At 45.2% G+C, this 72089-nt stretch overlaps 2 protein-coding genes and 1 pseudogene across 2 annotated transcripts; 2 read left to right on the forward strand and 1 right to left on the reverse strand.

Moving 5' to 3' along the window:
- Positions 1-8002: 8002 nt before the first annotated feature.
- On the forward strand, positions 8003-38586 carry LOC139542704 (semaphorin-3ab-like). The gene is made up of 17 exons (XM_071348471.1): positions 8003-8473; positions 17363-17517; positions 18864-18926; positions 19113-19232; positions 20333-20426; positions 20609-20728; positions 21907-22052; positions 22196-22310; positions 30153-30225; positions 30510-30654; positions 32950-33169; positions 33262-33350; positions 33471-33512; positions 34274-34431; positions 34745-34806; positions 36466-36608; positions 36836-38586. The coding sequence occupies exons 1-17, from the start codon at positions 8374-8376 to the stop codon at positions 37295-37297; spliced, it is 2307 nt and encodes a 768-aa protein (XP_071204572.1). The 5' UTR covers positions 8003-8373; the 3' UTR covers positions 37298-38586.
- Positions 38587-43885: 5299 nt separating this feature from the next.
- Positions 43886-53629, forward strand: LOC139542708 (BLOC-1-related complex subunit 6-like). The gene is made up of 6 exons (XM_071348477.1): positions 43886-43996; positions 49662-50305; positions 50519-50885; positions 51341-51510; positions 52155-52238; positions 52374-53629. Exons 2-6 carry the CDS (start codon positions 49673-49675, stop codon positions 52497-52499), a joined length of 1380 nt encoding a protein of 459 aa, XP_071204578.1. The 5' UTR covers positions 43886-43996; positions 49662-49672; the 3' UTR covers positions 52500-53629.
- Positions 53630-54359: 730 nt separating this feature from the next.
- On the reverse strand, positions 54360-58574 carry LOC139542707 (hyaluronidase-2-like; annotated as a pseudogene).
- Positions 58575-72089: the final 13515 nt, after the last annotated feature.

Raw genomic sequence — 72089 nt, forward strand, 5'->3', positions numbered from 1 at the left:
CCGAAGAGCACGCACTCAAGCGTCTTTCTATGGTTTTATCGTCCCTCCTTTCTGCATGTTCCATCTCCCATTCCTAGATTGCATTAGGCCTTATAACATCTGCTGCCTACAAGTCTGATAAGAAGTGTCACCCATACCCCATTCCAAAGGGCTGTAAATTGGTGCCTAAAATAGCTCAGATATGACTTTGTGTAAAGAAGTTGTCACGCCCTGACCTTAGAGAGCCTTTTTATGTCTCTATTTGGTTTGGTCAGGGTGTGATTTGGGGTGGGCATTCTATGTTTTGTTTTCTATGATTTTGTGTTTCTATGTTTTGGCCGGGTATGGTTCTCAATCAGGGACAGCTGTCTATCGTGGTCTCTGGGAAACATACTTAGGTAGCCCTTTTCCCTCCTTTCATTGTGGGTAGTTGTCTTTGTTTGTGGCACTATAGCCCTTAAGCTTCACGGTCGTTTTTGTATGGTTTATTGTTTTGTTGCCGTCATTTTAAATAAAGGGAAAATGTACGCTCACCACGCTGCGCTTTGGTCCAGTTCTATCATCGGCCGTGACAGAAGTGGCTTTGGTGTGCGACTTTCTTCGCCAACCCCGACCTGTCCTTCGTCCACCGGCGCAGGTGACAAGAGACCCACATGTTGATAATTAATCCTATATGCGAAAATGCTTAAAAATTAAGTTGAACACAGTACATAATTATCGTGGCGATCAGTAGGCCCATTAATGGTTTATTATCAATTAGCAGGTTATTATGGTCGGACTCTCTCGATATTGCCCCCACTGGTGAGTGATAGACAGACAGTTGATAGTGTGATCCCTTATTGTCACATAACTATTGTAGGCCTATTGGACACTGTGCTAACTAACCTCCAAACGAGCTTCAATGCTATACAACACTCCTTCCGTGGCCTCCAACTGCTCTTAAACGCTAGTAAAACCAAATGCATGCTTTTCAACCGTTCGCTGCCCGCACCCGCCTGCCCGACTATCATCACCACCCTGGACAATTCTGACCTAGAATATGTGGACAACTATAAATACCTAGGTGTCTGGCTAGACTGTAAACTTTCCTTCCAGACTCATATTAAACATCTCCAATCCAAAATCAAATCTAGAATCGGCTTTCTATTTCGCAACAAAGCCTCCTTCACTCACGCCGCCAAACCTACCCTAGTAAAACTGACTATCCTACCGATCCTCGACTTCAGCGATGTCATCTACAAAATAGCTTCCAATACTCTACTCAGCAAACTGGATGCAGTCTATCACAGTGCCATCCACTTTGTTACCAAATCACCTTATACCACACACCACTGCGACCTGTATGCTCTAGTCGGCTGGCCCTCGCTACATATCCGTCACCAGACCCACTGGCTCCAGGTCATCTATAAGTCTATGCTAGGTAAAGCTCCACCTTATCTCAGCTCACTGGTCACGATAACAACACCCACCCGTAGCACACGTTCCAGCAGGTATATCTCACTGATCATCCCCAAAGCCAACACCTCATTTGGCCGCCTTTCCTTCCAGTTCTCTGCTGCCAGTGACTGGAACTAATTGCAAAAATCGCTGAAGCTGGAGACTTATATTTCCCTCACCAACTTTAAACATCAGCTATCTGAGCAGCTAACCGATCGCTGCAGCTATACATAGTCCATCTGTAAATAGCCCACCCAATCTACCTACCTCATCCCCATACTGTTTTTTATTTACTTTTCTGCTCTTTTGCACACCAGTATCACTACTTACACACCATCATCTGCTCATTTATCACTCCAGTGTTAATCTGCTAAATTGTAATTCTTCGCTACTATGGCCTATTTATTGCCTACCTCCTCATGCCTTTTGCACACACTGTATATAGACTTTCTTTTTTTCTAATGTGTCATTGACTTGTTAATTGTGATATTGGCTTGTTTATTGTTTATTCCATGTTATTCCATGTGTAACTCTGTGTTGTTGTCTGTGTCACACTGCTTTGCTTTATCTTGGCCATGTCGCAGTTGTAAATGAGAACTTTTTCTCAACTAGTCTACCTGGTTAAATAAAGGTGAAATCAAATAAAAAATCAAATATTCAATCTCATGCAACGAAACCAAGATAATGCAATTCCTGTGCCCAGTCCCAAGACAATGTAGTTTAACCAGTTCTTTATATAGCAGTGCTTTGGATAGGGGTCGTTTTTGGGACATGACGAGCTGCAACGTTTTTATTATTTTCCAGTCTTGCAGCGACGCACTTCGGTAAATTAATGTAGATGCACTTTGGCTCAAATGCTGTTGGCCACTGAGTGGTCTGAGCCACATGGGGGAGCCAAGGCCCTATGATTATCAAAAGGACATTGAGTAGTCGAGACCCATAATTTGAGCACGGAAGTGGTCTGGAGTTGAATTCCTACAAGCGTCTCCTGGCACACTAAAAGCTGAAATATACAAGGACAACAGGAGGTCAGGAAAGGGTAAAGGAGAATTAGCCTAGTTAAAGCAAAATATAACTTGTGATCTTTGGGTCACACTTAACATTACAAGTGATGTACATCCCACAGAAAACTTTGACCATGATTTTAAAAATGAAAACCGTCTTTCCCCGTTTTACTCTTTCCCATGTCCTTTCAGTTCAGCTCAATATTTACCCATGGCCATGTTCAATGTTGTGATGTTGCCTCTAGAATTGGAATCTTCCTTCTCTCTCTTTTTGAACTTCTTGGCCTCTTTCTTCTGTTCCCTCTCCTCCCACTCCAGCGGTCCTCCAGCTTCTGCCTCTTCTGTTCAGCCTTCAGCAGCTTTGCCCGGTTCCTTTGATTCTGCTCCACAAGTGTGATGTCATACGTCCCCTTGTACATCATTCTGTCATCTATGTGCTCCTCGTTGTAATAGGTTATCTTAATCCTCTTCTGGTAGCGATCTTTAACCTTTTCGTTCACCCAGCGAATCACCTTCCTTCGCTTGATGTTCTCCTTGGGCTCTTCACTTCCTTCCTCCTCTCTGAGGTCCTTCCCCTCCTCCTCGTTGGCACTTGCCTCCATCTCCTCAGTCTCAGCAATGAGGCTGGAGTACTTACTGCCACTAGACTCAGCTTCTTTCTCCTCCTCCTCTCTCACTAGGAAGGGCTTTGGGTTCCTCTTCATCTGGTCAATGTAGTTCCTGCGTTAGGTTTTGTAGGCCTCAGCCTTGGCCTGGTGTTCAGCGTCCTTAGCCTCCTGGAGGAGCCGCTGCTTGGCCTCTTGGATCTCTTCAAGGGGAATGATCCGTCCCCTGTAGACCACATCTACATCTACACATTTTCACTCATCAAACTCAATGTCCAGTACCTCACATTGGGTCTCGGCAGCAGCCTCTGGAGCTTGATTGGGCTCTGAATCTTGGCTGGATTCGAGAGTTGGGTCATTCTGGGTCTGGAGCCAACAGTCAGGTGTGAGCTGGACCTGGGGCCTCGGCTTGTAGACAATGAGCCTAGGCACGTGCACAGGCACAGCAGGCTCCTTCTTCTTCTTCTCATTCTGCGCCTTCTCCAAATACATCTCTTCCAAGGTTTTCTCCCACCTCTGTCATCTTTCCTCTCCAACTATTCTCTCCTCCTCTTTCATCTTCTACTCCCTAAAATCAGATTAGATAAGTCAATTACTTTATTATCCCTATGGGACATTTTTGTGTGCAGATCTGTGCATACATTAAAACACATCATAAATCATAGACAGGGACATATCTAAACAATTATAGCCAATAAATACAAGTCTGGTCTTGTCCAGGTTGGTAAGAGTCTCCAGCTGTCTGAGTCTGTCCAACTCCCTCAATCTATCATCCTGCTGTTTCATGTCCAGGTATGTCTCTCCCTCGGTCATCACAACTGTCTCCCTCCTTCTCAGTCTCTCCTGGTTCAGGGCTTTGGTCCTGATCTCACTCTGTTTCTGTAATTATGAGTTTTACATGCTTTATCAACAATCACCATGCTACAACTACTACTACGGTACAGCTGTACTAATACAACTACTGTACTACTGTACTACTACTACTACTACTACTACTACTACTACTACTACTACTACTACTACTACTACTACTACTACTACTACTACTACGGTACAGCTGTACTAATACAACTACTGTACTACTGTACTACTACTACTACTACTACATTTACATTTACATTTAAGTCATTTAGCAGACGCTCTTATCCAGAGCGACTTACAAATTGGTGCATTCACCTTATGACATCCAGTGGAACAACCACTTTACAATAGTGCATCTAAATCTTTTAAGGGGGGGGGGGTCAGAAGGATTACTTTATCCTATCCTAGGTATTCCTTGAAGAGGTGGGGTTTCAGGTGTCTCCGGAAGGTGGTGATTGACTCCGCTGTCCTGGCGTCGTGAGGGAGTTTGTTCCACCATTGGGGTGCCAGAGCAGCGAACAGTTTTGACTGGGCTGAGCGGGAACTGTACTTCCTCAGTGGTAGGGAGGCGAGCAGGCCAGAGGTGGATGAACGCAGTGCCCTTGTTTGGGTGTAGGGCCTGATCAGAGCCTGAAGGTACTGAGGTGCCGTTCCCCTCACAGCTCCGTAGGCAAGCACCATGGTCTTGTAGCGGATGCAAGCTTCAACTGGAAGCCAGTGGAGAGAGCGGAGGAGCGGGGTGACGTGAGAGAACTTGGGAAGGTTGAACACCAGACGGGCTGCGGCGTTCTGGATGAGTTGTAGGGGTTTAATGGCACAGGCAGGGAGCCCAGCCAACAGCGAGTTGCAGTAATCCAGACGGGAGATGACAAGTGCCTGGATTAGGACCTGCGCCGCTTCCTGTGTGAGGCAGGGTCGTACTCTGCGGATGTTGTAGAGCATGAACCTACAGGAACGGGCCACCGCCTTGATGTTAGTTGAGAACGACAGGGTGTTGTCCAGGATCACGCCAAGGTTCTTAGCGCTCTGGGAGGAGGACACAATGGAGTTGTCAACCGTGATGGCGAGATCATGGAACGGGCAGTCCTTCCCCGGGAGGAAGAGCAGCTCCGTCTTGCCGAGGTTCAGCTTGAGGTGGTGATCCGTCATCCACACTGATATGTCTGCCAGACATGCAGAGATGCGATTCGCCACCTGGTCATCAGAAGGGGGAAAGGAGAAGATTAATTGTGTGTCGTCTGCATAGCAATGATAGGAGAGACCATGTGAGGTTATGACAGAGCCAAGTGACTTGGTGTATAGCGAGAATAGGAGAGGGCCTAGAACAGAGCCCTGGGGTTCACCAGTGGTGAGAGCACGTGGTGAGGAGACAGATTCTCGCCACGCCACCTGGTAGGAGCGACCTGTCAGGTAGGACGCAATCCAAGCGTGGGCCGCGCCGGAGATGCCCAACTCGGAGAGGGTGGAGAGGAGGATCTGATGGTTCACAGTATCGAAGGCAGCCGATAGGTCTAGGAGGATGAGAGCAGAGGAGAGAGAGTTAGCTTTAGCAGTGCGGAGCGCCTCCGTGATACAGAGAAGAGCAGTCTCAGTTGAATGACTAGTCTTGAAACCTGACTGATTTGGATCAAGAAGGTCATTCTGAGAGAGATAGCGGGAGAGCTGGCCAAGGACGGCACGTTCGAGAGTTTTGGAGAGAAAAGAAAGAAGGGATACTGGTCTGTAGTTGTTGACATCGGAGGGATCGAGTGTAGGTTTTTTCAGCAGGGGTGCAACTCTCGCTCTCTTGAAGACGGAAGGGACGTAGCCAGCGGTCAAGGATGAGTTGATGAGCGAGGTGAGGTAAGGGAGAAGGTCTCCGGAAATGGTCTGGAGAAGAGAGGAGGGGATAGGGTCAAGCGGGCAGGTTGTTGGGCGGCCGGCCGTCACAAGACGCGAGATTTCATCTGGAGAGAGAGGGGAGAAAGAGGTCAGAGCACAGGGTAGGGCAGTGTGAGCAGAACCAGCGGTGTCGTTTGACTTAGCAAACGAGGATCGGATGTCGTCGACCTTCTTTTCAAAATGGTTGACGAAGTCATCTGCAGAGAGGGAGGAGGGGGGAGGAGGGGGAGGAGGATTCAGGAGGGAGGAGAAGGTGGCAAAGAGCTTCCTAGGGTTAGAGGCAGATGCTTGGAATTTAGAGTGGTAGAAAGTGGCTTTAGCAGCAGAGACAGAAGAGGAAAATGTAGAGAGGAGGGAGTGAAAGGATGCCAGGTCCGCAGGGAGGCGAGTTTTCCTCCATTTCCGCTCGGCTGCCCGGAGCCCTGTTCTGTGAGCTCGCAATGAGTCGTCGAGCCACGGAGCAGGAGGGGAGGACCGAGCCGGCCTGGAGGATAGGGGACATAGAGAGTCAAAGGATGCAGAAAGGGAGGAGAGGAGGGTTGAGGAGGCAGAATCAGGAGATAGGTTGGAGAAGGTTTGAGCAGAGGGAAGAGATGATAGGATGGAAGAGGAGAGAGTAGCGGGGGAGAGAGAGCGAAGGTTGGGACGGCGCGATACCATCCGAGTAGGGGCAGTGTGGGAAGTGATGGATGAGAGCGAGAGGGAAAAGGATACAAGGTAGTGGTCGGAGACTTGGAGGGGAGTTGCAATGAGGTTAGTGGAAGAACAGCATCTAGTAAAGATGAGGTCAAGCGTATTGCCTGCCTTGTGAGTAGGGGGGGAAGGTGAGAGGGTGAGGTCAAAAGAGGAGAGGAGTGGAAAGAAGGAGGCAGAGAGGAATGAGTCAAAGGTAGACGTGGGGAGGTTAAAGTCACCCAGAACTGTGAGAGGTGAGCCGTCCTCAGGAAAGGAGCTTATCAGGGCATCAAGCTCATTGATGAACTCTCCAAGGGAACCTGGAGGGCGATAAATGATAAGGATGTTAAGCTTGAAAGGGCTGGTAACTGTGACAGCATGGAATTCAAAGGAGGCGATAGACAGATGGGTAAGGGGAGAAAGGGAGAAAGACCACTTGGGAGAGATGAGGATCCCGGTGCCGCCACCCCGCTGACCAGAAGCTCTCGGGGTGTGCGAGAACACGTGGGCAGACGAGGAGAGAGCAGTAGGAGTAGCAGTGTTATCTGTGGTGATCCATGTTTCCGTCAGTGCCAAGAAGTCGAGGGACTGGAGGGAAGCATAGGCTGAGATGAACTCTGCCTTGTTGGCCGCAGATCGGCAGTTCCAGAGGCTGCCGGAGACCTGGGACTCCACGTGGGTGGTGCGCGCTGGGACCACCAGGTTAGGGTGGCCGCGGCCACGCGGTGTGAAGCGTTTGTATGGTCTGTGCAGAGAGGAGAGAACAGGGATAGACAGACACATAGTTGACAGGCTACAGAAGAGGCTACGCTAATGCAAAGGAGATTGGAATGACAAGTGAACTACACGTCTCGAATGTTCAGAAAGTTAAGCTTGCGTTGCAGAAATCTTATTGACCAAAATTATTAAAATGATACAGTACTGCGGAAGTGGGCTAGCTAGCAGTGGCTGCGTTGTTGACTTTGTACTACTACTACTACTTCTCCATCTGCTTCTACACCTGCATTGCTTGCTGTTTGGGGTTTTAGGCTGGGTTTCTGTATAGCACTTTGTGACATCGGCTGATGCAAAAAGGGCTTTATAAATACATTTGATTGATTGATTGATTAATTGATACTACTACTACTACTACTACTACTCAGTGGTGGGAAAAGTACTCAGTTGTCATACTTCAGTAAAAGTAAAGATAGCTTAATATAATATTAAAGTCACCCAGCAAAATACTACTTGAGTAAAAGTCTAAAAGTATCTGGTTTTAAATGTACTTAAGTAAAGTGGTGGAAAAAGTAGTTTTATCATACTTAAAAGTAAAAAGTAAATGCTATACATCAAATTTTAAATTTCACAATGCCAACAAAAGGACTCTTTGATGCAGAGGAGTGAAAGTGACAAGAAAGAGGGGGTAGAGTGAGAGCGAGAGGGAGAGAAATAAGAGGAAAGGCACAACACATAGCAGTTGTCTTATTCCCATTTAAAGTAGGTTTTCCTGCAGCAGTGAAAAAGAGAGAAGGAGTGTGTGTGTTTGTGTATGTAATTTGGGAACTCTTCCCCCGCCTCCTCTTTGCCTATACGGAGGAGAGGAGGAGTCACTGAACGAGAGAGAGAGAGGGAGATCAGAGGAGATGAGAAGAGTACAGTGGGAGAGGAATCAAAACTCAACAAGGGGAGAAACCCAGACATAACAGAAAAGATACAACAGAGTGAGAGACGCATGAGACAAGTCACACGAAGAGAAGAGATGAGAGGAGACACATCTGATCTGTAGCTGTTTAGCTGAAGCCAAGTGGGAGTAGTGTGTTTTGTTGGACTAGATTTATCTAGGTATCTTTCCGAGCCCACACACATATACTTGTGATTGTGTTTCCTGCAGTTGCCTTCCTCGTGAAGTGTGTGTTGTGCTCAGGACTTTGAGTGTGTGTGAGTGAGAGACCATGTGGCAGTTCGTGACCCTGGTCCTCCTAGGCCACCTGGGGAGCAGTCTGACGGGGGCATGGAGAGCCTCCCAGCCTCGCCTGCAGTTCACCCACTCAGGTAAGACAGAACCCCTCTCTCTCCCATTCACATCCTGCTGTCTCTGTTTTAGTGTGCCTCACGTGCTGTATTTTTGTATAGCTCTCCACTCACTGTGTTGTCTATTTGAATTGTATCATCTAGTTCCTTCTATGTCCCTATAACTGCTTCCCTCATACCATTACATAATAAAGGATCAGCTATGTTTGGAAGAGTATGGCAGTTTTGTGTGAAGATGTGTGTGTATGATTGACAAAGTGCGATTTTGTGTAAAGATGTGTGTCGTTGAGAGTGCTAATTTTTGCTTTAAAGAATGTGTATGATTGTATATTCATCTGTCTTCTAAGAGATTTTTGGTCTGTGCTCAGTGAGTGATATTTGAGCTGCTCCATCTACTCATATCTGATAATGTAACAATAATAAACCCCAGTTGGGAGTGATAGTCTAATCGTAATGGGCTGTACTCACACCATTTAAACACACCCAGACATCACACAGACTATGTGAAGTACAAATAAGAATCAGATTCAAGGCTGAAAAGGACACGGCCAAGAAAGTACAAAAAGAAATTGTGCAGGGAGGAAAGCTAGTATTTCAAAATACTCTCAGGTGGAAATTTTCTCATTAATTTAGTTTAGTCAGACCTAAAGTGGCTCAACACAGAGAGAGATTTTATTTTCTACATTTTTGTTCTGCTGTATTTCAGTGCTCCATCTGGCTGCTTTTGATGATGTGTACTGCCAGATGTGAATTGTGCTTAATACAAGGTGTTTCAAGTTGGTACTGTGGTCCTGTGCGTTACAGGGAGAAAGAGTGTGTGTGATAAAGGAATTGCTGGGTGTCAGAAATGTGTGGGTGTGTGAATGTGTGCATGTGTGCGTCTTTGTCTGGGCGTACATGCGTGCATGTTTCAATCCGATGCAGACACCGACACACAGACAGTGACTCTCAGAGGGAGCACCATGTGCTGGTCATTTCCCTCCCTACCTCCGATGTACATCTGATAGCCTGACTGCCTTTTCCTCTGCTCTTCACGGGTCAGGGGCGCCTGATTCCAGATCAGATCCTGGAAGACCACATGTGATGGAGCTGGTTTTTAACCCCACCATGGCTGATTACCCCATCAGCCTGGCTGCCTGGTCCCTCTCTCTCCAACCCTCCTAGCCTTAATGACTAAATTATCCCAGTTATTCAGTCAAACTTCACGTCAGCCAGCCAACACTGGAGTTAAACTGCCTGCCACCCCACTTATAATGACTCAATTATCCCAGTCGCTTGTAGACTCTGGGCCTGATTTCCCAAATGATAAATGACAGCTGGAGATTGGGTTTGTGCCCCCCACACACAAAAGGGACATTTTACTGCTGCAGATTATGTGAAATGTATAGCGGCACATACAAAAGACTAATGAAGCAATCTCAGCGGTTAAGCCATGTGAAAACCGCACACAAGCGGGTTATAATAGAGTTGGGGTTTGATGATGCTTGCCTTGTCTGGTTTCCTTTACAGTTCACCTGCTCCTCTTGTGACCTGTGATGATGTATTATTTCCCAGTACAGTGATTGGAGAGGCGGCCATGTTTGAAAGTTCTTATAATTTAGATTGATTCACACACAACATACTGACATAGACTGGGAGTCATTTCATCATCTAGATGATGACACATTCTCCTTTCACCTGAGGGGAGAATTTGTACCCCTCTTCCTTGGTAGCACCCTTGACAACGGCAGACAGTGGTTTTGCAGCCTTGAACTAAAGGTGTGCGGTAATACTCAGGCAAGGACTCAGGCAATCTGATTATGATTTATATCTATGTATTCAGAAAGGTGAAAGGGCAAGGTGTCCACTTGTGCCTGGTTGAGTTGTGAAAGAATCCAGATGTCAGGGAGTGTGTGTTTGTCCGTTTCCCAGACATCTCCAGTCCTGCCTTTCTAATTGCACAGTAATTGGTGAAGTGATAACCCCATTTCCACAGGAAATGTGCCCCGGTTTCCTCATCTCTCTAGTGGCGCACCGAACTAAGTCTTCCTCCTGGGAACTGTGAGCCAGACAACTCAGCTAAGGGGCTCCCCATGTAGAGACACAGACAGCCTAACTCAGACACACAAACACACACACAGACAGACAGACAGACACTCACACCCACACACACACTTTCTCACTTACGCACAGGGCTGGTGTATGGGGGTGTGTGTCATAAAAATAAATACCATAAATACCAATCATTGTAGTAACCCTGTGTTTATAAACGTAGATATTGACTTTAACACTTCAGCATGGTTTTGTGGCACAGTGCAGAAGGTTGAGGGTTCACAGACCACAACGGATGAGCTCACTCTCCCTACCTGTGTCATTACACTACGATCAGAACCGGCTGCAGACAATGATCAGCTAGGGGAAATCTGATTTTCAACATTTTGATGCTATATAATTATATAAAATATATGCCAGTAATTTTCCAGGTCTCTGTGCCAATGCACCACACACAACCAATAAGCAATGCATAACTGTATACCGATTACTTTGAGCGCTTGTAATCATGGTTTGCGTTTTCAACACCACAATCAAGTAAAGCATGTCACCTATGTGGACGACTTGGGAGAATGATGATCGGCAACAGAACGCGCTTGAGTATCAGAAGTCAAAATACAGCCAGACTGGCCTGCTACTGTGCCCTTCTATAATCTGTTGAGAGTAGATCCACCACTGATCTCCTCATGATGGGTATAGGGAACATTTGAGTATCATGTAGTAGCCTAAACCTATCGATGTTACATTGATCTGGGTGAATGGAATATGAATGACAGTCATCCAATATGCTGTAATAGAAATAAAGCCATGCTCATTAAAAAAAGAATAGTCCTCCTTCATCTTAAATGGCACCGACCGCCACTGGATCAGCTATATCATATTGCAGATAGAGTGTAGCTTCCATCAATGTAATTTTGTAAATATATACAGTACCAGTCCAAAGTTTGGACACACCTACTCATTCAAGGGTTTTTCTTTATTTTTACTATTTTCTACATTGTAGAATAATAGTGAAGACATCAAAACTACGATATAGAATCCCCCCAAATACAGGTGTGCCAAACTTGTAGCGTCATACCCAAGAAGACTCAAGGCTGAAATCGCTGCCAAAGGTGCTTCAACAAAGTACTGAGTAAAGGGGCTGAATACTTACAGTACCAGTCAAAAGTTTGGACACACCTACTCATTCAAAGGTTTTTCTTCATTTTTACTATCTCCTATATTGTAGAATATAAATATGAAATAACACATATGAAATCATGTAGTAACCAAAAAAGTGTTAAACAAATCAAAATATATTTTAGATTTTAGATTCTTCAAACCAGCCACTGTTTGCCTTGATGACAGCTTTGCACACTCTTGGCATTCTCTCAACCAGCTTCATGAGGAATGCTTTCCCAACAGTCTTGAAGGAGTTCCCACATATGTTATTGATTGATTGACTATGACCTTTCAAATCACCCAGCACTCTTCAGCCATTCCTGAACCTGCAACCAAAAACAAGCTACATATGGACAGTACCAAAACAAATGATCTAATGATTCTATCTCTTCGCAGCAGAATCTGCAGAGCTGGGATGGTTGTATCCCCCATATATACAACATTCTATTGGTTGCAAGAATTTTATATAATCATTTAAATTGGAAAATTCTAAGTTTTGAATCCGGCCAATCAGCTATTCCTCTATCTTGTGGATTTATATTGAAAATTGGTGCAGATTCGTATGATTTTATGTGTGGTATGATTAATAGTTAGCCTATTGCAGATCTGGACAAACGATCCACCTATCACTATTGTCACTATGAATAGATGACAGGATAGACAGTTGACTGGTAAAGTGTAGTACATAAGGGAAGTACCAAAACACCTTGATAGAGGAGGCGCATGTAAGTAGATGAGGAAATTTGGCTATATGGAATACATTATATAGTAAAATCAGCAAAATGGAGACTATAAATCAAGGAAAAATCACACTACCCTCCCCAAAGCAAAAAAAAAGTTTGTCAACCCTCGCCTATATTGGACCAGCCCACCCCAGTAAATGTAGAACTGTCCCTCAGTACCAGTCTGAGGAAAAGAGCCAGCTGTCCTAAAAAGGACTCCCACCACAGTGTGTTTGTTTTCACGTTTGTCTCTGTGTGTGTCTGTAATTGCTCTTGTCTGTGTGTGTGTGTGTGTGTGTGCGCTCGTTGTGTGCGTGTCTGTGTCTCCTGATGCAGGAATGTTCTTAGCTGTGTCACACGCCATACATTTGCACTAATCACATATACGCCCATCAGTGGCCCCCATGACTGAGGTTCTCTAATGTCAGCTGGCTTGGGTTTGTTTGGTGGCTAAAAGCATACGGTCACTCCCGTCCTCCTGGTGCCATGCTAACTCACGGTCACTCCCGTCCTCCTGGTGCCATGCTAACTCACGGTCACTCCCGTCCTCCTGGTGCCAAGCTAACTCACGGTCACTCCCGTCCTCCTGGTGCCATGCTAACTCACGGTCACTCCCGTCCTCCTGGTGCCATGCTAACTCACGGTCACTCCCGTCCTCCTGGTGCCAAGCTAACTCACGGCATCCACATCCACACAGGACAAGAGGAAGAGAGGGTGAACGGTATACAGAGACTCGCCCCAGAAATGCCCCAGATACCAGGGGAAGTATGAGGATTGTAGCATGATGGTATGGGGGCGGAGAGGATGGGGCGAATGGGCGGTGAAAATTTGTAAAACGTTTTCTTTGATTTAGATTGACAGGGTCAAGGATCAACTGACTGGTGGTCAAGGGTCAAGGTCTTAAGGACCTTGCTGTCTCCTTCAGCTTGTCTGAGGACGTCTGCACTCTGAAGTAGAGGTCTTCACGGATCGAACCCGAATACCCGAGACCCATCCTGGGACCAGAACGGATGATAGACCCGAATGGACCCGACCTCGGCTCTACATAGCTTATAGCATATTTATTTGATGCTAATAAGGTGAATTTATTGACTTATAGAAGGCATAGCCAACATATAAAGACATATTTCTTCATCAGAAGAGCAACTTGTGTAATGGTCCTGTAATCAACGTACTTTACTCAAAATATACAAAATACAAAGCAATATAGCGAGCCCACAATAACGGACCAATGTACAACGAACAATCACTCACAAGCAAACATGGGGAACAGAGGGTTAAATAATAAACAAGTAATTGGGTGAGTGAAACCAGGTGTGTAAGACAGAGACAAAACAAATGGAAAATGAAAAGTGGATCGGCGGTGGCTAGAAAGTCTGTGACGTCGACTGCCGAACCCCGCCCGAACAAGGAGAGGGACCGACTTCGGCGGAAGTCGTGATAACTTGGCTGACTCTCTTGGGCGTCAGGTCCGGGTCTAGGCCTGGTTGTCGTCGGGTCCATTTGGGTTCCGGTGTGATTGTCCTCCAGTCCGTTCGGGTCCAGGTCCAAAATGTTGGACCTGAGAAGACCTCTACTCTGCTGTCTTTACAAACACGTTGAGTCTACCCGGACTGAAAATAATGTACATGGCTGTTCTGAGTTTAGACACATTCAGAAACAAAAACCCTTCTGTTTGTGATCTCGAATTTTGACTAGATTTTTGGGGATTTTAAACTAAGCCGACTGAATTTAACAATGTACCTTACTAGTTTGTTTATACACATTGGCCTACATTTACAGTTGAGCAGTTAGCACACTAGTGCATGAAGATAATGGACTTACTCCAGTAGATGTGCTGAGTTTTGGTGTTAGCTGGAGGCCAGTCAGTGAAACACTGCCAGTACTAATCCCTCTGAGGGGCTGCTGGTGAGGGCAGGTCTGGAACCCCCACTGGGTCGACACGGTCATTGCTGTCAAGGCAAATGCCCCAGAGGAAGGATCGGCCCAATGGGGTGGGTGGGTGCAGCTGGTGTGTTGGGAGTAAGTCTGTGTGTCTGTGTGTGTGGTGTGTGTATATGTGTGTGTGAGTGTATGTGTGATGTGTGTTGGTGTGGAGACTACATGTCAGTTTCTATAATGGGGATTTGTGCTTGGGAGAGGCAGGAATGTGTTTTCTGTCACCCTGAATAAGAAGCATTCATCATATACTCATAATGATGGGTGCTCTGGCCATTGGTTCTATAGTCCAGTGTGTGTGTATAAGTATGCAGCATATACATACACTGAGTGTACAAAACATTAAGGACACCTGCTCTTTCCATGACGGACTGACCAGGTGAATCCAGGTGAAAGCTATGATCCCTTATTGATGTCACTTGTTAAATCCATTTCAATCAGTGTAGATGAAGGGGAGCAGATGTTTAAGCCTTGAGACAGTTAAGACATGGATTGTCTATGTGTGCCATTCAGAGGGTGAATGGGCAAGACAAAAGATTGAAGTGCCTTTGAACGGGGTATGGTAGTTGGTGTCAGGCGCACCGGTTTGTGTCAAGAACTGCAACGCTGCTGGGTTTTTCATGCTCAACAGTTTCCAGTGTGTATCAAGAATGGTCCACCACCCAAAGGACATCCAGCCAACTTTTAAAAATGTTATTTCACCTTTATTTAACCAGGTAGGCTAGTTGAGAACAAGTTCTCATTTGCAACAGCGACCTGGCCAAGATAAACGCATAGCAATTCGACACAGACAACAACACAGAGTTACACATGGAATAAACAAAACATAGTCAATAATACAGTAGAACAAAAGAAAACAAAAAGTCTACATACAGTGAGTGCAAATGAGGTAAGATAAAGGAGTTAAGGCAATAAATAGGCCATGGTGGCGAAGTAATTACAATATAGCAATTAAACACTGGAATGGTAGATGTGCAGAAGATGAATGTGCAAGTAAAGATACTGGGGTGCAAAGGAGCAAGATAAATAAATAAATACTGTATGGGGATGAGGTAGGTAGATAGATGGGCTGTTTACAGATGGGCTATGTACAGGTGCAGTGATCTGTGAGCTGCTCTGACAGCTGGAGCTTAAAGCTAGTGAGGGAGATATGAGTCTCCAACTTGACACATCTGTGGGAAGCATTGGCAACAACATGGGCCAGCATCCCTGTGGAACGCTTTCGACACCTTGTAGAGTCCATGCCCTAACTAATTGAGTCTGGAAGGAGTTCTTAATGCTTTGTACACTCAGTGTACAGTATACACTCAATGACCAGTTTATTAGGTACACCACACCGTTCACGAAAATGGTTTGCTCCTACAGACAGTGAGTCACAGTCGTGGCTTGCTATATAAAGCAGGCAGACAGGCATGGAGGCATTCAGTTACTGTTAGAAAACCCAGCCAGTCAGCGGCAGTGCTGTGGTAGGCAACAGCTCGTTGATGGAGAATGACAAGAATCGTACAAGCTAACAGGTGGGCCACAAACAGGCAAATAAGATGGTTATACTCTTATCAAGGAATTTGATGGTGATATTTGGAACGTGTCACTCAACAAGTTTGCCAACAACCAAGAGTGTGTGTGTGCCAGTTTGTCAATCTTACTCTCAGTCCTCCCGATATCTTTAAAATAAATCGCTTGCTACCTCTTTCACCCAATAAATTCAACTGATTCAATGAACTCCAAATGGCACTTTATTTTATTTTTGTATTTTCCCTCAATAACAGACCGTCTGCTCCAAATTAACTCTCCATTTGATTATTTTTTCTCTTTCATGCCTTCTCCACATCGATTTATCCTCTTCTCATTGCTGTGTCGTTTCTTCCACGCTCGTCATCTCTCATTTCTCAGTCTGTCAGTTTCATCACAATGGCATCAGTCTAATCTCACTGTTCCAGTTTTACCACCAGACACTGTCTGTCATTAAGTCTCCATCTTCTCCAAACCCTCCTCCTTCTATCTTCTATCAAACACATATGCGAGCTAAGCTTGAGCTAAGCTTTCCTAAAGGGAAACAGATACTTCTATGTGTTAGGACAGTTAGACGAATGGAAACGAATCCATCCTCAAAATTCCTTCCTATGTGATCTCAAAGCTCATAGACATCTGCTGTATGTTAGTGTAGATCAGTTTGTGTGGGAGAAGTGTGGTTTCACAATAAGAGTAAACTGATAGAAGTGGCGATTGTCATTCTCTGCTAATCGCTACTCTTAGCTATCCAGCTATCGGATCTATCTTGTACAGCCTCTATCATAGCTGTCATTGTATCCCTGTTGTATCACCCACTATTGTCTTATCTGTCTGGAGATGTACTAGTTACTTTTCTCTGGCGGACTTGGACTTTAACTTTGCCCGATAAGAGTGCTTGAGAAATGAATAGATGCATGTGTGATAGATACTGATAGATACAGGGTTTGTGCTGTGTCATATTATGTCTGTTTGCGGAATGGAGTTAGACTTATGCAGAGTCCTAGACACAGAGTACTACAACTCCTATGATTGATGGATGCAGCCTAGTGCCACTCATTAGCTGGTGTACCATCTGAGATATTATAGCTGGTGTACCATCTGAGATATTATAGCTGGTGTACCATCTGAGATATTATAGCTGGTGTACCATCTGAGATATTATAGCTGGTGTACCATCTGAGATATTATAGCTGGTGTACCATCTGAGATATTATAGCTGGTGTACCATCTGAGATATTATAGCTGGTGTACCATCTGAGATATTATAGCTGGTGTACCATCTGAGATATTATAGCTGGTGTGTGACTATGTGTTTTTGATCTCTCTGCCTTTCTATCTGTATATTGTAAACTGTCAATAAATTGTTTGTCCATACTGTCAAGTTGTATTCGTCATTAGATTACAGATGCAGTATAACTGTAATATTTTATTTTGTACCATATTGTGACTGTACCCTCTGCTGTACAGTGTCCATATTAGGACATCCTCAGTACTGTGCTTCTGGTTGTCGTATTAATCTCTGGATTTTTCTCTCTCTCTCTTTCAGAGCTGGTCCAGAATGGCCGTCTCCTGTCCCTGCCCCTGGCGGCGGGGGACGTGCACTCTCTGCTGCCAGACGAAGATGGCCGCCGGCTGTACGTGGCCATGAAGGACAACCTGCTGTCCACAAGCCTGGACGACATCACACAGAACCCACACATGGTCAGACTGCCTGGCTCTCTATAGGCTTCTTTCACATAGGGGCTTTTCACACTACAGAGCCCAACCGAGCCTAACCTAACCAAGCTGCACTGAGCTGGTCTAGTGACACATCCACCATAGTTGTTGGAACTTATTTGAAAAAGATGATGTGAAAAGCGATTATTCAAACCACAGTTTGGCTCTGGTCTGCATGATAGTGTGAAAAGGGTAATAGATTCAATACAATCACATGAACACATTCATTCATACAGTACAGCTACACTCACCAGTAAGGAAAAGTGTAACTCAGAAAACCTTGTGAAAGAAAGAAGGGGGTGGATGACTGTCACAGTCAGGGTGTGTTGTCCAGTGTGTATGGCTAATGCAATTTAAGGGATAATTAAGCCCAATTTGATGGTAATGACAATATGGATGGTGATGCCATCTCCAGCTGTCCAGCGTCCTTCCTCTTTCCATCAAGCCCCCTGTGTCTCTCAACCACTCTCTTTCAGACCAACACTCATTCTAATACCCACAGATCCACACACACACTCTGTCCACCTCTCTACTGTATGTAACCATGCCCACTACCAGTCATATCCTAATTTCTCTCCTTTTCCACTTCCTCTCTCTCAGACTCTCATTCTAATACACATAGACACACATTTATACAGGAAGGCTCTCATAGAGTAGCACGTAGTGTATAAGTGAAGGCTTCATTCACCCCTGTTCCCATTTCTGCCTGGCAGGAGCTTGACTGGAGCCATGAGCCCTCTAAAAAAGCTATCCTCTGATCAACCAACCCCTGAGGCATTCCTATTGCCCGAGTCCCTCACCACCAGCCCACATCACTCACACTGACAGAAGAACTGTGTGTGTGTGATCACTCTCTCCAACATTCTATTTATCCATGTCCACTACCAATCATATCCTCCTTTAATTAGATTTTTTCTCCCTACCACATTCAAACCCCCAGTCCCTTTTCAGTATATTACTAATTGAATTGCATGTTGCACAGGGATTAGTGTAGTTTCTATGCATTTCCATATCTTTGTCCATGTGACAGAGCATAGAAGCATATTTTCAGCTGCCAATGTATAAAACTCCCATCCAAGAAATGTTATTTGTCACAGATGGTTGATTTATATAAGGTTGTTTTTCACAGTGAGAAACATGGTGGTCTCTGATTCTACTCCTCCCTCTGGTATTCACTGATAATGAAAACATCTTTATCTAATCACATGATCTCTGCTACGGCCCCTAAATGACTAACTCAGTGAACATGCTATGGAGGTTAGTCATCTATGGTGGCATCATACCGGCTAATCATGGTGGCATGACAATTATACTGGCACTTCCTCTTTCAGCTCTACTGGCCAGCAAGTCCAGACCGGGTCCAAGAGTGTTTGATGGCTGGAAAGGACCGGGAGGTGAGTGGTTACGGTGTACACACACACACACACACACACACACACACACACACACACACACACACACACACACACACACACACACACACACACACACACACACACACACACACACACACACACACACACACACACACACACACACACACACACACACACTGTACTAACTTCTAGTCTCCCCTACAGTTGGAGTGTGCTAACTTCCTGCGGGTGCTGCAGCCCTACAACCAGACCCACCTATATGTGTGTGGAACGGGAGCCTTCAACCCTCGCTGTGCCTTCATCCCCACCAATGTCTTCCTCAAGGTAAAATCACACACGCGCGCGCTCACATAGACATGCACACACACACACACACACACACGCACGCACGCACGCACGCGCGCACGCACACACACACACACACACACACACACACACACACACACACACACACACACACACACACACACACACACACACACACATACACACACGCACGCACGCACGCACACACACACACACATGCGCACCTGGAGTGGTTTGAGAAACACACTCTACTGATGCCTATCTCAAGCTTTCCCTGTCTGTCCCTCTACATCTGTCCTATAGCAATAAATCCTATATTCGTGTGTTTTATCTGACTATAGGTCTAGCTGTCTACCCCTATAGCTGCGCTATCTGTAGGTAACCTATGTGTACTGTACTGTGTACCCATATACCCTGATACCAGCCTGTCCTATCTGTCTCTGTGTGTTTACCATGTATCTTAACAATTCTTAGCTAAACTCCCTCCCTCCCTCTTCCTCTTTCTCGCTTTCTTCTTTCACACACTATTTTCCCACCCTACTCTGGTCCCCAGTGTGCTGGTGTCTGTGTTTCTGAGAGAAGGTACTAAACCCATTAAAGGTGTCTGTGTTTCTGAGAGAAGGTACTAAACCCATTAAATGTGTCTGTGTTTCTGAGAGAAGGTACTAAACCCATTAAATGTGTCTGTGTTTCTGAGAGAAGGTACTAAACCCATTAAAGGGGCTCAGACTCCTGAGCAGGAACACGAGGGGAGGCTGTGCTGTGAGCGGCCGGCGGCGCTGCCTCCCTCGCATTGCATTTTACAAAATGTTCACCCAAATATTTACAGCCATTACTACCTCATTATTGTATACAAGTCTGGGACAGTTTCACAGGTGTACTGTACATTAGTCATGTGGCAGTGTGATTGTGTGTGTGTGTGTGTGTGTGTGTGTGTGTGTGTGTGTGTGTGTGTGTGTGTGTGTGTGTGTGTGTGTGTGTGTGTGTGTGTGTGTGTGTGTGTGTGTGTGTGTGTGTGTGTGTGTGTGTGTGTGTGTGTGTGTGTGTGTGTGTGTGTGTGCTTGCGTGCATGTACACATTGTGTATAATGTGTTTATTCAATTCTGTTTATTTGGCAGTCGGAGCGACAAACTCTGTCATTTGGAGAGACTGAATGTGGGAAGGGAAAGTGTCCATACGATCCACACCAGAAAACAGCCACAGCCATTATTGGTAAGACCACGACAGTATGTGTGAGAAAATGTCTTGTGTGTGCGTAAGTGCACACTAATAAAAGGACCTGTTTACTGTCCTTGTAGGTGGATGTTGATGATAATGCATGTTTATATGTGCTGTTCCATAGGGTAGGTCTAAATAGTGTGGCGGATAATGTGTTTGTCTGTATTCGTGTACAGATGGCGAGCTGTACGCTGGGATCTCTTCCGACTTCATGAGTCGAGACTCTGCCTTCTTCCGCAACCTGGGCAGTCGTCATGTGATCCGCACTGAGCAGTACGACTCCACCTGGCTTCAGGGTAAGGAACTTGGTCTCAGCGTTCTAGGATTCTGTAGGAACCTCTCTATAGGCTTGATCAAACAATAACAACTAAATCATTTCTCTTCATTCTCTCTTTCACTCTTACTCATCACAACATTTTCCTTTCATTCTCTGTCATTTGTTTTCTTTCTCTTTCATCTCCCTTTCGATCTTTCTCTCTCATTTGTAAACTCTCCCTTCTCTCTATCTCTTTCTCTCAATTCAATTCAATTTAAGGTCTTTATTGGTATGGGAAACATATGTTAACATTGACAAAGCAAGTGAAGTAGATAACAAACAAAAGTGAAATAAACAATAAAAATTAACAGTAAACGTTACACTCACAGAAGTTCCAAAAGAATATAGACATTTCAAATGTCATATTATGTTTATATACAGTGTTGTAACGATGTGCAAATAGTTAAAGTACAAAAGGGAAAGTAAATCAACATAAATATGTGTTCTTCACTGGTTGACCTTGTCTTGTGGCAACAGGTCACACATCTTGCTGCTGTGATGGCACACTGTGGTATTTCATCCAGTAGACATGGGAGTTTATCAAACTGGGTTTGTTTTTTCGAATTCTTTGTGGATCTGTGTAATCTGAGGAAAATATGTTTATCTAATATGGTCATACATTTGGCAGGAGGTTAGAAAGTGCAGCTCAGTTTCCACCTCATTTTGTGGGCATAGCCTGTCTTCTCTTGAGAGCGAGGCGGCCTTTCTCAATACCAAGGCTATGCTCACTAAGTCTGTACATAGTCAAAGCTTTCCTTAAGTTTAGGTCAGTCACAATGGTCAGGTATTCTGCCACTGTGCACTCTCTGTTTAGGGCCAAATAATATTCTAGTTTGCTCTGTTTTTTGTCTCTCTCTCTCCCGCTTTCCTTCTGTCTAAATTGCAAACTTTCTCTCCCCCCTCTCTCTCGCGCTCCCTCTCTCTCTCTCTCTCTCTCTCTCTCTCTCTCTCTCTCTCTCTCTCTCTCTCTCTCTCTCTCTCTCTCTCTCTCTCTCTCTCTCTCTCTCTCTCTCTCTCTCTCTCTCTCTCTCTCTCTCTCTCTCTCTCTCTCTCTCTCCTCTCTCTCTCTCTCTCTCTCTCTCTCTCTCTCTCTCTCTCTCTCTCTCTCTCTCTCTCTCTCTCTCTCTCTCTCTCTCTCTTCCTCTCTCTCTCTGTCAGATGCCCAGTTTGTGAAGGTGGCCTCGATGGCGGAGACTGATAACCCAGAGGACGACAAGGTGTACGTGTTCTTCACTGAGCGGGCTCAGGAGGCAGAGGGGGCTGCTGGGAAGGTGCTGTACTCCCGAGTGGCACGTGTCTGCAAGGTAAGATCTCTACGTGCCTGTGTGTGTCTGCTGGTATTGACGTGTGTGTGTGTGTGTGTGTTGCCTGTATGTGTGTTTGTTTATATTTTTCCTATCATAGCTGCTGTCTATGTTGATCGTGACATCTGTTCTAATCTGTACAGAATGACATCGGGGGTCAGAGGAGTCTGGTGAACAAGTGGAGCACCTTCCAGAAGGCACGTATAGTCTGCTCCATCCCTGGATCCGACGGGATACAGACTCACTTTGACCAACTACGTGAGTATCAACTATCAACTTTACCTCACTCTTACTTACCAGTGATCACACACATGACCATAAGATTACCGACCATAACCATGAATACAACAAGTCAAACATACAGACAATCATCCTAATGTACAACAGACATACCATATGTCTTCAATAGTATTCAATCTCAATAAGACTGCAGTGGGGGAGGGAGTGAATATTGTACAGACTGTACTGGAGCTGAAACAGCTATGGAAGTGAAAATTCTATGCTTGGCCAACAGAAGGCCCAGTGTTTGATCATGCAGCCAGCATAACTCCACTCCACCCCACCCTGGCTTGTGGTATTCCACTCTGTTACCACGGTGACCAGCAGCCTTGTCCATTTACCCTGCTCTGCCTCTGTAGTACTTCAGCCCTGGTCGCCCAGGCAACTGCTCTGAAGTCTCTTAGTCTCTGTTAGAGAGGATTTAAGAGTCTGGTACTGTCCTTCTGCTGTTTCATCTTCTGTTTTCCATGTGCGTTATGGGGTGATTAGTGTGTGTGTGCATGTGTGTGTCTATGTTTATGTGTGCACTCTGTCATGGGTGGTTATGTAGGCCATGGTGTATCAGTAAGTGATGTGATCAGTAGCTGGCCTCGCTGAGAGCGAGACAGAGAGACAGGACCAGTCCCTTATCACATCTATCTTTGTAAAGACAACCAGACAGTAGAATAAACAACCTGAGCCCTACTTCACCCTCTCCTTCCTTCTCTCTGGGGTTAAACTAAGTCAACTACACACATTATGACACAAACACACACACACTGAGCCCTACTTCACCCTCTCCTTCCTTCTCTCTGGGGTTAAACTAAGTCAACTACACACATTATGACACACACACACACACACTGAGCCCTACTTCACCCTCTCCTTCCTTCTCTCTGGGGTTAAACTAAGTCAACTACATACATTATGACACAAACACACACACACTGAGCCCTACTTCACCCCCTCCTTCCTTCTCTCTGGGGTTAAACTAAGTCAACTACACACATTATGACACACACACACACACACTGAGCCCTACTTCACCCCCTCCTTCCTTCTCTCTGGGGTTAAACTAAGTCAACTACACACATTATGACACAAACACACACACACTGAGCCCTACTTCACCCCCTCCTTCCTTCTCTCTGGGGTTAAACTAAGTCAACTACACACATTATGACACACACACACTGAGCCCTACTTCACCCTCTCCTTCCTTCTCTCTGGGGTTAAACTAAGTCAACTACACACATTATGACACACACACACTGAGCCCTACTTCACCCTCTCCTTCCTTCTCTCTGGGGTTAAACTAAGTCAACTACACACATTATGACACACACACACTGAGCCCTACTTCACCCCCTCCTTCCTTCTCTCTGGGGTTAAACTAAGTCAACTACACACATTATGACACAAACACACACACACTGAGCCCTACTTCACCCCCTCCTTCCTTCTCTCTGGGGTTAAACTAAGTCAACTACACACATTATGACACACACACACACACACTGAGCCCTACTTCACCCCCTCCTTCCTTCTCTCTGGGGTTAAACTAAGTCAACTACACACATTATGACACACACACACACACACACTGAGCCCTACTTCACCCCCTCCTTCCTTCTCTCTGGGGTTAAACTAAGTCAACTACACACATTATGATACACACACTCACACGCACACACATGCACTCACGTACGTACGCACGCACGCACGCACGCACGCACGCACGCACGCACGCACGCACGCACGCACGCCCTCCGCAGAACCCACAAACAGCCACTGCTGTAGTCACACACACACACACACACACACACACACACACACACACACACACACACACACACACACACACACACACACACACACACACACACACACACACACACACACACACACACACACACACACACACTATGACACACACCCCTTTCTGTCCAACCCAACACGTCTCAGCCAGGACAGTGAGTAGGAGGATGAACATAAACATCCCCACACAACAACCTGCCCCGGGACATATTGCAGCTGAAAAGATCATCAAAGATCATCAGCCCAAGAATGCCGCCGGTGTTTAGTTTACGCCATGCTCCGTCGGCCAGAAACACTACGAATCCCATGAGCGCCTGGTGTGTGTCCGGGTCCCTCATGGTGGAGGAGTGGACACAGTCTGAGTCAGGTTGTTATCTATGCCGGAACTTCAACAGGAATATTTGAGCGAAACTTGTGTCAGCTTTGACAAAAGCCACTATCCTGGCAGGTCATCTCTGTTTGTACAGGTGAAAGGGATCGTTGACAGTGTTGAGTACTCAACCATCAACATTTACTGAATACATTAGTTTCTAATCCTACAGTCAGAATAAAGTGGTTCCAACAGTAGTCTTAGATTGAAAGCTTATGAGAGACATGGTTAGCGAAAGTCTTAGAGTATCAGAGTTTAGTGGAATTTTTATGGATTTAAATATAGCCCACTGGGCACAGACATCAATTCAACATCTATTCCACGTTGGTTCAACATAATTTCATTGAAACGACGCGGAAACAATGTTGATTCAACCAATGTGTGCCCAGTGGGAGAAACATGTAAACATTTAAAAGGTGTAATTGGTCAGAATCCCATCAACAGAATTCACTGCTATGTTGTTATTTTGTTATTATGTTGTTCTTCAGGACTGTCATACCATGAGTTTGGACCAGGACACAGTAACTATTGGACCACATAGTTGAGGTTTGAACACTTCGGTCCCGAAGCAGAGGACTAAAAGGTCTTGAGTAGTTTGTTTTGGGTTTATAGATTTCAGGGATTTAGAGGAAGTTCCTATATGTGTGAGTGTGGCCAGGGGGTATGCAAGACAGAACCCACATCCTAGTCCTTAGATAGCCCAACTCTGATGAGGGAAGGGGAGTGAAGAGGAGGGGTGAGAAGTTGAGGAGAGGCGGTCGTTTTTTGGGATAAGGCTGGGAAGGATAGGGGCTGGAGCCTGAGGGGTGCGGGCCAGACAAGGGTATCTACCCTCCAGGAGAACAGATCCCTTTGTTTAGAGGAACTGACACAGGTAGAGCCCTCTGGAAAGAAAAGTAGAGAGAGAGAGAGAGAGAGAGAGAGAGAGAGAGAGAGAGAGAGAGAGAGAGAGAGAGAGAGAGAGAGAGAGAGAGAGAGAGAGAGAGAGAGAGGAGAAAGACAAAGAAATGTAGAGGAAAGAGACTCACAAAATGGGGATTTGAGAGAGATGATTGTTCAGACAGAGAGAGAGAGAGAGACAGAGACAGATAGCCAGCAGTGCCTCCACAGCATGGTGTACCCAAACTCCTCTGCTGTGTGTTATGCCCTGGGCTATGCGGCGGCGTGTGTGTGCAGTGGTGTGTGTATGTGTGCAGTGGTGTGTGTATGTGTGCAGTGGTGTATGTGTGGGAGGTAAGATTAGATTCCCACCAAACTGATCTCATCGAGGCCACCTGAAGCAGCAGGAACGAGAGGAATGTGAGAATAGTTTTACGCTTCACTGTGTACCACACCACAACTACAAGCCCACCATACATACTGTCTGTATGCTAGCGTGTGTGTGTTTGTCTGTTTGTGTGTTTGTGCGTGCGTGCGTGCATTCCTGTGTACGTGTGTGCATGTGTTTGTGTGTCGCATCCAGTATGTCTGTGTGTACAACTGGTTCATGTAACTGTGTATACACAGACTGCGTGTGCGTAATTTTTTTCCCCCCCACCTTTATTTAACCAGGTAGGCTAGTTGAGAACAAGTTCTCATTTACAACTGCGACCTGGCCAAGATAAAGCACAGCAGTTCGACACATACAACAACACAGAGTTACACATGGAATAAAGAAACATACAGTCAATAATACTGTAGAAAAAATAAAATTCTATATACAGTTTGTTCAAATGAGGTAAGATAAGGGAGTTAAGGCAATAAATAGGCCATGGTGGCGAAGTAATTACAATATAGCAATTAGACACTGGAATGGTAGATGTGCAGAAGATGAATGTGCAAGTAGAGATACTGGGGTGTAAAGGAGCAAGATAAATAAATAGATACAGTATGGGGATGAGGTAGTTGGATGGGCTGTTTACAGATGGGCTACGTACAGGTGCAGTGATCTGTGAGCTGCTCTGACAGCGGGTGCTTAAAGCTAGTGAGGGAGATATGGGTCTCCAGCTTCAGTGATTTTTGCAGTTCGTTCCAGTCATTGGAAGCAGAGAACTGGAAGGAAAGGCGGCCAAAGGAGGAATTGGCTTTGGGGGTGACCAGTGAGATATACCTGCTGGAGCGGGTGCTATGGGTGGGTGCTACTATGGTGACCAGTGAGCTGAGATAAGGCGGGGCGCTACCTAGCAGAGACTTGTAGATGACCTGGAGCCAGTGGGTTTGGCGATGAGTATGAAGCGATGGCCAGCCAACGAGAGCGTACAGGTTGCAGTGGTGGTGATATATGGGGCTTTGGTGACAAAACGGATGGCACTGTGATAGACTGTATCCAATTTGTTGAGTAGAGTGTTGGAGGCTATTTTATAGATGACATCGCCGAAGTCGAGTATCGGTAGGATGGTCAGTTTTACGAGGGAATGTTTGGCAGCATGAGTGAAGGATGCTTTGTTTGCGAAATAGGAAGCCGATTCTAGATTTAATTCTGGATTGGAGATGCTTAATGTGAGTCTGGAAGGAGAGTTTACAGTCTAGCCAGACACCTAGGTATTTGTAGATGTCCACATATTCTAAGTCAGAACCGTCCAGAGTAGTGATGCTGGACGGGCGGGCGGGCAGGTGCGGGCAGTGATCGGTTGAAGAGCATGCATTTAGTTTTACTTGCATTTAAGAGCAGTTGGAGGCCACGGAAGGAGAGTTGTATGACATTGAATCTCGTCTGGATTTTAATTAACACAGTGTCCAAAGAAGGGCCAGAAGTATACAGAATGGTGTCGTCTGCGTAGAGGTGGATCAGAGAATCACCAGCAGCGAGAGCGACATAATGGATGTATACAGAGAAGAGAGTCAGCCCGAGAATTGAACCCTGTGGCACCCCCATAGAGACTGCAAGAGGTTCCGGACAACAGGCCCTCCGATTTGACACACTGAACTCTATCAGAGAAGTAGTTGGTGAACCAGGCGAGGCAATCATTTGAGAAACCAAGGCTGTTGTCTGCCAATAAGAATGTGGTGATTGACAGAGTCGAAAGCCTTGGCCAGGTTGATGAATACGGCTACACAGTAATGTCTCTTTTCGATGGCGGTTATGATATCGTTTAGGACCTTGAGTGTGGCTGAAGTGCACCCATGACCAGCTCTGAAACCAGATTGCATAGCGGAGAAGGTACGGTGGGATTCGAAATGGTCAGTAATCTATTTGTTGACTTGGCTTTCGAAGACCTTAGAAAGGCAGGGTAGGATAGATATAGGTCTGTTTGGGTCTAGAGTGTCTCCCCCTTGGAAGAGGGGGATGATCGCAGCAGCTTTCCAATCTTTGGGAATCTCAGACGATACGAAAGAGAGGTTGAACAGGCTATTAATAAGGGTTGCAACAATTTCGGCAGATCATTTTAAAAAGAGAGGGTCCAGCTGATTTGTAGGGGTCCAGGTTTTGCAGTTCTTTAAGAACATCAGCTATCTGGATTTGGGTGAAGGAGAAATGGTTGAGGTTTGGGCGAGTTGCTGTGGGGAGTGCAGAGCTGTTGACCGGGGTTGGGGTAGCCAGGTGGAAAGCATGGCCAGCTGTAGAAAAATGCTATTGAAATTCTCAATTATCGCAGATTTATCGGTGGTGACAGTGTTTCCTAGCCTCAGTGCAGTGGGCAGCTGGGAGGAGGTGCTTTTATTCTCCATGGACTTTACAGTGTCCCAGAACATTTTGGAGTTTGTGCTACAGGATGCACATTTCTGTTTGAAAAAGCTAGCCTTTGCTTTCCTAACTGCCTGTGTATATTTGTTCCTAACTTCCCTGAAAAGTTCATATCAATGTCTTGTTTGTGTACATGTTCGTGTGTCATATATTTGGTCAGTGGTTGATCTGTGTCATGGGGATGGGAGGGATGGAGGACAGTGTGGGGCCATAGGAGACAGAGAGGCAGAGAGGCCTAGCTGCACGGCAGGAGAGGCCTGCTGTAGGAGGATTGGTCATGGAGGATCAGCTCGTCTTCAGCTCTCACACTGAAATGGCATATTACTGCCTGGGATTCGTTAGGTTGGCCCACTCAACCGTACCACCATACCAAACAGCATTAGTCACACGCACACAAATAGGAACACACTTGTACACACACACACACACACACACACACACACACACACACACACACACACACACACACACACACACACACACACACACACACACACACACACACACACACACACACACACACACACACACACACACACACACACACACACACACACACACACACACACACACACACACACACACACACACACACACACACACACACACACACACACACACACACACTTGCTCACTCGCATGCTCACACATACATACGCACACATTTCGTATCCGATGATGACTTCCACTACTGCTTGTGGGTTTGCTAACAACTGTATAATCTGATGCGGGATGCACATTATCTGCCATTGAGGCCAGTCTCTTCGCCAGGCTACGTTCAGTCCTTTTTTCCGCGGCCAACTGCACTCCTTGATGGCAGAGGCCACGGCAGGTGGAACGGTCCACATCAACAGTCTGGAGGGAGGCAGAGTTTATCCCACACTTCTTTAGTGATGTCTTCAGTTGGTTCTTCAGCCGCCTTTTCTGCCCACCTGAAGAGCAACGGCCCAGTTGTAGCTGTCCGTGCAGCATCTTTTGTGGCAGGCAATCCTCTGGCATCCGGATAGCATGGCTGAGCCATCTAAGCTAGTGGTGTGTGATGGACTCGTCAGTGCTCCTGCAGTTGGTTCTCTGTAGGATCTCTGAGTGTGGAACACGACTCTGCCTGGTCACTTTCAAAATGCGCACCCCACCTCTGGATTATTTTAGTTTATGAGTGTAGACCCATCTGCACTTCTCAGGGTACGGAGAAAGCAACTTCTTGGGCCGTGGGTGGTCTTCAGGGCATCATAAAAGTGTCATATCTGTCCGCACAAGATTTTATTTCTTGTGCTTTGGAGATCCACCAGTCATTTTGTAGATGTCGTAGAGCACTCTGTGCCTCCCTCCACTGCACTTGCCATTGCTTTTGAGGGCTTCAGAAGTGGGGTTGTTGAGTGTGGCTTTATGTACCTTGTCTGTGCTGTGGAGGGTGGATATGTACCTTGTCTGTGCTGTGGAGGGTGGATATGTACCTTGTCTATGCTGTGGAGGGTGGATATGTACCTTGTCTATGCTGTGGAGGGTGGATATGTATGTGGAGTTTCGTCTAACCAGCTCTGATGTTTCTTGCTGCTGTAGCCAATGGAGTGGGCTACTGATAGAGTGATGTATTTAAGGAGGACCATTTGTCGTCGATCGAACCCTCCTCATTCAAGAGAGTCTCAATGTTCTCTAGGTTTTCTGCTAGAGAGCGACGTAGGTTGTTACCTGCCTCTGTTTCCTGGAGTCGAGCACAGTTTGATCATTTTTTGATGGACTTCTTGAGGTGGATGATCATCTGATCTGTCCAGCACTCCGCTCCTCTCATCGCTCGCGTAATGAGAACACACACAGAGAGAATACTCACAACCCTACCACAAACTCAACCCTGTCATGTCACATATTTAATAATGCAAATTATAATCAGTAATGCATTTATTAAATTATAATTTAATAATGCAGCCCTATAATCAGTTTGACCCAAGTCTCTTACCTAATTCAACATGTATCCCTTCTCTTCTCCTTCCAGAGGACATCTTTATCCTACATGATGGGAAGGACAAGAAGAACCCTCTGATCTACGGACTCTTTACCACATCCAGGTGATTCAGCCTGTTTGTGTGTGTGTGTGTGTGTGTGTGTGTGTGTGTGTGTGTGTGTGTGTGTGTGTGTGTGTGTGTGTGTGTGTGTGTGTGTGTGTGTGTCATAAAAAATCTGCCGTTTCCAGCTACAGTAGTCATTTACAACATTAACGATGTCTACACTGTATTTATGATCAATTTGATGTTATTTTAACGGACAAAAAAATTGCTTTTCTTTCAAAAACAGTTAACAGTTGATTGAAATGTAATAATGACTGACACACTATCTCCTCTCTTCCCCACAGTGACGTTCTGAATGGTTCGGCGGTGTGTGTGTACCACCTGCAGGACGTGGTAAGGGCCTTCAAAGGAAACTTCTACCACAAGGAGGGACCGCAGTACAAGTGGGCCGAGTTCACAGGAAAGGTCCCCTATCCAAGACCTGGCACAGTAAGTTCTCTACTAATGAGCTGTCATTCCCTGTCCATCATTACTCACCATATTCTGATTCGTCAAAATACAGTGGCAAGAAAAAGTACAGTTGAAGTCCTTAGCCAATTATATACACCTTAGCCAAATACATTTAAACTCCGTTTTTCACAATTCCTGACATTTAATCCGAGTAAAAATTCCCTGTCTTAGGTCAGTTAGGATCACCACTTTATTTTAAGAATGTGAAATGTCAGAATAATAGTAGAGAGAATGATTTATTTCAGCTATTATTTATTTCATCACATCCCCAGTGGGTCAGAAGTTTACATACACTCAATAAGTATTTGGTAGCATTGCCTTTAAATTGTTTAACTTGGGTCAAACCTTTCGGGTAGCCTTCCACAAGCTTCCCACAATAAGTTGGGTGAATTTTGGCCCATTCCTCCTGACAGAGCTGGTGTAACTGAGTCAGGTTTGTAGGCCTCCTTGCTCGCACACGCTTTTTCAGTTCTGCCCACACATTTGCTATGGGATTGAGGTCAGGGCTTTGTGATGGCCACTCCAATACCTTGACTTTGTTGTCCTTAAGCCATTTTGCCACAACTTTGAAATTATGCTTGGGGTCATTGTCCATTTGGAAGACCCATTTGCGACCAAGCTTTAACTCCCTGACTGATGTCTTGAGATGTTGCTTCAATATATCCACATCATTTTCTTTCCTCATGATGCCATCTATTTTCTGAAGTGCACCAGTCCCTCCTACAGCAAAGCACCCCCATAACATGATGCTGCCACCCCCGTGCTTCACGGCTGGGATGGTGTTCTTCGGCTTCCAAGCCTCCCCCTTTTTCCTCCAAACATAACAATGGTCGTTATGGCCAAACAATTATATTTTTGTTTCATCAGACCAGAGGACATTTCTCCAAAAAGTACAATCTTTGTCCCCATGTGCAGTTGCAAATCGTAGTCTGGCTTTTTATGGCGGTTTTGGAGCAATGGCTTCTTCCTTCTTGAGTGGCCTTTCAGGTTATGTCGATATAGGACTTGTTTTACAGTGGATATAGATACTTTTGTACCTGTTTCCTCCGGCATATTCACAAGGTCCTTTGCTGTTGTTCTGGGATTGATTTGCACTTTTCGCACCAAAGTACGTTCATCTCTAGGAGACAGAACGCGCCTCCTTCCTGAGCGGTATGACGGCTACATGGTCCCATGGTGTTTATACTTGCATACTATTGTTTGTACAGATGAACGTAGTACCTTCAGGTGTTTGGAAATTGCTCCCAAGGATGAACCAGACTTGTGGAGGTCTACAGTTTGTCTTGGCTGATTTCTTTTGATTTTCCCATGATGTCAAGCAAAGAGGCACTGAGTTTGAAGGTAGGCCTTGAAATACATCCACAGGTACATCTCCAATTGACAAAAATTATGTCAATTAGCCTATCAGAAGCTTCTAAAGCCATGACATAATCTTCTGGAAAAATGAATTCTCAAGTTTATCAAGACATTTTTCAGGAGAATATTAGGCTCTCTGTCCGCCAATTGAAGCTCAACAGAAATTGAGTGATGCAACAGGACAATGACCCAAAACACAGAGGTAAATCAACAACAGATTGGCTTCACAGAAGAAAATATGCCTTCTTGAGTGGCCCAGTCCTGACCTCAACCTGATTGAGATGCTGTGGCATGATCTTAAGAGAGCAGTTCACACCAGACATTCCAAGAGTATTGCTGAACTGAAACAGTTTTGTAAAGAGGAATGGTCCAGAATTCCTCCTGACCATTGTGCAGGTCTGATCTGCAACTACAGAAAATGTTTGGTTGAGGTTATTGCTGCTAAAGGAGGGTCAACCAGTTATTGAATCCAAGGTTTCACTTTTTCCACCCTGCACTGTAAATGTTTACATGGTGTGTTCAATAAAGACATGAAAACGTATAATTGTTTGTGTGTTATTAGTTTAAGCAGACTGTGCTTGTCTATTTGTTGTAACCTCGATGAAAATCAGATCAAATTTTATGACCAATTTATTCAGAAAGCCAGGTATTTCCAAAGGGTTCACATACCTTTTCTTGCCACTGTATACTGAATGTAGCTGAAGACGAGGCTCTCTACCAGTCAAATTAAGGAATACAAGCACTATCTTTGACCCAACTCAAGCTCAACAACAATTCTAGTCCAAAGGCACAACTTTTTACAACTCTTCTCAACCTTAACTTGATCCCAACTTTAACCATGTTTTGCCCAACTCTTTCCATTTCATTGAATGCTTGATGCCAATGCAGCTCTCTCTATCTCTCTCCCTCTCCCTTCAGTGTCCCAGCAGTACATACGGTAGCTACAGCTCCACCCGGGAGTACCCTGATGATGTCATCTTCTTCAGCCGTACCCACCCTCTGCTGCAGGAAGCAGTGCTGCCGCAGGGAGGGCGCCCTCTGTTGGTCAGGGTGGGAGTGCACTACAAATTCAGCCGACTGCTCGTGGACCGAGTAGAGGCAGTGGACGGACAGTATGATGTCCTGTTCATCGGCACAGGTGTGGGGATAGGTTTTGTGTATGTGTGCGTGCGCGTGCGCGTGAGTGTGTGTTTGAGTACAGTACAAGCAGGAGTGTCCTCTGTGTTGCAGACTCAGGCCAGGTGCTGAAGTCTATCCCTCTCCCTAAAGAACACGGTGTCACCCAGGAGGTCACCCTGGAGCAGCTGCAGGTCTTCCAGGTACAAGTTCGTTGTATCCTTACTTTGACAAATCTGTAGTTTTAGATCATTTTTTGACATATCTGTAGTTTCTTCTGTTGTGTGGTTTACCCTAACACCTTTTCCCCTCTCCCACCACAGCACAAGTCACCTGTGACTACCATGACACTGTCCAAGAAAAAGGTAAGAATGACGCATATATACCCTCCCCCCCAAACACACACAAAGCTCCCCATCTTATATCTCCAAGAAGAGCTTAATCACTGGTTGCTATGGTAACCACAGAGCGATGAGGAATCCTACTGGGCACAGACGTCAATCCACCATCTATTCCATGTTAGTTCAAAGTAATTTCATTGAAATGACATGGAAACAACTTTGATTTAACCAGTTTGTGCCCAGTGGGCTGGTGCACATTGAGATGGTGAATCTACATCGACACACGTAAACATGCTCTGTAGCAGTCAGTCTCAGTCGTGTGTGAATTTGGAAAGTATGAATCAGCGAAGGCATAAATCCTGAAATAACTGACGGTTGTGGCATCTGCTCTCTCAGCCATTTTATAATGATGTGTTTTTCTTCTCGGTTTTCTTTTTTCTTTTGTGTGTGTGTGTGTGTGTGTGTTTGTGTGTTTGTGTGTGTGTGTGTGTTTGTGTGTGTGTGTGTGTGTGTGTGTGTGTGTGTGTGTGTGTGTGTGTGTGTGTGTGTGTGTGTGTGTGTGTGTGTGTGTGTGTGTGTGTGTGTGTGTGTGTGTGTGTGTGTGTGTGTGTGTGTGTGTGTGTGTGTGTGTGTGTGTGTGTGTGTGTGTGTGTGTGTCTGTGTGTGTGTGTGTGTGTGTGTGTGTGTGTGTGTGTGTGTGTGTGTGTGTGTGTGTGTGTGTGTGTGTGTGTGTGTGTGTTTGTGTGTGTGTGTGTGTGTGTGTGTGTGTGTGTGTGTGACTACAGCAGTGGCTGTTTGTGGGTTCTGCGGAGGGTGTGGCACAGTTGGCTCTGTTCCAGTGTGAGCTGTACGGCCAGGCCTGCACTGAATGCTGTCTGGCCAGAGATCCCTACTGCACCTGGGACGGACACGCCTGCAGCCCCTTCATGCCCATTGCACGCAGGTGGACATGCTCAGCTCACACTCAACCCAGACTTATAATCCAACACTTACACTGAATATCTAGCTAGCACTTCACACAGTTACAGTATAGAACTACAGTAGAAACTCAACATGAATAAGCATGCTTTTAAAATAGAGAGGAAAATAAAGTTGTAAGTTTAAGTCTATGACATGCCAGCTCACTCTCATATACCCAGTACCCACTCATCCAATACATGTCTATGTAGCTATAGGCCTGCCCTACTCACAAATGCTCACATTTAGTGCATACTCTTATCTAACATTATGTATTTTTTGGTTTCCTCTCACCGAAGGAGGAACGCTCGTCAGGTTGGTGATGAGGAAGACCCTCTGACACAGTGTGTCAGACAGGGAGGTGAGCAGAGACTGTCAGAAGCCGCACCCCCACAGACATACAGTACCAGTCAAAATGTTTGGACACACCTACTCATTCAAGGGTTTTTCTTTATTTTGACTATTTCCTACATTGTAGAATAATAGTGAAGACATCAAAACGATGAAATAACACATATGGAATCATGTAGTAACCAAAAAAAGTGTTAAATAAATCAACATATATTTAATATTTGAGATTCTTCAAAGTAGCCACCCTTTGCCTTTATGACAGGCATTCTCTCAACCAGCTTCAAGAGGAATGCTTTATCAACAGTCTTGAAGGAGTTCCTACATATGCTGAGCACAGCGGTCCAACTCATCCCAAATCATCTCAATTGGTTTGAGGTTGGGTGATTGTGAAGGCCAGGTCATCTGATGCAGCACTCCATCACTCTCCTTCTTGGTCAAATAGCCCTTACACAGCCTGTAAAGTGTGTTTGTCCTGTTGAAAACCGAATGATAGTCCCACTAAGTGCAAACCAGATGGGATGGTGTATCATTGCAGAATGCTGTGGTAGCCATGCTGGTTAAGTGTGCCTTGAATTCTAAACAAATCACCGACAGTGTCACCAGCAACGCACCCCCACACCATTACACCTCCTCCTCCATGTTTCACGGTGGGAACCATACATACGGGGATCATCCGTTCACCTACACTCTACTCTGCATCTCACAAAGACACGGCGGTTGGAACCAAAAATCTCAAATTTGGACTCATCAGACTAAAGGACAGATTTCCACCGGTCTCATGTCCATTGCTCATGTTTCTTGGCTCAAGCAAGTCTCTTCTTATTATTGGTGTCGTTTAGTAGTGGTTTCTTTGCAGCTATTCTACCATGAAGGCCTAATTTACACAGTCTCCTCTGAACAGTTGATGTTGAGATGTGTCTGTTACTTGAACTCTGTGAAGCATTTATTTGGGCTGCAATTTCTGAGGCTGGTAACTGTAATGAACTTATCCTCAGATAACCCAGATAACTCTGGGTCTTCCTTTCCTGTGCCGGTCCTCATGAGAGCCAGTTTCATCATAGCACTTGATGGTTTTTGCGACTGCTCTTGAAGAAACTTTCAAAGTTCTTGAAATTTTCCGCATTGACTGACCTTCATGTCTTAAAGTAATGATGGACTATCATTTCTCTTTGCTTATTTGAGCTGTTCTTGCCATAGTATGGACTTGGTCTTTTACCAAATAGGGCTATCTTCTGTATACCACCCCTACCTTGTCACAACATTACTGATTGGCTCTAATGCATTAAGAAGGAAATAAATTCCACAAATTAACTTTTAACAAGGCACACCTGTTAATTGAAATGCATTCCAGGTGACTACCTCATGAAACTAGTTGAGAGAATGCCAAGAGTGTGCAAAGCTGTCATCAAGGCAAAGGGTGGCTACTTTTAAGAGTCTCAAATATAAAATATACTTTGATTTGTTTAACACTTTTTCGGTTACTTCGTGATTCCATATGTGTTATTTCATAGTTTTGATGTCTTCATTATTGTTCTACAATGTAGAAAATAGTACAAATAAAGAAAAACCCTTGAATGAGTAGGTGTTCAAACTTTTGACTGGTAATGTATACTAGCTTGGGTTTCTATATAGAGCAGACCTTGTGACATTTTTCTCTGTCTCTGTTCAGCTGGTCTGCAGGTGAAAGCAGAGCAGAGGATGATGATGGTTGCTGAGGGTAACAGCACCTATCTGGAGTGCATGCCCAAATCCCGACATGCAGCCGTCACCTGGTACATACAGGCAGGAGAGAACAGCCCTGAGCTGCATCAGGTACATACTGACACACACACACACACACACACACACACACACACACACACACACACACACACACACACACACACACACACACACACACACACACACACACACACACACACACACACACACACACACACACACACACACACACACACACACACACACACACACACACACACAAATAAAAACACACACACACGCTGGCCTACACACTCACACTCCTCTCTGTGTTGCAGTTGCAGTCAGGAGAGCAGCTGGTGGTGATTGAGAGAGGTGTTCTGATCCGTCAGGCCGAGACGGGTCACTCTGGCGTGTACCACTGTCAACTGGAGGAGCATGGCTTCCGTTGGACTGCCGTCACCATCCGTCTGAGTGTGTGGAGCCCCTCCCGTGCCCTCTCCTGGTCCTCTAACAACCCCAACCCAAGCCCAGATGCCTCCCAGCCCTGGTACCAGGACGTCATGGCCCTCATCCATCCCAGCAGCCTGGAGAAGCACTGTCAGAGGCTGGGTTTCCGACAACGCCGGAACCGCAACCGCGACCGCGACCAGGATCAGACCAAGGAAGACACCAACCGCAAGACAGGGGACGGCCCCAGGGGCGAGAGGCACAAACATGGAGGCCGAGGTGGAGGTGGAGGAGGAGGCGGGAGGAAGAGCAGGAGCAAACCCCAACAGAGGTCTCCACGAAGTGCTTAGATGCTCTAATGCCTACAACATGCTTTCTTCTGACTTACACCTTCAAACACTGTCTCACTCTCTCAAAGACACACACACACACATTTACAAAAACACATATTCATGTAGATTGGGGACATAGTAGGTTCAGTGTGGGCTGGACTCAGAAATGTGAATGTGGTTGCGTAGCGTGTTGTATGAAGGATGCACAACATGTCCAAGAGACTGGTGAGGAATATATTAAGGCATGAAGAGGACCTGGAAGAATGTGGTGTCTCATAAGACACAGTATCTGAACTTGTCTGAGGAACTGACTGGGTCTAATGTACAGAGAAAAAAAATGCCCTGAAGGTGAAGCTAGCTGGGATCTGTCCTAACGAAAGACAGAGAGGGAGTCAAAAGGACTCAAGCACGTGAGAGAGACTTATGTGTCTCTGAGGCACAACATTTGTGATTTGTCTTCGATGTTTAATGTAAAAAAAATCTTATTTAACTTTGTGTCGTATTTATTTATGTTTTGAATAAAAAGGTTTGTTTCAGTAGTTGTATAAGGTCAGTATTCAGTAAATGCTCTGTGGTGTTCATCAGGCTTTTAACTCAAGCTTGACTCCACATAACTGGCATCATTGATGCTGGGTGTGTTTGACATTAGTGCATCAGAGGAATTAAAAGGGGGAAATCTGAGTCAAACTAGCAAGACTGCCAAAATGACATGCAGCAGAGCTAAAGCACTTTTAATGCTGTAGAAAAATAAACTTTACTTTTATGTTCTGGAGCAGCTGCATAAAAGCAGAGAGAGACGGAGACATTTTTAATGTTGTCAGACTTCTTTACTGAGCAAGGTCCTCGCATGTGTGTGTGTGTGTGTGTGTGTGTGTGTGTGTGTGTGTGTGTGTGTGTGTGTGTGTGTGTGTGTGTGTGTGTGTGTGTGTGTGTGTGTGTGTGTGTGTGTGTGTGTGTGTGTGTGTGTGTGTGTGTGTGTGTGTGTGTGTGTGTGTGGGTGGGTGGGTGGGTGGGTGTGTGTGTGTGTGTGTGTGTACTTTATTCACTACCATAAAGTATGATGGAAAGTATTTTATAATTAAACATGTAATGTTGATGCTTTCCTCAAAGACCTTGTTCAGATCCTTCCCTGATTCATTATGCGCTCAAGTATTTAATTGTGTAGCGTATATTTATATCTCTGTGCCAATATTTATTTCATGTGATTTTCCAAATTGACTTTAAAATTAAATCAAATGTTTTCAATTGATCTCTCCCAAGTTAAGGAGACACCCAATGTAAATATTAAATTCTGCCAGTATGTTTTCCTACTTTTCCTTTTTGTGCTATAGGAAACCTGTCAATCAACAATAGGAGACATACACGCACACATACAGTGCATTCGGAAAGTATTCAGACACCTTGACTTTTCCCACATTTTGTTATGATACAGCCTTACTCAAAAATGGATAAACAACTTTTTACAGATCATCAATCTACACACAATACCACATAATGACAAAGCAAAAACAGGTTTTTAGATTTCTTTGCTAATTTATTACAAATAAAAAACAGAAATACCTTATTTACATAAGAAATCAGACCCTTTGCTATGAGACTCGAAATTAAGCTCAGGTGCATCCTGTTTCCATTGATCATCCTTGAGATGTTTCTACAACTTGATTGGAGTCCACCTGTGGTACATTCAATTGATTGGACATGATTTAGAAAGGCACACACCTGTCTAGATAAAGTCCCACAGGTGACAGTGCATCTTAGAGCAAAAACCAAGCCATGAGGTCAAAGGAATGTCCGTAGAGCTCCGAGACAGGATTGTGTCAAGGCACAGATCTGGGGAAGGGTACCAAAAAATGTCTGCAGCATTGAAGGTCCCCAAGAACACAGTGGCCTCCATCATTCTTAAATGGAAGAAGTTTGGAACCACCAAGACTCTTCCTAGAAGGAGGTGACCAAAACCCGATGGTCATTCTGACAGAGCTCCAGAGTTCCTCTGTGGAGATGGGAGAACCTTCCAGAAGGACAACCATCTCTGCAGCACTCCACCAATCAGGCCTTTATGGTAGAGTGGCCAGACGGAAGCCCACTTGGAGTTTGCCAAAAGGCACCTAAAGAACTCTCAAACCATGAGAAACAAGATTCTCTGGTCTGATGAAACCAAGATTTAACTCTTTGGCCTGAATGAGAAGTGTCACGTCTGGAGGTAACCTGGCGCCATCCCTATGGTGAAGCATGGTAGCGGCAGCATCATGCTCTGGAGATGTTTTTCAGCAGCATGGACTGGGAGACTAGTCAGGATCGAGGGAAAGATGAACGGAGGAAGGTACAGAGAGATCCTTGATGAAAACATGCTCCAGAGCGCTCAGGACCTCAAACTAGGGCAAAGGTTTACCTTCCAAAAGGACAATGACCCTAAGCACACAGCCAAGACAACGCAGGAGTGGCTTCGGGACAAGTCTCTGAATGTCCTTGAGTGGGACAGCCAGAGCCTGGACTTGAACCGAATCGAACATCTCTGGAGAGACCTGAAAATAGCTGTGCAGCAACGCTCCCCATCCAACCTGACAGAGGTTGAGAATCTGCAGAGAAGCATGGGAGAATCCCCCCAAATACAAGTGTGCCAAACTTGTAGCGTCATACCCAAGAAGACTCAAGGCTGAAATCGCTGCCAAAGGTGCTTCAACAAAGTACTGAGTAAAGGGGCTGAATACTTAAGTACTGAATACAAAAGTTTGGACACACTTACTCATTCAAGGATTTTTTTTTTTTTTTACTATTTCTGTCATTGTACAATAATACTATTAAATTACACATATGGAATCATGTAGTAACCAAAAAAGTGTTCAACAAATCAAAATATATTTTATATTTGAGATTTTTCAAAGTAGCCACTCTTTGCCTTGATGACAGCTTTGCACACACTTGGCATTCTCTTAACCAGTTTCACCTGGAATGCTTTCCCAACAGTCTTGAAAGAGTTCCCACATATGCTGATCACTTGTGCGCTGCTTTTCCTTCACTCTACGGTCCAACTCATCCCAAACCATCTCAATTGGGTTGAGGTTGGGTGATTGTACAGGCCAGGTCATCTGATGCAGCAGTCCATCACTCTCCTTCTTGGTCAAATAACCCTTACACAGTCTGGAGGTGTGTTGGGTTATTGTCCTGTTGAAAAACAAATGATAGTCCCGCTAAGCGCAAACCTGATGTGAGGGCGTATCGCTGCAGAATGATGTGGTAGTCATGCTGGTTAAGTGTGCCTTGAATTCTAAATAAATCACTGACAGTTTTACCAGCAAAGCAGCACCACACCATCACACCTCCTACTCCATGCTTCACGGTGGGAACCACACATGTGGAAATCATCCGTTCACCTACTCTGCGTCTCACAAAGACACCATGGGTGGAACCAAAACTCTAAAATTTGGACTCAGACTAAAGGACAGATTTCCACCCGTCTCATGTCCATTTCTCATGTTTCTTGGCCCAAGCAAGTCTCTTCTTCTTATTGGTGTCCTTTAGTAGAGGTTTCTTTGCAGAAATTTGACCATGAAGGCCCGATTCACGCCGTCTCCTCTGAACAGTTGATGTTGAGATGTGTCTGTTACTTGAGCTCCGTGAAGCATTTATTTGGGCTGCAATTTCTGAGGCTGGTAACTCTAATGAACTTATCCTCTGCAGCAGAGGTAGGTAACTGGGTCTTCCTTTACTGTGGCTGTCCTCAGGAGAGCCAGTTTTGTTTTAGCGCTTGATGGTTTTTGCAACTGCACTTGAAGAAACTTTCAAAGTTCTTGAAATGTTTCGCATTGACTGACCTCTATGTCTTAAAGTAACAATAGACTGTTGTTTCTCTTTACTCATTTCAGCTGTTCTTGCCATAATATGGACTTGGTCTTTTACCAAATAGGGCTATCTTCTGTATACCACCCTTACCTTGTCAGAACACAACTGGTTGGCTCAAACGCATTAAGAAGAAAATAAATTCCACAAATTAACTTTTAACAAGGCACACCTGTTAATTGAAATGCATTCCAGGTGACTACCTTGTGAAGCTGGTTGAGAGAATGCCAAGAGTGTGCAAAGCTGTCATCAAGGCAAAGGGTGGCTACTTTGAAGAATCTCAAATATACAATTTATTTTGAGTTGTTTAACACTTTTTTGGTTACTACATGACTCCGTGTGTGTTATTTCATAGTTTGATGTCTTCACAACTACAAACTACACAGTAGTTGTGTCCAAGCTTTAGACTGGTACTGTATGTAAAAAATATAAATAAAACGTTTTTTGCTTTGTCTTTATGGGGTATTGTGTGTAGATTAATTAGGGGGGGAAATTATTTAATCCATTTTAGAATAAGGCTGTAACGTAACAAAATGTGGAAAAAGTGAAGGGGTCTGATTACTTCCGAATGCACTGTACACGCACATAGCGTGCAGACACAGGATAAATCTGAAAGATTTATATCATCCAACTTTATTACTCCACATACACATTATCCATCATCGACTACTCACATTCCAATATTGTTCAATGCAAAATAATGCATTTGACATTATCCTGCTGTACAACCGCAAACATACAAAACATTAAGAACACCTTCCTCATATTGCTCTCGGAACAGCCTCAATTTGTTGGGGCATGGACTCTACAAGGTGTATAAAGTGTTCCACAGTGCTTCCCACGGTTGTGTCAAGTTGGCTGGATGTCCTTTAGGTGGTGGACCATTCTTGATACACACGGGAAAATTGCGTTTCAGTTCTTGACACACTCAATATCATACCACAAGGCAAGACCCAGATGCAGACACAGGAGGCAGATGGTTGGAGTCTTACAACGTTTATTAATCCAAAGGGGTAGGCAAGAGAATGGTCGAGGACAGGCAAAAAGGTCAAAACCAGATCAGAATCCAGGAGGTACAGATTGGCAGACAGGCTCGTGGTCAAGACAGGCAGAATGGTCAGGCAGGCAGGTACAAGGTCCAGAAACAGGCAAAGGTCAATACCGGGAGGACTAGAAAAAGGAGAATGCAAAAAGCAGGAGAACGGGAAAAACGCTGGTTGACTTGGAAACATACAAGACAAACTGGCACAGAGAGACAGGAAACACAGGGATAAATACACTGGGGAAAACAAGCAACATCTGGAGGGGGTGGAGACAATAACGAGGACAGGTGAAACTGATCATGGTGTAACACTCAAACCGGTGCGCCTGGCACGTACTACCATACCCCGTTCAAAGGCACTTAAATATTTTGTCTTGCCCATTCACCCTCTGAACAGCACACATACACAATCCATGTCTCAATTGTCTCAAGACTTAAAAATCCTTCTTTAACCTGTCTCCTCCCCTTCATCTACACTGATTGAAGTGGATTTATCGGGTGACATCAGTAAGGGATCATAACTTTCACCTGGTCAGTCTGTCATAGAAAGTTCCTAATGTTTTGTACACTCAGTGTATAACATGAGTATATAAATAATGAAATAGCAAAGTGGGTCTGACAAACAAGATATCCCATTAGGTCTGAACTGAATAAAGGAAACCACACATGAAAACATTTTCAGTGCATTGTGTCGTTGGGATGGTCATGGTTATGTTTGGGCGGATCTCAATCACCATGGTTCAGATGTGGCTGAACCTGCTCTCTGTCACGTTTGCGGTCTGTAAGCTGCTCCCGCACAGGACACCACATGGCTCAGGGCCTTTAGGTCTCCTCAAGTCCAACTGAGGCTTCATCTAAATGGTGGTGAGATAGCGTTTAAACATATGGTTTGTATATTGTGTGTGTTTCCCTAGATACCGGTGTCCTATAAAACAAATAAACAGATGAATGTACAATTGACAATGTTGGCTGTTGGCTCACTATTTGAGCACAAGCGAATGTATTGTGACACTATAAAAAACAAATACTTTTTGTGTGAAGAATTACCTCAGAGTCCTCGAGCACTATGAGTTAGGCCTTGTAGGTTAGGGCTATAGCTGTGAAGACATATATCCCCAGGGATAGTCTGTGTCCTGTATCTGCTCTGCCTCTGCCATCTTGAACATCACAAGATTGTGGCAGAGAGGCACATGGGTGGGGCTCTCTCAGCACAGCTTACACATTCAAGGCCATATGGCAAATACTGTAGCTCGGAGACATCAGAAGTGATGGGCAATGGTCTCTGTCTCCCTCTGTGGGGAAGAGAGATAAGTGCATGGAGAACTCAGGTAAAGATGAAGGCACTGGAGGCAAAGTTCATAAGTACACCACAGGAGGTTGGTGGCACCTTAATTGGGGAGAACGGGCTCGTGGTAATGGCTGGAGCTGAATCAGTGGAATGGTATCAAATACATCAAACACTTGGTTTCTATGTGTTTGATGCCATTCCATTTGCGCCATTCGAGCCATTATTGTAAGCTGTTCTCCCCTCAGAAGCCTCCTGTGATACACAGATATGATTTACTGTGTTTGATTAAATCCCATTTAATACAACTTCATTCTGAAATTATTCAGTAATTACAATTATTATGTGTTTTATTATATTCATGAAACATCACATACTTACTACTGCATTTAATCATCATGTCAGAAATGTACTGTGGTGAGCCAGGCCTACTATTTCTTCTATTATTATGCGGAACTATTGCGTTCTCTACTGCAGGTTGTAGGGAAAAATATACAGAGCGGACTCGACTCAATTTCATGGTTGACTAGATCTCTTGGAAAGCATTACACTGGTAAGTGTTTATCTATTTGATTATGCTAAAAACGTGCAGATATTTGATTTTCCTTAAAGTTAGTCGTAGAAATAAGTATTCCCACACATTTCCGGGTGATGGTTACTCTTGACAGACACGGAGTAACAAGGGAACTGAAAACAAGATAACATTCCGAGGCCTGGCTGCTAGCATCGACAGCTAGCTAATTAGCTAACGTCATCTGACTGATGAGTAAACTGCTAGTTTATGGCTGATGAAAGCAATATGTCAACTTGCTTGTTGGATGTTGGGACCATTCTTTATGATTTTTTACATCATTAGTCTAATAGTTCGTATTGCTCATTGTTTTACAGCCTCCTGTTGCGAGCTGATTAAACGTTAGCTTACTAGCCGTAACGTTAGTTAATCACACTGACAGCTTGCCTGAAGATACCGGTCCTACCGTTACGCTTGTTTACACTGAGCTGGACTGGGGTTGGAACGCAATCATGGTTACATTTTACCAGAAGATACTACTCTCCCATTAAGCTTGTTTACACAAAGCTTAGAATGCAATCAAGGTTACATGATCCTGCCCTGAACTTAGCCACTGTTACTAGCGGGCTACCACCCAGTACCTTGCATCTTAGAAACTGCTGCCCTATGTACATAGTGTTAGCTATAATTTTGAATTTTAAATTAGTTTATTTTCCAATAGGCCCCATCCTATCCTAGACCACAATGTACCACATAAAAAACATCATTTATTACAATAGTCATTGAACACTGGTCACTTTAATAATGTTTACATACTGTTTTACCCACATTATATATATATATATGTGTGTGTATATATTGCATTCTGGTCAAGGCTCATCCTATATAACTACTGCTGTACACACATTTTATATTCATATACTGTCCAATTGGCTGCCCGCAGATCAATTTCTTCCTTGGGGCGAACTCAGTCATGGTCTCAACTTACTGTTGCGAGGTAGAATACACAAGGTGCAATTTTGAAATTTGGTTGCGCATCAACAGTTTTTCTCTTGTTATATCAGTCACTGATGGTCATCAATTAGCCCATGTCAGCAAAATGTTTCTATTGGTAAGTTAATCTAGCAGCAAGCTATCTAAACTTGTATGTCGAATTGGGGCCCTCATTGATTTTGTTAATCAGTCTCACTCAGATATCATATTAAAAACTGCAAGCATTTGTCTCCGCCCCATGGCAAAATGAGTAGAATTGCACGTAATTAAAACACTGCGGCCCCTCATGAGTTGTGATTTTTTTTGTGTGTGGCCTCCACATCAAAGTTGCCCATCCCAGGTCTTTACACACCAACATATATATTTATATTCCGGACTCTGACATTGCTCTTTTTAATATTTATTTAATTTTTGGGATTTTTGTGTATTGTTTGGTATTACTGCACTGTTAGAGCTGTGATAAAATTTGTGTACGCGACCAATAACATTTGATTTAAGACACCATGGAGCTGGCGTGAGATATGGGTTGGAAAATGTACCTCAATGCAGGGATCGGATATGCCACTTTACTCCAAATGTTATCTTTATCCACACCGATACATTGAGAAGATTGAAATACTGCTAGTTTTCCTGGAAAACTTCCCTTTTCATCCTCATGCTAGCTAGCAGTAGCCACCGCAGCCATTTTGGAATGGCAGTTTCTTTGTCTTTGGTATCATGACATTCGTACATTTGTTTGTGCATGCCGCCACCTACTGTGCGGTAGTGTGTGGTCGATCACGTTACATTTTGTGATACAAAAATAAAAAGGAAGAGGGAAATGAAAAAAATTCACCACCAACTTAACCCTACACCTATATACCACTATTTCATACAAGTAAAAATCCACACCCCATTCAACTACTTTGACCCTAACTGGTCCTACACCAGGCCAATGGCATGGGAGGACGGGACTCTTTTGTTCAACACACCTTAACTCTTCTGCAGTAAAACTCAAACACCCAAGTACTTCTCTGCAGCTGCCACCACAACATCTATTTTCTGTAAATGACGTTCTATTTCTGCAGTACAGTTGATAACCATGGCAATGAACGCTAAGAAGCCAACCTTATGAAGAACAAATGCATATCACTCTGTATTGGCCTAGCTCTACTCTACTGCTCACCCTTGACCCATAATCCTCTACTGTTTTCACTGCCTCAGCATACTGCACCTTCTGTTCGACACTGACCCTGGCAACCTCAACCTGTCTCTCTTGCACTGGGCACTTCTGATTCCAAGCAACATGGGCACCCCCACAATCGACACACACAGTTTTTCCACTGATACTACACATTCCTTTGTCCCATGTGCTCCTGCACACTTCTCACATCTTGGAATCTCCCTCCTACACACTGCTGCAATATGACCATAAGCTTGACATCTAAAACACCATAGTGGGTTCGGCACAAAAGCTCTTACGGGATAACTGACATATCCTAATGTGACTTTGTCAGGTAAAGACTGCTTCAAAACGACAGACCGTGGCTTCTGTTTCACCACGCTCGCCACCGGGTCTGCGTCGCACCAAATGGAGGGCGTCACAGACACAAGGAATCTTCCATTTCAGTTGTTCCACCTCAACAATGAATGCCACCCCAGTAATCACTCCTTTCAAAGGCACACTGCCCCCAGAGAGCAAAGCAAGTCACAAGTCTTGTCCCTGGACAGAAATAACACAAAGATCATCACAAGACCATTTTTAGCTACCTTCACCAATTTTAAATGTACCTAACTTCTTTTCTAGCCAGCCTGGTACTACATATGAGTCAGCCAAAAGGCAGGGATCCACTTTCTCCAAAAAAGTAACTCCCACTGGGCCAAAATTATCCTTTTAATGACCATCCGGGCAAGGCTCTGACTCAGGTCTTCACCACACCTGTAACTGCAGGTAATTTATCCTCACTCTCGTCAGGTTACATTTCTGAGCTACACTACATGACCAAAAGTATGTTAACACCTGCTTGTCAAACATCTCATTCCAAAATCATGGGCATTTAATATGGAGTTGGTCCCCCGCTTGCAACTATGACAGCCTCCACTCTTCTGGGAAGGCTTTCCACTAGATATTGGAACATTGCTGCGGGGACTTGCAACCGAGGACAGATTATTTTTTTGCACTTAAGCACTCTGCGGTCCCATTCTGTGAGCTTGTGTGGCCTACCACTTCGTAGCTGAGCCGTTGTTGCTCCTATACGTTTCCACTTCAAAATAACAGCACTTGCAGTTGACCTGGGCAGCTCTAGCAGGAAAGACATTTTACAAACTGACTTGTTGGAAATCTGGCAACCTATGACGGTGCCATGTTGAAGGTCACTGAGCGCTTCAGTAAGGCCATTCTACTGCCGATTGCATGGCTGTGTGCTTGATGTCATACACCTGTCAGCAATGGGTGTGGCTGAAATAGCTGAATCCACTCATTTGAAGGGGTGTCCACATACTTTAGTATATACAATACCAGTCAAAAGTTTGGACACCTACTCATTCAAGGGTTTTTCTTTATTTTACTATTTTCTACATTGTAACCAAAAACGTGTTAAAACAAATCAAAATACATTTGAGATTCTTCAAAGTAGCCACCCTTTTCCTTGACAGCTTTGCACACTCTTGGTGTCAACCAGCTCCATGAGGAATGCTTTTTCAACAGTCTTGAAGGAGTTCCCACATGTGCTGAGCACTTGTTGGCTGCTTTTCCTTCACTCTGCGGTCCAACTCATCCCAAACCATCTCAATTGGGTTGAGGTCGGGTGATTGTGGAGGCCAGGTCATCTGATGCAGCACTCCATCACTCTCCTTGGTCAAATAGTCCTTACACAGCCTGGAGGTGTGTTGGGTCATTTGTCCTGTTGAAAAACAAATGACAGTCCCACTAAGCGCAAACCAGATGGGATGGTGTATCGCTGCAGAGTGCTGTTGTAGCCATGCTGGTTAAGTGTGCCTTGAATTCTAAATAAATAACTGACAGTGTCACCAGTAAAGCACCATCACAACTCCTCCATGCTTCACAGTGGGAACCACACCTGCGGAGAACATCCGTTCACCTACTCTGCATCTCTCAAAGACACGGCGGTTGTAACCAAAAATCCCAAATTTCGACTCATCAGACCAAAGGACAGATTTCCACCGGTCTCATGTCCATTGCTCGTTTTCCTTGGCCCAAGCAAGTCTCTTCTTATTGGTGTCCTTTTAGTAGTGGATTCTTTGCAGCAATTTGACCATGAAGGCCTGATTCACGCAGTCTCCTCTGAACAGTTGATGTTGAGATGTGTCTATTACTTGAACTCTGAAGCATTTATTTTTTTGGGCTACCCTTGAAGAAACGGTCAACGTTCTTGAAATGTTCCATATTGACTGACCTTCATGTCTTAAAGTAATGATGGACTGTTGTTTCTCTTTGCTTATTTGAGCTGTTGTTCTTGCCATAATATGGACTTGGTATTTTATTTGACCAAATAAGGCCATTTTCTGTATACCACACCTACCTTGTCAGAACACAACTGATTGGCTCAAATGCATTAAGAAGGAAAGAAATTCCACAAATTAACTTTTAACAAGGCACACCTGTTAATTGAAATGCATTCCAGGTGACCACCTCACAATGCTGGTTGAGAGAATGCCAAGAGTGTGCAAAGCTGGTACTGTGTAGTGTATCAAAGAATACACAGTGCGGGTTTGTACTTGGCGCCATTCTTCCTGAAACACATCTTCCCTCTGCACTCCGCTCTTCTTTTTCTTCCTCGCTGTCCATCATGACGTCTGTCCGTTAACCACGCTATTGCAGTGCCTTCTTCCTCTGTATTGCATGCAGAGCACACACCGGGGGCTTTTTTCCAAAACCCAACCTCTGTTCCTTAGCCCAAAAGTCTGGCCATCTCTGTACTCTCCATGCTTGCTCAACCACGGAATGGCAGTGTCAGCCAATCAGCTCCTTTTGTTGTTCAACGCAACGTGCCATTCCGTAATGACTGCTGTGGCTGAGGGCGAAAGGGCAGTTTTCCGGGAAAACTAGCAGTAGCCTTCGATCTTCTCAATGGAGCAGTGTGGATAAAGGTATAGTGGAATCCCTGAATTACATTTTCTGACCCATATCTCGTACCGGCTCAACGCTGTCTTAATGTAACCATGATTACGTTCCAACCCCAGGGCAGCTCAGTGTAAACAAGTGTAACGGTAGAGTTGGTGTCTTCTGGCAAACTGACAGCTAGCTAGTTAGCTAACTTACCTCATAAAAACACAGGTTGCTAACGTTAGCTCTTGTTGGCCAAAGATATTCTTATCTCGTATTGTAGTCACTCAACCTTTTGTTATATTTTAGTTTTCTTGTGTTTGTTGGATTGCGTTGAGCTGCAAAGTAGTATTGTTGACAGTTTAGTTTGGTGGGTCTTCCAATGTATGCTGGCTAGCTGTACTAGAAGTTGCTTCGATGCAACTAAGCCAGTTTGTTGGGACGTTTGGCTGTTAACAAGAGATGAATAGAAAACATATTACACAAAATGCTAAAGTCTTCCTCCCACCTTCCCTTGAAAGCAAGCAAGCCCCAATAACAAAGAGAAGCTAGAGCCCTAGGTGGGCAAGTTGATGTGCAATGATTTATTCAATCCAACCCAGTTGTTTATAGTTGTATGCATAGGGAGGAGGAGAGCGTGTCTGTTGTTATCTAACATATTGAATGCAGCAGGTGGAGGGATGAGCCTCTTCCCTGTGATTGGCACACACGTGCCGGAAGCAGCCAATGGGGTGGATACACCAGACTCCCCTGGATCCTGCAGTGAGAATGGCCCGCACACCTACGCCCCTACTACCCCCTCGCAGCTCCTGAAGTTTGGGGGCAGGGTGCCAACGCCTGGGCACGGATCCCTCGATGGGACCCCTGGCGAGATTGAGAACTGTGTGGATGAAGAGAGAGCATGCCATGTACAAGAAGACCCCATAGACACTCCTCACAACTACATGTCCCATTCGGACAAACAACACAAAGACACGCTCCTAGCACAGCCCTCCCGCCCCACTGCCACATGCGCGGCAGACACAAACCCACACGCGGCCCCTCAAGACATGTCCCTCACTGGACCCCTCCAAACAGATGAGCCCCTAAATGATGTTCTGTCTAGAGACTCACAGCACACCGCCACCGCAACAGGCATTCCATCCAAAGACACAGCTCCACAGAGGGACACTCCCAGTGCAGACACACTTCAGTCAGAGACAGAACACACAGAGCCTTGTAACTGCTGTTCTGTAGAAACAGAGGAGGAGAAGCAGGAGGAGGAGAGTGAGGAGCAGCATTCAGGAAACACCCAGGCTGAAGTCTCAGCTCAGGTGAGTCTGCCATATTGACCGCTACTGCTCCTGTACATAATCGTTGAAGTGCCAGAGCCAACAGCTCAAGAATAGAAAATAGTACTTTAACCATTGTAATGCGGAAATGTTTTGTTTTTGTATGGATTTTTTGACCACCTGCAATAGTAAGGATATACAAGTGTTTTGTTCATACGTCTGGTACCGGTATGTAAGACTGACTCTTCCTCTCAGCTTACAGAGGAGCCCTCAGCAGCAGCTTCCAGCCCAAGCTCTGCCCCAGCCAAGAGGAATTCGTCAGACAGCAGCCCCTGCCCGCCCCACGTCATGGCTCAGGTGCACGTGCGGAATGTCCCCGAGCGGGAGCGCATCGTCCGGGGCATGCAGGACAGCAAGAGTCTGGATGAGATCAGCCAGGCATGCGGGGGAGGGGGCGGCGGCCGGGGGGGCCAACCAGAGGGCCGCAGGGCCACCATCTCCTCTGCCCTGGAGCTGGAGGGAACAGTCAGCCACGACGGGGACCTGACCCACTTCATCTGCCGCAACCTGGAGCAGAAGATCAAGTTGAGCTCCAAGCCCAGCCTGGACTGTGACTGTGACTGTGAGTATACCACCGGAGGACTGCAGGGATCGGATGGTTATTCACCTGGGTTCTATTCATTAGGCACCAAACAGAAGAAAACTGACTAAAACAGGGAGAGACCACCTGAACTTGTCCAGTAAGATACACTTGTTTTCTTTTTCTGTTGCAAAACGTTTTGCTACTGTTTACCTGAATACGACCCTGCTGATCAGTGAAATGCTGATTCACAAACTTCCTTTTCTGTTATGATTTCAGTGATGTGTTAGAAGCTGCAGTTGAAGGCCGAGATCCAAATCAAATAAATTCTTCCCCTTTCCTCTTGTGATTAGATTAGCACCCTCAGGAAGGGTGGGAGGACGGATGAGTGTCATAGCACTGCTTGGATGAGGGAGGCTGATTTGGTTTGCTTTGTAGACTGTCGAGATAAGGTAGTAATTTCCTGTGTGTTTTTCTGTCTCTCTTTCTGTGTCTAGCGGACTGCTCGGGTTCCATCAGTAGCAGAGGTCGGGGGTCGTCGTTGCGGCAGCCGGCAGACATCCCTCCCATCGACCCTGCTGTCCTGGTGGACCTACAGAGACACACTCAGGATGTTGCCCACAGTGTGGAGCTGATGATGCGGAGCCTCAACGGAACCATCCAGAACGTACGTGAGCTCAGTTTGTTCACAAACATTTACCATTTTGATCTGCATTCAACTATCCTTTTAGTCCTGCCCTGCTATACATTGGTTATTGTAAGTTGCTGATATTAAGGGTCTGCTATGTTATATAAACTGAGTGTACAAAACATTAAGAACACCTGCTTTCCATCAGACAGGTGAATCCATGTGAAAAGATATGATCCCTTATTAATATCACCTGTTAAATCCACTTCAATCAGTGTAGATGAGGGGAGGAGACAGGTTAAAGAAGGAGTTTTAAGCCTTGAGACATGGATTGTGTATGTGTGCCATTCAGAGGGTGAATGGCACACATACACAAATAATTTAAGTGCCTTTGGTATTAGGTGCCAGGTGCACCGGTTTGAATGTGTTAAGAAGTGCAACATTGCTGGGTTTTTCAAACTCAACAGTTTCCAGTGTGTTTCAAGAATGGTCAACTGACATCTGTGGGAAGCATTGGAGTCAACATGGGCCAGCATCCCAGTAGAACGCTTTCGACACGTTGTAGAGTGCATGCCCTGACGAATTGAGGCTGTTCTGAGGTTAAAAGGGGGTGCAACTCAATATTAGGAAGGTGTTCCTAATGTTTGTACACTCAGTGTATGTCTTTATCTGTGTGTGTCCAGATGACAGCGCTGAGTGTGGGATACATCCAAACCTACAGAGACTCAGTGGACAGCCTGGGGGAGTCTGTTGACATGAGCATAAAGGTGAGAGAAGAGCGAGCTTGGCTAGACATGAGGTAAATTATGATCAATGGCAATCATGGATGCTTGTTGTGTCATAAGTATATGATGTGTGCTCACTTCCTCCATGTATTCAATCGTGTGTGTGTGTGTTCATAGGGAATGTACACGCTGATGGCGCGCTGTGAGGAGCTTGATCGTTCCATGCAGCCTATCCACACCCTGGCTGCCCAGATCCGTGACATCAAGCGTACCCTGGATGCCCTGGAAGCTGTCTGCAAGTAGCCCCTCCACCCTAGAGACCCTCGTCCACTGCAGACACTTTGCTAACCTAATGACCCCCTTCCTCCCTGGAATTACTGCTACTAATCATGCCAGCTTCGTGATGATCTACATTACCCCCCTCTCCTCCCCCCTCCCCCATGGAGATGACCTACTGCAAACCCCTCCCCACCCCTGAGATCCTCGCTCGGCTAGGAGCCCTCCACCTGACAGAACTTGAAGGAAACGGAACACTTAATGTATTCCCGTCCGACCCACCTGGTTCAGATTGCACTAACTGTTGCTGGCCACACGGTGGCACTCTCTCCCTTAAGTTATCATTACTTATTGTGCATCTATTACTTTTATTATTTAGGGTTTTACTTTTCTATTATTTCTCAGTTTTCTTTCTCTGTATTGTCGGGAAGGGCCTGTTGTTTATGAAGCATGTGCCGAATAAGGTCTGATTTGTAAGGAGCATGAGCTTTAGGAACGGTTGTGATAAGATTTAGATGTTAGTCACTTCTTAGGCAGGTTCCTGAAACTGCCTGTGGCAGGTTTTAATAGTAACATGAGACAGGTGAAGGTGTGGGGGTACATATTATATTGTATAAAGGGCAGTCCCCCCATGTTATATACCTGTTAGTTAACAGGCTGTTACCAACCAAAAGCCATTCCCTGTAAAGCTCTCCTCTGTGTTCCCTGGATAGTATGTTGTGCTTTAGGAGACTGTAGTACTTTTTGACATGTCACAGGTTGGCTGGTAGGTAGGCCTGTCTCAATTTGTAACATATCTATTTGGCTTAAATTGTGTTGCCATGGTGAGAGGTTCTGGACAGCCGTTACATGTAACATGCTCTTACAGGACTTGTATGCTACCAGATGTCGTCAGACCTGCTGAAGCCCCACCTAGATAAGGCAGCACCCGCACACTGGATATAAAAGGGGATGGGCTGTAGGACTATAGACTTTGGGGGGGACGCATGTTTGTCTGGGGAGAGAGGGGCGGCCTCCTCTAACTGCTCTTAATAATATCTCTGTACAATCAGAAGCACCTTTGTACATATATCTTTCTGTAACAAAAAAATGATTTATCTACCCTTTGTCCTAAGTGTATATTTTAAGAAAAATAACAAATTTACATGAGCTGCAAAGAGTAGCTGTCTGTTTTTGTTCCTTGTTTGGTTGTGATGACATGAGTGCATAGATACAGGACATCTAGAGTGCATCCAATACATTTTGTATAAAATATTAGTACATTTCCACAGAAAAAAGGCCTGATTTATTGTAATCACAGTAGCATGACCAGTAAGAACACAAAGGTAATGTTGAATGGTGAAGTAGTCTCAGTTGATATGACTGCAGAAACATGTTGTAGAATGTGTGGTTGCATTGGGTTTGAGGAAACCATATTACAACAAAGCCATTCACATGTAAGGAGTAGAGTAACAAAAAATAGTACATTTTTGTCATTTAGCGGACACTCATATCCAGAGCAATTAGGGCTAAGTGCCTTGCTCAAGGGCACAGTGACATACTTTTCATCTAGTCTGCTTGGGGATTCGAACTAGCGACGTTTCAGTTACTGGCCAAATGCTCTTAACCGCTAGGCTACCTACCACCCCAGAAACATCCAGTACTGCCCTGTTATGAAGTGAACACACACAACTGTCGACGAGACAAGAAAGGACGGCAATGTTAACCACATCCTATGAATAAAATGTGTATTTGTTTAGACAATACAGATCCCCAAAAAATTATCCACTTTCCAAAATAAAAGTATTTTCAGATTTCATTTTTAGAAATAGATCTATTTTGTACCATGCTTCTTTTTTATACACTAATGCGACAGTCTTTAGCCTGACCTTATGTCCAGCAGGTTAGTCAGGAGTTCAGGCATAAGTCTGTGTTCAGGCTAAGGCTTAAAGCTGTGGTTAATACCAGCAGTAGAGGTAGGAGAGGTGCAGTGAGTGACGGTCCACTGTGGTTCAAGAGAGCGAGGGTGGGGCTGGTTCCCTGGTTCAGCTCACTTAATAAGGGGGGATTCAGTCTGGCCGGAAGGTCACTGTGCCCTGACCTCAGCCCTGTCCTTGAGGACCTCCTCATCGGTGACTGGCCCCTCCAGGGACTCATACCACTGGCACTGTAAGTCCCTCTTCCAGGTTGCCAGGGTCCAGCTGGTCCGTGACCTGCACCATCTCTAACTTCCTTTCTGTCATCAGGAAGTTGGAGGGCGGCAGGTGCAGGTAGGTGGAGCTCTTGGATTTGTGGCGCAAGCAGTGGCCACGCACCTGGCATAGGTAAACGCGGCACAGGCGGGCAGCTGTGGTCACGTTGACGGCGTACGGGCCCAGAACCTCAAGCATGAATGTGGCTAGCTCTGAGCAGGCTGTCTGGGGGGAGACACAGACAGAGGGGAAATGTCATTCGCAGACCTCAGACACAGTTACATTAGTATGACTGACAATGTATGGAAGATTTAAGAGATCTGAGTCCTTGTCAATGGCGACCCGTTATTCAGGGCAGGTGGGGCAGAGGCCAAAATTTTTAGCAATGCCTGTTTTGCATGTTATTTTGGCATTAATACATGTCACATATCAGTTTGCAAACCATGTAAAAAAATATATATATCATTGACCATACAACATGGTCTCTTTTTTGTTTTCTTGAGTAAGGCAGCTCCAAAATGCAGGTATTTCATCTTAGCTCAGTGCTTTCTTTGGTGGTGGGGCGAGCCAGCAGAAAATATGGAGCGTTGCGTCGTGATTGATTCAGTGTTCTGTCACTCATGGAGACACTACATCACCGCCAAGTCTAAGGGTATAGATTGAAAATTCAAGCCCCTTGGGTGCTGCCATCGAGTTACATTAGAAGTGCCCATCCAAGAAGGCTCAAGGTCATTGGCCATAGATAAAATTACGTCAAATCACGTTATATGTACAGTAGCTTTGGTTGGACGGATCATGTCAACATCATACTTTCAAAATCTTAGCTAGCAGTCATCATCATGAAGCAAGTCGACAATCTACTGGCAAATCCTTTTTAATCCTTGTCATATGAAGAGAAATAATGAAGAGAAATTATAGATAAAATTAACATTACACAACAAGATAGTTAACATTACACAACAAGTTGGAAATCGCAAATTCAACAATGAGTGTTTTGGAAGGAATCAGTGGCTAACTGCAAGCGTTGCAAAGCATCACTAGCCTGCAATTCAGTGGAGTGGATGTGTGGTCCCAAGTCTAATATTAAGGGGCTCCTTTCCAACATTGGCCATGCTGTCAATTAAGCATGATTTGTGCCGCGCTCAAAATAACTGTTAAGTCGGAACTGCAAAATCTGACTTTAGTGAGTTCAAGACAACTGGGAACTCAGGAAAAACGAGCTACGACTGGGAAAATACGTTTTGAACTTTCATCCAACTCGGAATTGTAAATCCGGGTACTCGGGCCTCTTTCTAGAGCTACGACCTGAAGATCACTGACGTCATCAAGATTCAACCTTTTTTTTTTGAGTTCCCAGTCGTCTTGAAAGCACTATAAATCCAGAGAATGCCAGACTTCGATGACAAAGTTTGATGACAAAATTTTCCCACGAAGGACTGCCGTGCCACCTTCCTGTTCAAGTGAGCACAGCACAACAAGGTGAGTCCAAAAATGTCTTGTATGCTGCTGCATAAATGATGTAATATGCCAGGGAGATATGTATACTGTAGCTAAGAAAGTAATACTAAGTGTATGTTGTGTAGTAAGCTGTTAGTAGCCCATGTGCCTCACCCTAATAATTTGGTCTATTTTCACCTCTTAACTTTGCCTACTGTTCTGACTTAGTGTGCACATGTAGCCTATAAACTGGTTTTGAGAAATGTCTGTTTATATGCCCCCTTTATTTATCCTACGGTGCTGACTTGGTGTACAGGGAGAACACTGTAATAACGGCCCATGTTCTGAATTATGTCGCTGTACATTTCAAAAGTGATGAACAAATAGTTATATTGATGACGTCCTTCCTAGCTCACTCATTAATGTCTTAAACGAAATTACGGATTGCCTCTAATCCGCTTGTCATTCCCTAATGCCAGAGTTTGTACATCTCAATTGTCAGTAGAAACCACATTTTTTAAGCAAGTCAGCCATATCAGCTATGTTTTTCTAAAAGGCAGTAAATGAGGCTGAATGAACTGTTTCGCTGCCAGCCAAGGCACCACTGATAGCCAGGTGTAGCAGTGGTAAGGTGTTGGGACTGCTGTTGGGACTCTGCTGTTGGGACAGCTTTATGTAGGCCCTAACAGTTTGTGGGCACCGTTTGTCACCGTTATAGTGCTATTAATGTATTGGTTAGTGTTGGGTCATGTAGTGGCTTTGCTGGCATGCATCCCACATTTTTTTTTTTTTGCCCCACCATGATTTACATGCTAAAATTGCCACTGGTCCTTGTAGAGAAGACACCTGGATCGTTCTCCCATAGGATAACCCCTGCTACCCCCATGGCAGCACTCTAACCAATACCGTTGACCAAGTCCACCTGAGGGAACATCACACAGTTATACATTAGTTACCAGACAGAGAGAAACCACTATCAAAAATATGGTAACATCCACTTCCACCCAGCACTATCTCTCACCTCATACAGAAAAGTGTTCGTTGACGTATAGACACTACTGACTAATAGGAACACAGGAAGGTCGTAGGCGGTCTCAGCCAAGCCTGTCACTCTCATTGACTCTCGGATCTGATTAGATGTGTACAGTCTGGCCCCTGAGATCCCGCCCTGCAGCTTCTCTAGCATGAGGGCAAGGTAGAGGGCTGAGCATCGTTTCCATAGCCATAGCAGCACGTCGTTCAACGCCATTTCAGCAGCGGGACAGCGGCCTGTGTAATTGGACATCGACTGGGGGGGCCAGAGTTGTAGCAGTTGGGGTACTAGGACACGCCCCACAGAGCCTTGGGGCGGAGCCTCCTTATCTCCTACAGTGTCTCCATAAGGATGGACTGGGCTGTCGTCTCAGTCCACCTGGGGGACGGGATGACATCATTATTATGAGACAACTGTGACATAGTGAATAGCATCTATAACATCTGTTTATCCTATTACTATAAACTGGCACTGTCGTGATGAGGATCTTACCTGGGACCACTTCTCCACCTCCTCTGTGGTCCAGTTAGGGAAGAATGTCCTCAGTAGAGACCTCCAGGTAGATGCCCTGTTTCTCACGGTTCCTTCCCCACTGCTGGGAACACTGGCCCCAACCCAGTACCCCCATTCCCTGGTACCCCGGTACCCCGGAGAGGGTAGCGCGGCCGCGAGGTCCTCCTGTGTATTCTGGAGGAGTCCTTCCGGTCTGAGGTGTTGGGGAAGGCCTCCGTTCACAGGCTGGTCCTGGTCAGTGTAATAAGGGTACTTCCCCAGAGTGTCCTCATAAAACATGGCCACGCAGCCTTCTCTCTCCATCACAATGGCTCCTGGGTCGGGAAGTCCAGAACACGCCTTGTTGGCTACTCCCCATAGTACTAGGAAAGGCTGCCCAGGTGACAGAGAGATGCGGGCAGGCTTTGTGGGACCACTAAGGCAGCGGGAGGTGAGGAACATCAAGAGGAAGAATGGTAGGAGGGCCCTGTGTGGCCCAGTGTTGAGCCCTGCCTGGACCACGAGCTCAGTCCACGCCATGGAGCTGCCTGCTGCCTCTGTGTCTCAGGTTCCAGGTCCTCACAACCAACCATAGCCCTGGGAACACTGAAAGACCCTCACCTCAGCTGTCAACATGTGGAGGCAACACATTGCTACAGTATGTAAAGTTAACAAATGACATGTATATTCAGTGAATCATAGTCAACAATAACAATTTAATCACAAAAACCTGACGTCAACAAACAAATGACATTGCCAGGCTGCCCCAATCACTCCTAGGACTCTATTCAATCTGTATCACTGAAGCGTTAGGGTAAAGAGCCGACATAGGCATATTTGACTGTGAATGCAGTCTCCTCTAACGCCGGAACATTGCCTTTACATTTCAATCACACTGTAATGCTGAACTTTCGCGATATGGATTGAATAGAGCTCCTAGTCATCCCCATGTCGCCACCAGACAGTATTTAAACCATTCTCATTGACTCGCGGGATTCTTATGCAATCTTATTTGGGCCTCCAAGAGTACAGGCCTGAAACAACAAAGGAAAAGATGTTTGATGAGGTGTGTGTGTGTCAGCGGCAGCACCAGCAGAGGAGACGTAGACTAGAGGAAAAGGATGCCTCAGAAAGGCAATTACCAAGAGTTAATTACCAAGAGTTAATTACCAAGAGTTAATTACCAAGAGTTAATTGGATTCATTAGTTCCGCCCACATTGGCCAGAGATGCTGCTCAGGAGTACTGCTCAGTAATTACTCAGTAGTGCAGCAGAGGGAGCCATGCCAAAGACAACTACAAAAAACCAACAGGCTTTTTGTTATACTACACTATGATTTTTGATCACTACCGTTATAGCCCTGTGAAAGACAGTAAATTCCTAATACCGGACATTTTTAAGAATCTGTCCTATTTTGGGTAAAGCTCTAGTCTTTTAACAGTAATCTGCTTTTGCTTGTTTTACTGATCAGGAGTGAAGGGGAGGGTACACCACCAAGCATGTGAACATGTAGGATTCAATGTCAAACCTAAAGTATTATCTACCTCGGTCTAAGAAATCAGTCAACCGATATCATGGACAAGAACCCATTGTGCTGTTGTTGGGTGGCAAGTAGCCTCATAGCTGCGGGAAGTACAGGTCCCCCCCAATTGAATATATTTCTAAAAACAGTGGGGTAAAGTACTTAAGTAAAAATATTTTAAAGTTTTACTTAAGTCATTTTTTTGGGTATCTGTAGTTTACTTTACTATTTATATTTTGACAACTTTTTTTTCACTACATTCCTAAAGAAAATATTGTACGTTTTGACACATTTAATCATACACTCATACAGTATACTCTAATCCAAGTCACTCCCTGTCTGGAAAAAGTACAAAAATACTACAGTGCCATACCCTAAGAAATCCCCCCATTAAACTTAAGAATCAGACTCTAAACTTAAGAATCGACCTCTAAACTTGGCAACAGAATCTTTATTTTGATTTCTTTAAAAAACATATCCTGCTCTTTCTGTGGAACTTTAATGTGGAAGAGGACTGGAAAATGTTGCCATCATTGAAAAAGACAAATTTACTGAATGAGGCAATGTCTCATCCTTCCTAGAATTTGTCTGAAAAGCTAAAAGTGTGTCATACATATGTCTGTACTTTTGTCTTTTTCATTTCCCTCATGTTTCTTACTTTCTCTATGCTTTTCCCCAGTATCCATGTTCCTTAGTCAGCAGCTCTGTATTTTATTTTCAATCTATCAATATTTTCTACAGTTTCATATGTCTATTTGGGCCTGAACATCAGCATAGAATCCTAATGTTGATTAAAAATATGTACTAAAAGAAATATAGGTTGGTTTGAGAATCACTGAGCAATAGTGGTGGTAAATGTGCCTGTTTTCCATGCTACAATCATAGAGATCATTGTATATTTATGTCTACGATTGCTTTTCTCAGTACTGAAATGAAAAGGCCGAGACCTGATTGTCTGAAGTGCAAGCGTGTCTGTGTGTATGTGTGTTTGCGTGTGTCCATTCGCCCATGTGCGGATTGGCGGATAAGATATTCCTGGCCGGTTGAAAGACCTGAGATTATGAGGGATCTGAGATGAAGCCTGCACTCTGGTGCCCATCACCATGGAAACAGATCAGGTGGTTTAGGTGACCTACAGGACAGGTGGGTGTGGTGTTGAATGATCTGTGTGCAAAGCACTGGTGGTTGACTGGGGTACTGGCAGGTCGCAGGTCAGCTGGCTGGGTGGCAGCAGGTTTTTAGGTCAGGTGGTGGTGGCAAGCCTTCAGGACGGCTCGCAGTTGGATGCATTGCTTCTAAAGTTGTATAAGGTGGTGGTTGGGTAGAGATAAGATGAGAGTAGGTCCCCTTTTACACTGTTTCATAGGATATATATTTTGTAGAATATATTCTGTTCACACTTACAGCTTCAGCAACCTTGGGTTGGTGATTGGGGTATGTCAGGTTTGTTGGTTGATTGGTTGGTTACGGTGTTGGTTTTACTTTAACTCCAGAAGCTTGCTGCAGTTGTATCCCTCAAGTAAAGCACCTCATGTCAAAACAGACGCTGTTTTGCGGCTGCGGCTGAAACTGTGCTCCTCTCATGTAGTGTGTGTTTTACTCATATTGAGACTAAATTAAATATATATATATATACAGTGGGGAGAACAAGTATTTGATACACTGCCGATTTTGCAGGTTTTCCTACTTACAAAGCATGTAGAGGTCTGTAATTTTTATCATAGGTACACTTCAACTGTGAGAGACGGAATCTAAAACAAAAATCCAGAAAATCACATTGTATGATTTTTAAGTAATTAATTTGCATTTTATTGCATGACATAAGTATTTGATCACCTACCAACCAGTAAGAATTCCGGCTCTCACAGACCTGTTAGTTTTTCTTTAAGAAGCCCTCCTGTTCTCCACTCATTACCTGTATTAACTGCACCTGTTTGAACTCGTTACCTGTATAAAAGACACCTGTCCACACACTCAATCAAACAGACTCCAACCTCTCCACAATGGCCAAGACCAGAGAGCTGTATAAGGACATCAGGGATAAAATTGTAGACATGCAACAGGCTGGGATGGGCTACAGGACAATAGGCAAGCAGCTTGGTGAGAAGGCAACAACTGTTGGCGCAATTATTAGAAAATGGAAGAAGTTCAAGATGACGGTCAATCACCCTCGGTCTGGGGCTCCATGCAAGATCTCACCTCGTGGGGCATCAATGATCATGAGGAAGGTGAGTTATCAGCCCAGAACTACACGGCAGGACCTGGTCAATGACCTGAAGAGAGCTGGGACCACAGTCTCAAAGAAAACCATTAGTAACACACTACACCGTCATGGATTAAAATCCTGCAGCGCACGCAAGGTCCACCTGCTCAAGCCAGCGCATGTCCAGGCCCATCTGAAGTTTGCCAATGACCATCTGGATGATCCAGAGGAGGAATGGGAGAAGGTCATGTGGTCTGCTGAGACAAAAATAGAGCTTTTTGGTCTAAACTCCACTCGCCGTGTTTGGAGGAAGAAGAAGGATGAGTACAACCCCAAGAACACCATCCCAACCGTGAAGCATGGAGGTGGAAACATCATTCTTTGGGGATGCTTTTCTGCAAAGGGTACAGGATGACTGCACCGTATTGAGGGGAGGATGGATGGGGCCATGTATCGCGAGATCTTGGCCAACAACCTCCTTCCCTCAGTAAGAGCATTGAAGATGGGTCGTGGCTGGGTCTTCCAGCATGACAACGACCCGAAACACACAGCCAGGGCAACTAAGGAGTGGCGCCGTAAGAAGCATCTCAAGGTCCTGGAGTGGCCTAGCCAGTCTCCAGACCTGAACCCAATAGAAAATCTTTGGAGGGAGCTGAAAGTCCGTATTGCCCAGCGACAGCCCCGAAACCTGAAGGATCTGGAGAAGATCTGTATGGAGGAGTGGGCCAAAATCCCTGCTGCAGTGTGTGCAAACCTGGTCAATAACTACAGGAAACGTATGATCTCTGTAATTGCAAACAAAGGTTTCTATACCAAATATTAAGATCTGCTTTTCTGATGTATCAAATACTTATGTCATGCAATAAAATGCAAATTAATTACTTAAAAATCATACAATGTGATTTTCTGGATTTTTGTTTTAGATTCCGTCTCTCATAGTTGAAGTGTACCCATGATAGAAATTACAGACCTCTACATGCTTTGTAAGTAGGAAAACCTGCAAAATCGGCAGTGTATCAAATACTTGTTCTCCCCACTGTATATATATATATACAGTGGGGCAAAAAAGTATTTAGTCAGCCACCAATTGTGCAAGTTCTCCCACTTAAAAAGATGAGAGAGGCCTGTAATTTTCATCATAGGTACACTTCAACTATGACAGACAAAATGAGGAAAAAAAATCCAGAAAATCACATTGTAGGATTTTTAATGAATTTATTTGCAAATTATGGTGGAAAATAAGTATTTGGTCAATAACAAAAGTTTATCTCAATACTTTGTTATATACCCTTTGTTGGCAATGACAGAGGTCAAACGTTTTCTGTAAGTCTTCACAAGGTTTTCACACACTGTTGCTGGTATTTTGGCCCATTCCTCCATGCAGATCTCCTCTAGAGCAGTGATGTTTTGGGGCTGTTGCTGGGCAACACGGACTTTCAACTCCCTCCAAAGATTTTCTATGGGGTTGAGATCTGGAGACTGGCTAGGCCACTCCAGGACCTTGAAATGCTTCTTACGAAGCCACTCCTTCATTGCCTGGGCGGTGTGTTTGGGATCATTGTCATGCTGAAAGACCCAGCCACGTTTCATCTTCAATGCCCTTGCTGATGGAAGGAGGTTTTCACTCAAAATCTCACGATACATGGCCCCATTCATTCTTTCCTTTACACGGATCAGTCGTCCTGGTCCCTTTGCAGAAAAACAGCCCCAAAGCATGATGTTTCCACCCCCATGCTTCACAGTAGGTATGGTGTTCTTTGGATGCAACTCAGCATTCTTTGTCCTCCAAACATGACGAGTTGAGTTTTTACCAAAAAGTTCTATTTTGGTTTCATCTGACCATATGACATTCTCCCAATCTTCTTCTGGATCATCCAAATGCTCTCTAGCAAACTTCAGACGGGCCTGGACATGTACTGGCTTAAGCAGGGGGACACGTCTGGCACTGCAGGATTTGAGTCCCTGGCGGCGTAGTGTGTTACTGATGGTAGGCTTTGTTACTTTGGTCCCAGCTCTCTGCAGGTCATTCACTAGGTCCCCCCGTGTGGTTCTGGGATTTTTGCTCACCGTTCTTGTGATCATTTTGACCCCACGGCGTGAGATCTTGCGTGGAGCCCCAGATCGAGGGAGATTATCAGTGGTCTTGTATGTCTTCCATTTCCTAATAATTGCTCCCACAGTTGATTTCTTCAAACCAAGCTGCTTACCTATTGCAGATTCAGTCTTCCCAGCCTGGTGCAGGTCTACAATTTTGTTTCTGGTGTCCTTTGACAGCTCTTTGGTCTTGGCCATAGTGGAGTTTGGAGTGTGACTGTTTGAGGTTGTGGACAGGTGTCTTTTATACTGATAACAAGTTCAAACAGGTGCCATTAATACAGGTAACGAGTGGAGGACAGAGGAGCCTCTTAAAGAAGAAGTTACAGGTCTGTGAGAGCCAGAAATCTTGCTTGTTTGTAGGTGACCAAATACTTATTTTCCACCATAATTTGCAAATAAATTCATTAAAAATCCTACAATGTGATTTTCTGGATTTTTTTTCCTCATTTTGTCTGTCATAGTTGAAGTGTACCTATGATGAAAATTACAGGCCTCTCTCATCTTTTTAAGTGGGAGAACTTGCACAATTGGTGGCTGACTAAATACTTTTTTGCCCCACTGTATATATATACACTATATATACAAAAGTATGTGGACACCCCATCAAATTAGTGGATTAGGCTATTTCAGCCTCACCTGTTGCTGACAGGAGTATAAATCGAGCACACAGTCATGCAATTTCCATAGACAAACATTGGCAGTAGAATGGCCTTACTGAAGAACTCAGTGACTTTCAAAGAGGCACTGTCATAGGATGCCACCTTTCCAACAAGTAAGTTCGTCAAATGTCTGTCCTGATAGAGCTGCCCCGGTCAACTGTCCATCTGTACATGCTCTACAGACTATCACTAACATTTCAACTAACTATAAACTAACCCTAGCTTTAACCTTATCCTAACCCTAAACGTAACCCTTACCCTTCTCTCTAAACCTAACCCTAACCTTAGCAAGCAGTTGCTTATCAACAGATAGTTTATTGATAGTATGACCATCTGTAAAACATAACAGATGGAAAATATTGTCTCTGAAAAGTGTATTCAAACATAAAACCAGAGGGGTATCCTATGAAGCAAGCTAGATCTACTCAGGGTTTTCTAAAGCTAACCATTTCACACATCCCTAGTCGAAGGAAGTCACTAGTTACCAGCGCCACAAAGTTCCTATTTCTACAATCTCTCTTCTTAAAATGTTATTTTAAATCTAACCTTAACCACACTGCTAAGTTTTTGCCTAACCATAACCTTAAATGAATGTTAAAATTAGTTTTTCATGAAATTTCACAATAAGCCTATAGTCAATTTCGACTTTGTGGCTTTGGTAACTAGTGGAAACCCTAATTGAATGCCGAACTCTTCATTGCGACAACGCTGAAACATCAATTCCTGGGCGAGACAGTGCCACATTTTCATTTGTGCCGAAATCAAAACAAAAATGTAACTTTACAATTGTTTTACACACAAAAAACATCTGATTAGTCAAGTATTTAATCAGTCGTCTTCCTCAAATGAAGGGGATGACGACGCAATCTTTGCAAGCGATATTGGTCCTCAAGTCGCGGATCAGTCATTTCAATCAGGGTAATTACCCTGTAGTTAGCACAGGGAACAGCGCGAGCAGCGACGACGTCATCACATCATCCAAAAACATGGCAGACATTGGCTCTGAGTGATGAAAAAATAAAAGTCCTCAGCAACAACTATTAGAATAATTGAATGGATGTTTTGTGCACAAAAGTGATGACTAAAGTATCTTATTAGGAATTTTCATATCTGACTTCTCTATGTGGCCATCTATGGAAATTGTCTTTCTGGGCCGGGTGTCAGTTAAACTGCAGTACCCAAGCAAAACTGTAGGAGCAGTCGAAACCGTGCTTCTAGACAAAAACCCTTGCCCCTTGGTTAGCCTGCCCTGGAGCAGATAAGTACGGAAGTCCAGCAAGGAATAAAAAAGTATTGCCTCGTTATGTCGAGATAATAATTTATTTATCTCATATGATCACGACATAACAAAAGTTTTGTTGATATTTTCTCTGTTGTAACAAGAACCCACGAGAGAAGTCACACATCCACCGTTGTGGGTGGTGGAGAACAAATATACCCTATGTACCATATTCCAGGCCAAGATTGACACTTTTGCCCTCCTCAAGCACTATCACAAGCCAAAAGACCGACACTCTCGGCCAATCAGCCGACAATCTTTTACGACTCACGTGTTACGGGGGATTTTCAACTAGTCTTTCAGGTGCCAGGGATGTGAATTCCAGGACAAGGGGGGGGGGGGGGGGGGGCAATGATATCCCTTTGTAACAAAGGAAAGGACATTTAAACATGTTTTCTGAACAATGTATCAAACTGAAGGACTCATGACATGTTGAGATAACTTGAAGCATACTGTGAAATGTCTCTTCTGATGTCATTAGAAGGGGTATAACGTGTATTTGCTGTAACATGGAATGTGTATATTTCACCCAAGGCATGTTTGGAACCTACAGGCCGCGTATTTCATCCTAACGACTGTTGAACTGTTTTCTGTACAATAGGACATGTTGTAGACACTTATGAGGAAATTTCAGGTTTGTGTCAATGGAAAGGAATGTGCTGGGTTCTCAGAATCAACTGGGTGATCCCTGTGACACGCTGTCTGTCTGGCCTAATCGGCCGTCCGTCCGTGTGTATCCGTATAAATTACAGGACTTACTATCAGACGTCAGGTTAAGTTTCTTTGCGCGGCCACGCCAGTTGAACAGAGTGATCCATACCTCCTTTGAAGCCAAACCCCTATTGACGAAAACGTATTCTATTCAGACCGAAGCAATCATCCCAGAGGTGGCCCTGTGGAACACACAGTGGGCTCATTTAAAACAAAGTAACTAAGTTCACCATCCATCCTGGCTGTGATCAGAGAAAGAATTAGCTGCACGGAAACAACTCTAATAGACTTTACTTTCCTGGACTGAGTACTGACAGAGAGAGAAGTGGGTATCGCTGCTTCGGCTGTGAATTATTTAGGCCTTCTGGCCTCAGCACTGCTGTCGAGAGAGACTTGGACAACCATCCATCCCTGCTCCATCCCATCCTAATCGGAATCCAACTGGGCAGGCAACACTGACATACAAGTAATATTACCCTGTTATATTCTTCATCTCCTCTGAAAGTGGCATTGTGTGTGTAAAGTGGTGGAAGTTATAAGAGTATTGTCTGATGGCAAGTTTAATTTACAAACCCATGATCAATACTGTCTCGGGACTCTCCACATCGGAGGCTAATTGGTAGCCTAGTTCATGTCTTTTCCTGGTTGGTGCGCTCTAGAGTTTCACGGTTGTGAATGCCTAAATTGACAAGTCCTCTCACATTTTCTCTTTCAATGAATAAGATCATGTCATTCTCAAAAGTCTTGTGAATGTTCTGTTGTACTTGCCTGAGTTGAGTACGGAAACCAGTTATACTGTGGAGACTCTCACCTCAATAATTGTGTTGTACCCCATTGTACCCTGTTTTATAACATGTCTTTAACAACCTTGTTTTCCAACTTATTAAGTCAAGTAAATAAAACCTTAAATGTATTATTTGTGGCACTGAGTTCATTTGCAAGCGATTGGGCTGATAAGTCAGGATTCTGCCTTGTAGGCTCTCTGCAAGGAGCCTTACATATGAAACAGCTTACAAAGCAGCGTCTAGATTTATCAGCTTCTAAGGCTGCTATTGAAATTGATCAGCCTGTCAGGAATGGAGCTCACCCACTCTGTAAATGTAAATATTATCTATAAAACATGAAGTGTCCCTTACAATTATACACATATCAGTTATGAAAGCCAACAACCAGCATAGATAACAAGCTAGCTATATATCTAACTAACAAAACTACCTAACTAGCTCACTCGCTCAAAAGACTAGCCAAGTTAGGTGCATTGTTGCTTGCATGTGATTGGCTGTGGTCTGGTGGGTAGCACAAAGCCTGGGAGACAGTGCTGCCTGTCAGGCATCATTCAGGGTTTAAATGCCCCACAAGCTCTTAGCTCAAGGTAAGGGGCATTTAGCTTGCTAACATTCTAATTTATAAACTGATAATGAGCTCCAAACACTAATGAAAGCATGATGTTAGCATGAAATGTACCATCCCATAGTGTAAGTAAGTAAGTAAGTAAGTAGCCTTGGCTTGTGCGAGCCGGAACGGCTCATAGGGCAGGACCCTATCTCCTGCTTCTGTAGCGTGGGGCACTGTAACTAACTTCATATAGCCACCCAGAAGAAAGGCACACGGACGCCCACACTCCAGGTTGTCTTGGTTTTTATCTGCAGTAAAAGATATCAAACGATAATGACAGGCATTGACAGGACAGTCACAGCCACACGTTCACTGCTCTCAGAATATCTCTCTCAGACTCAATGCACAAAGTGATCATATAGTATACATGCGTTGTGATTAGAAAATAACAAAAATAAAGTAAAGCATTCCTGCAGTAGAAGATATCAAACAGTGATGACAGGCATTGAGAGGACGGTCACAGCCACACGTTCAGTGGTTAGGTAAGACACAAGATATCTTTTTGAACGCAACAACAGTAATAATACATGTCCTTTTTATATAAGCCTTTTAAGGTAGTAAGAAAATACATTCACTTAATATTTCTATAAATCACCTGCTAGCAATAGCTAGAGTGACATTACAGTGCACTGACTGACGGTGCTAGGTAGCTCGTCATTAACATGGCTAGCTAAGCCAGCAAAAACTTGGTTAACTTCCCGAAATAGGCTTTAAATACATTAACGGCAACATAAATATATACATAGCCACATTCGCTATTGACTTTGGAATATATGAACCAGTTTTCCCAAAACACTATTGTGTTATGTACAGAGGAAGGAGACACGAACCTTCTGTCAGAATATCTCTCTCAGACTGAAGAGCAGGCAGACCAACTTTCCAAATAGGGGAGAAGAACTCAAAACCCACTAGTTGTTCTTCCAAGGAAAATAATTTAAAAAATGTTAAGTCTTGTATTGACAACCTTAGTAGAATGGCAGCAAATATTTTTATGAATTCGACAACACATAATGAAAGCAAACTTTATATCTGCCACATCCTGATCTGTTTCACCTGTCTTTGTGCTTGTCTCCACCCCCCTCCAGGTGTCGCCCATCTTTCTAGCTTTCCCGGTTTTTGACCATTCTGCCTACCCTGACCCTGAGCCTGCCTGCCGTTCTGTACCTTGTCACACCACCCTGGATTACTGACCTCTGACTGCCCTGACCCTGAGCCTGCCTGCCGTTCTGTACCTTTCTGACTCTGCTCTGGACTACTGACCTCTGCCTGCCCTTGACCTGTCGTTTGCCTGCCCCCCTGTTTCTGTAATAAACTTTTGTTACTTCAAAACTGTCTACATCTGGGTCTTCTCCTGAGCCTTGATAGTACGAACTGGCCACGATGGACCCAGCAGACTCGGACCAGCTCCGCAAAGCCGTCTTCTCCCAAGGAGCCACCATTGGAAGGCACGAGGAGTTGCTTCGTGGTCTTATTGAAGGGTTCCAGACCTTGGCCAAACGCCATGAAAGCACGTTGAACACATTGCTGGAGAAATTCCGTGGGTTGTCTGTCAGGCAGCCTACCACGACAATAACCTCCCAGCCACTCAGTAACCCGGCTGTTAGCCACCCCGGTTTCCCGAGACCCCGCTTACCTCCCCTGAACGCGTTGATGGAGAGTCGGGAACCTGTCGGACATTTCTCGCACAGTGTTCCCTCATCACCGAGCTGCAGCCCTCCTCCTTCCCCTCGAACCGCTCAAAGATAGCGTACCTCATCACGCTGATGTCCCGGAGGGCTATCACCTGGGCTACAGCAGTGTGGGAACAACAGTCGGCCATATTCTTCAGTCTGGAGGAGTTTGTGGCAGAGGTGAAGAAGGTTTTGATTCTCCATTGTCCGGGAGAAGCTGCCCGGAAGTTACTCCAGCTTCGGCAAGACTCCCGCAGTGTGGCAGACTATGCAGTGGATTTCCGCACATTGGCAGCTGAGAGTGCCTGGAACCCGTAACCGCTGTTCAACACTTTCCTGCACGGATTATCGAAGGAAGTTAAGGACGAACTAGCAGCCCGGGTCCTACCTATGGATCTCGACTTGTTCATTGCCTTGACCATCTGGATCGATGGGTGGCTACGAGAACGTACAGTAGGAAGGAGAGGAGGTCTGATTCCACTCACCCACCCAAGGATTCTACCTCGCTTCCGAGGCATTGCCTGAAGTCAGCGCAGCCTGCCCCGGGACGTCTTCCGGTGGGCTCGGAAGTTGCCCCGGACCTCTCCGCCATTCCTGTGGAGTACCAGGTCCCCTGGAAGGTTTACAGTAAGGCCCGGGCAACTTCACTTCCTTCGCACCGACCCTATGACTGCGAGATCAACATCTCCCAGGCACCACACTGCCCCGGAGACGACTGTACTCTCTATCGGGTCTGGAGACCAAGGCTATGGAGACCTATATCGAGGACTCCCTAGCTGCAGGGTGTATCTGTCCTTCTGCCTCCCCCGCCGGCGCAGGGTTTTTCTTTGTGGAGAAGAAAGACAAAACCCTACGCCCATGCATCAACTACCGGGGCCGCAATGACATCACGGTGAAGAACCGCTACCCACTACCACTCATCGCCTCGGCCTTCGAGCTGCTCCAGGGGGCCACAGTTTTCTCCAAGTTGGACCTGCGGAATGCCTACTATCTGGTGCAGATACGGGAAGGGGACGAGTGAAAGACTACCTTCAACACGGCCAGCGGTCACTACAAATATCTGGTCATGCCATTTGGCCTTACCAACGCTCCAGCTGTGATCCAGGCCCTGGTCAATGACATTCTCTGTGACATGTTGAACCGGTTCATCTTCGTCTACCTCGACGACATCCTAATTTTCTCCCACTCAGCCCAAGAACACATGCTCCATGTCCGACAGGTCCTCCAGCGCCTCCTGGAGAACCAGCTTTTAGTGAAAGTGCAGAAATGTGAATTCCATCGCTCCACCGTCCCCTTCCTTGGTTACATCATTGTTGCAGGGAATGTAGAAATGGATCCCGGGAAGGTGAGAGCGGTGGTAGATTGGCCCTAGCCTACGTCTAGAGTGCAGCTGCAGCTTTTCCTGGGATTTGCCCATTTTTATCGCCGCTTTATCCAGAGTTACAGCACCCTGGCTTCCCCACTGCCTGCACTCACCTCTCCCAAGGTTCCGTTCACGTGGTCCCCAGCTGCGGACCGGGCATTCCCATATTGATTCATCCTGACCTGTCCTGTCAGTTCATTGTAGAGACCGATGCTCCAGATGTCGGAGTGGGGGCTGTCCTGTCCCAGCGTTCTGCCCTGGACCTCAAGTTACATCCTGCGTCTTCTTCGCCCTCCCATTGCCTCAAATCCATGGAGAGGAATTACGATGTGGGGAATCGTGAGCTTCTCGCGGTGAAGATGGCGTTGGAGGAGTGGAGACACTGGTTGGAGAGGGCGGAACATCCGTTCATTGTGTGGACGGATTACAAAAACTTGGAATATCTCTTCACTGCCGAGGGTCTCAATTCCAGGCAAGCTAGGTGGGCCCTGCTTTTCATCCGGTTTAACTTCTCCCTCTCCTACTGACCGGGATCCAAGAATATCAAGCTGGATGCGCTGTTACACCACTATAGCCCCGCGGCTACACCCTCGGACCCTGAGACCATCCTTCCCACCTCGTGCCTGGGGACGGCACTCAGCTGGGGAATAGGGAAGCAGGTCCGTGAGGTACACTGTTCCCAGCCAAACCCCGGGGGGGGGCAGATAACCGGATGTTTGGTCCTGACGCTGTCCGCCCCTCGTCCCTGGAGTGGGCCCACTCCTCCAGGCTTACCTGCCACCCAGGCACCCGTCGGACTCTGGCCTTTGTGCGGCTACGCTTTTGGTGGCCTACCATGGTCCCGGACGTCTCCGCGTTCGTTGCCGCCTGCACCATCTGCACGCAGAACAAGACTCCTCTGCAAGCTCCGGCTGGTCTCCTTCAACCAGTGCCTGTCCCTCACTGTCCCTGGTCTCACATATTCCTGGACTTTGTCACCGCCATCCTGACAGTAGTGGACCGGTTTTCCTAAGCCGCCCACTTCATTTCTCTCCCCAAGCTACCCTCTGCCAAAGAGACGGCCCAGCTCATGGTGCAGCAAGTCTCCCGGATCCATGGACTCCCGGTGGACATAGTCTCCGACCAGGGTCCTCAGTTCTCGTCCCGGTTCTGGAAGGCGTTCTGCACACTCATTGGGTCGTCGGCCAGCCTGTCCTCCGAGTTCCACCCTCAGTCCAAAGGCCAGTCGGAGCGAGCCAATCAAGACCTGGAGACGACTCTTCGTTGCCTTGTCTCCGCAAACCCCACCACCTGGAGCCAGCAACTCGTGTAGGTTGAATACACCCGCAACACCCTCCCCTGCTCTGCCACTGGGCTCTCGCCTTTCGAGTGTTCACAGCCCTTTGTCTCCTGTTTCTATGCCCACCGCTCTTCCCTGTCTCATAGACGGCCAACCGGCGTACATGGTGACGCACATCCTGAAGGTTCGACCGCGGAGCAGGGGATTCCAGTACCTGGTTGACTGGGAGGGTTATGGCCCGGAGGAGAGGTGCTGGGTCCCCGCTAGGGACATCCTGGACCCAGGCCTCATTGCTGACTTCCAACA

Source organism: Salvelinus alpinus, chromosome 17, assembly GCF_045679555.1.
Source record: "Salvelinus alpinus chromosome 17, SLU_Salpinus.1, whole genome shotgun sequence".
NCBI lineage: Eukaryota > Metazoa > Chordata > Actinopteri > Salmoniformes > Salmonidae > Salvelinus > Salvelinus alpinus.

Coding starts and splice junctions, on each gene's coding strand:
- LOC139542708 (XM_071348477.1), top strand. CDS start 49,673: ATGAGCCTCTTCCCTGTGATTGGCACACACGTGCCGGAAGCAGCCAAT. Junction 50,306..50,518: donor AGGCTGAAGTCTCAGCTCAG/GTGAGTCTGCCA, acceptor TCTTCCTCTCAG/CTTACAGAGGAGCCCTCAGC. Junction 50,886..51,340: donor CCTGGACTGTGACTGTGACT/GTGAGTATACCA, acceptor TTCTGTGTCTAG/CGGACTGCTCGGGTTCCATC.
- LOC139542704 (XM_071348471.1), top strand. CDS start 8,374: ATGTGGCAGTTCGTGACCCTGGTCCTCCTAGGCCACCTGGGGAGCAGT. Junction 22,311..30,152: donor GACTCACTTTGACCAACTAC/GTGAGTATCAAC, acceptor TTCTCCTTCCAG/AGGACATCTTTATCCTACAT. Junction 30,226..30,509: donor GGACTCTTTACCACATCCAG/GTGATTCAGCCT, acceptor TCTTCCCCACAG/TGACGTTCTGAATGGTTCGG.